Source organism: Panthera tigris, chromosome B4 (assembly GCF_018350195.1).
Source record: "Panthera tigris isolate Pti1 chromosome B4, P.tigris_Pti1_mat1.1, whole genome shotgun sequence".
Classification (NCBI taxonomy): domain Eukaryota; kingdom Metazoa; phylum Chordata; class Mammalia; order Carnivora; family Felidae; genus Panthera; species Panthera tigris.
In genome coordinates this window covers 79,992,179-80,064,059 of record NC_056666.1, presented here as the reverse complement: position 1 = coordinate 80,064,059, position 71,881 = coordinate 79,992,179, and the positions used below count along the sequence as shown (strand labels likewise).

At 44.9% G+C, this 71,881-nt stretch overlaps 2 protein-coding genes across 6 annotated transcripts; both read left to right on the top strand.

The window, feature by feature from the left end:
• Positions 1–49,356: 49,356 nt before the first annotated feature.
• Positions 49,357–53,193, top strand: LACRT (lacritin). Its single transcript, XM_007081432.2, has 5 exons — positions 49,357–49,682; positions 50,940–50,987; positions 52,127–52,231; positions 52,609–52,695; positions 53,132–53,193. Exons 1-5 carry the CDS (start codon positions 49,625–49,627, stop codon positions 53,191–53,193), a joined length of 360 nt encoding a protein of 119 aa, XP_007081494.1. The 5' UTR covers positions 49,357–49,624.
• Positions 53,194–57,136: 3,943 nt separating this feature from the next.
• Positions 57,137–70,635, top strand: LOC102970029 (glycosylation-dependent cell adhesion molecule 1-like). Of its 5 annotated transcripts, XR_006219981.1 has the most exons (6): positions 65,119–65,185; positions 67,454–67,596; positions 68,517–68,561; positions 68,647–68,798; positions 69,310–69,668; positions 69,775–70,635. XR_006219981.1 is itself a non-coding variant. In XM_042992474.1 (4 exons), exons 1-4 carry the CDS (start codon positions 57,150–57,152, stop codon positions 69,841–69,843), a joined length of 510 nt encoding a protein of 169 aa, XP_042848408.1. In that variant the 5' UTR covers positions 57,137–57,149; the 3' UTR covers positions 69,844–70,635. The 5 variants fall into 5 exon arrangements, 1 of the variants encoding a protein (XP_042848408.1); XR_006219980.1 differs by lacking the exon at positions 68,647–68,798 and having other exon boundaries at positions 64,890–65,185; positions 69,310–69,534; XR_006219979.1 differs by lacking the exon at positions 68,647–68,798.
• The last annotated feature ends 1,246 nt before the right edge of the window (positions 70,636–71,881 follow it).

Below are 71,881 nucleotides of genomic sequence, written 5' to 3'. Positions count from 1 at the left end.
TCTTCAAACACCTCCCTCTACTTCATATTTATGTCACCCCCATTTACAAGGATCCCCTAGATCAATTCCACTAAGCTGATTTGTCCTGGTTTTGCCTCTCCCCTTCCACATCCGAGCGTCAGAAGAGCAGCCTCCAGCTTGGCAGCCCTGAATTCTGCCTTCCCTCCCCTCTAATTCTGCCCCATAGGCTTCTTCCTTCAGGAAATCCCCTGAAATATATTGCCTCCCCCACATCTTCCCGGGATCTAATGATGCCTCGGCCTTCCATTGCTGTGAGACAAAGGAACTTCACTAAATATGTCAGTGGCCTTGCTAAGGCCAAGTCCAAGACATGTGATGACAAGGTGAGAACAACTTGGTCACAAATAAATTAGAACTTCCACATCCAAGTGGTCATTATCCTCTTCCAACTAGTCATTCTTAGAGGCAAAACACTTGTTGCAGAAGAGTACCCAATTATTCCTTATATGTGGAATCTAAAAGAGTCAAACTCAGAGGAACAGAGAGTTGAGTGGCAGTTACCAGGGGCTGGGGGGGGGGGTGGACAGTGCAGGCAGGGGACATGGAGCTACAGTGGTCCCAGGGCAGAAACTTCCAGTTCTAAGATTCACCAATTTGGGGATCTAATGTATATAGCATGGTGGGGATAGCTAAAAATGCTGTATCATACACCTGATTGTGGCTAACAAAGCAGATCTTAAATGTTCTCACCACAAAAAAGAAATAGCAACTATGTGACAGGATGGAGGCAGTAGCTAAGGCTATGATGGTGACCATTCTGCAATATACAAATGTAGCTAGCAAATCAACGTTGTTATACACCTGAAACTTAACTCAGTGTGATGTGTGAATTATGTCTCAATAAAGCTAAGAAAGAAAGAGAGAAAGAAAGAAAGAAAGAAAGAAAGAAAGAAAGAAGAAAAGAAGAGGGAGGAGGAGGGGAGGAGGAAGAAAGAGAGGAAGGAAAGGAAGGAATTTAAAAGAGCACCTATTGCTCCCAAAGTATTTGTGGAAACTTCCCTTTTAAAATGGCATTTAGAACCTTGTTAGCAACAAATGCAAACTGGAAAGCCTCATATCAGTGTCATCAAGCCCCATTTTCAACTTCAGTCTCTCTCCTCATATTCCTCACTGTTGGAACTTAATGGCATTTGATTGTTTCCAAATATCCACTCAGTCTTCTTAGGTCTGTGATGTGTCACATGAGAGTATTCAAATCCTGGGACATTTATTCTAAGGTGTTTCTCTGAGAAAGCAACCTCTTTGCCTTCTGGCCACACCTGGTGCACTTGACCAAGGTGACTTCAGCTTGCACCTGCTCAGGGCAATAACTCACCACTGTACTGCCAACAGGTGCTTGACGGAGAGATGGGTGAAGTCGAAGTAGTCAGCATGAGACGGCTCACGTAAAGAGAGTTTATACTTGCGTCTTGGATTTGTAAGGTGTCTCCCCCATCAGGCTAGGGGCTCCTAGAGGTATTGGATCATTCCTTCCCACTGAATTCTACATCTTCCATGCCCCACTCTCTAGAGAGGCTGTGGGCTCTGCACACAGGTATGAGGACTAGAGAAAGAACACACAGGACACGAGGACAGTCAGACATAGAATCATTAGGACTTTCCACAGGATGTCCATGGAGGACAGCCTCTCATGCCACCCAGGTACAAAGGGGTATGCTTTTTAACCATCTCAGGAGAAAAAAAAGAAAAACCTTTGTGGAATAGCCTCTACCTCTCTGATCCTATGCCTTTCCACCCTGATTCCATTTAGGACTGACACTAAACTTGGGGCACTTATTTTAAATTAGTGAAAAAATCTTTACCACTCAGATCCCGCCTTTCACCTTCACTCTTATGAGTATATCCCCTCCAGTTCCTGGGTCCTGAATGAGGAGAAAGGCAAGGAGGGCTGGAAAGAGGGAGTTCATGTTGCAGGCTCTGAGTCAGAACCCCGAGGACTAATTTACATCTGTAAAAAAAAAAAAAAACTGGGGCACATATCAGGACCTACCCCTGTTGGGTTTTCCAAGCTCTATCAAGGAGGAGGGGCGCATCCCCCTCTCTCTCTACAACCCCAGGCACACACATGCACACTCACCTGTGCACACACACACCCTACTTGGACTCTTGTCTTCCACCTCAGACTCCCTCACCCCAAGGCCACACTACCCTCTCCCTCTCTCAAGCTGAAACCCTCTCCCTCCCTCTCACTCCCAGGTCTGGCCAACTGCCAAGTCCAGTCCTTACAGATGCTGCACTGTTTACCCAACACATACCCTTTTCTCCACACCCACTGTCCCTGAACGACTCCTTCTCTTTTCTAGAGGCTTCTTGGCACAAGTTAGATTCATCTCACAATCTTTTGTGTTAAGTTCAATATCAGTTCCAGACTGTAAACTTCTTGAGGGGAGGAATCTTGTCAAATTTCTCTGACCTCAGTGCCCAGTAGCTGGAGGGACGCCCAGGGGGAATAGCGTAAGGTGAGGTTGAACAGAAAACATAGGCTGGGGCCTCATTTGTCGACAAAAATACCAGATATCCCAGAACCAGACCACACACCTGACCCTCAGCGCTCCCTCCATCTACCTGTTTAGCCTGTGCTGACAGAAAAAAAGATGAGTTTTATATTATGCTTCATGGTAAATTTTCAAGAATGGGCCCTCAATAATCAAATGACCAGTAAGTTATAGTATCTGCCCAGTGTAGCATTAAAGAATAAAAGGAAAATTCCACAAAGCCTAAGTGGAGGCAATGGTTGCCAGAAAATAAAACTGTTACAACTGTCTCCAAATATGAAATTAACCCACCAAAGGCCAAGATTTGCCACATGTTGACTCTCAAAGACTGAATCAAGGATCTTCTGAGGCATCTAGTAAAAACTCAGCTCCACAGCTTTCCAGTCACGTGTCACCCCTGCCACCCACCCAGGCCAAGGTGAAAAGTCAAAGGCATCAAGAGACCAAAGAGGTAGCTGCTACAGGTGCTTGGCAGAGAAAACCAGTCACATGGATTGCAGGAGTCAGGGTAAGATGGCCTTCAAAGCACAACCTATATTTACATCTTGACCCCAGTGAGTTAAAGTCACTGTCTCCCTTTGGGGTCTCTGTTTGGGGTCCCACCTCTAGGCAAGGTCTGCACAAGCAGGCAGAATGAGAAAAGTAGTTCAGAAAAGTCTGGTGGGTAGAAGATACAGCACTTTGCAAATACAGGGATATCCCTCATCTCTAACAGGGCTTCCTGGAGACAAGCCTTTCAACAGGTCACGTGACAGGAGAGGAATCTTCTTCTTCTTTTTTTAATCTTTTATTTCTTTTTGAGAGAGAGTGATCAAGCAGGGGAGGGGCAGAGAGGGAAGGACAGAGGATCCAAAGCGGGCTCTGTGCTAACAGCAGCGAGCCAAGGCTCGAACTCACAAACCACGAGATCATGACCTAAGCTGAAGTCGGACGCTCAACCAGCTGAGCCACCCAGGCGCCCCGGGAATCTTCTTTTAAACAAGTACCTCCCCAACACACATTAAATTCTTTCCCTTTCTTTACATTTAATAACATTGAATCTGGGACCTATTATTAAATAATGACGGGAAATATTCAGAACACATGTTCCTATTTCTCGAGCCCCCATTTCTGTGAATAATTTCCTAATTAACTCCTGAGATCAGGAGTGAGGCAACGAGAGGACCGGGTCAATGGTAAGTAGTGATGTTTATAAAGCCCCTGCTCTGTGGCAGTTCTCATGTTGGCGTTGGAGATCCAATCCCTTTTGAGAAAAGACTTGTGCAAAGTGTGCAATGGTTGGCTCAGCCCTGATGCTCTGCTGCTGGTGACCATTTGGATCCCGGAGTCGAAGTTCTTCCCTTTGCCCACCACCCACCCATACACTACACACACACACACACACACACACACACACACACTCAAACCCTCAGACATGCGGTACTTATTCATTCCCTCAATCCCTTTATCAAATAATTGCCAAGTCCTTACTACCTTTAAATATTTATCCAGGAAAAAAACCTGTTCTCCACCCACTGACACTAAAGTACATCAGAAGCTCATTATATCTCTTCCAGGATATCCCCCCCACCTTACAAGCCAGATAAATCTAATATTCTTTGTCTCAAATTTAATCCCAAGCCCAATTGTGAATCCCTTGATGATAGGGATCTGCCATACTCCTCTCTAGAATTAGTGCCTCACAAAAAGTCTATCTGATGAAGAAGTGGGGCCCACACCTGCCTGTCCTGTCCCATCTCCCACTGTCCCCCCCACTCTACCCCTCATGGCCAGGAGTCTCTTCCAAACGCTCTTGATCGGAGAACCAACTGGCTTCCAGACCCTCCAATTCCTGATCACTCTTATGTTCACCTCACACTGAACCCACCGCCCCCTGCAGACATACGTGACCTTCCTCCCTGGACACCAGCCCCTCCAAGAAGCAGCCGTTCAGATGGGGCAGGGCTGCTCTCCACCAACCAGACATTGTGACTTAATGTCCCTCCAAGACTTCTCGCAGGGCCTGTCCTAGGGAACCTCACCCGGGCCACACTCCACAGGGCACCATGCAAGCCCACAGGCAGAATCCCTGACCCAGACTTGAAAGGATGGGGAAGACTCAGAGAACTCCAGGCAAAGCTTTTCATAGAAAGAGATTCTTGGGATGCCTGGTGGCTCAATCAGTTAAGTCTTTGGCCCAGGTCATGATTTCACAGTTCATGAGTTCAAGCCCCACACTCGGGGTCTCTGCTGTCAGTGTGCAACCTGCTTGGGATCTTCTGCCCCCCATCCCCCATCCCTCCTTTGCTCTTGCTCTCTCTCTCAAAAATAAACATTAAAAAAATTTTTTTAAGAAAGAGATTCTTAATCTGAGCCTGAAAGAACAAGTAGATTTAGACAAACTTTAAATAAGTCTATGGCTCTCAAGTTTAGGGAACAACAGAGGAAAAGTTATAAGTTAATGGAAAACCTTGATCTACTGAGAAAGTCTCAAAAAAAAAGTCTGTGTCAAAAGCGTAACCTCAAATAAGGGACTGAGGAGAGAAAATCATAAATGCGTCAGGGCCAGATCATTAAAGGCCATGTTTGCTCTGTTAAATATCAGAGGTTTATTTTGAAGGACGGCTGAGAGAGTTGGAAGATTTTAAGCAGGAAATGACACGATCATATTTACATTTTAAAGACCATTCTGGCAGCTAGCAGAAGATGCATCAGACCATTGGATGTAAACCCATTCTAAGACTGTTCCTGACTGGCAGGAGATATAGCAAGGGTTTGGCCTCAATCAGTGGCACTGAAAATAAGTAAAGGGGAAGCATCAACAAGACTCGTCCAGGTTGCCTGGTTGATTAGATGCGGGACTGAGTGAGAAAGCTAGGGTAACCCCAAGATTTCTGACTTGATTGTTTAAGAACGTGTTCACGCCATTAGGTGGGATGAGAAACCCAAAAGGAACAGCAGTTGTGGGGGTGAGAATAATAAGGATGATACTGAGTTTGAAATGCCTGTGAGACATTCAGTGGAAACCCACTGGAAGTTGTACAGACACATCTAGAAGTCCAAGAGCTACCTGGGATCGAGGTGAAGATTGGTCAGTAGAAAAGATGCTTAAAGTCGTGCAAAGTCCCTGAGCACAGAAAGTAGCTCAGGGTTCATGGAAAGTTTGAGGAGAGAAGGTGATGTGTGAGTGGGGAGCATATTTACTGGAGAAATGTTGTAGGGCCGATGGGCAGTGATAAATGCCCAGTGTAGGTTTGTAGTCACACACTTAAACCAAGACTGGCCCGCTGGTGATTTTCTCCAACAGTGTTCAGTGGACTACAGGCACCAAATAGGCAGGGTTGGGATTCTTGGACAGTTGTTTCTATGCATAAAGACTCTATGCCAGACTTCTTTTCTTTTAAAAAAATTTTTAATGTGTATTCATATTTGAGAGAGAGACCGTGCACAAGCAGGGGAGGGGCAGAGAGATGGAGACAGAATCTGAATCAGGCTCCAGGCTCTGAGCTGCCAGCACAGAGCCCAACACAGGGCTTGAACTCACGAGCCGTGAGATCACGACCTAAGCCAAAGTCAGATGCTTAACCGACTGAGCCACCCAGGCACCCCATTTAAACTAAAGTATGAACAATTTTATGCAAACTGCATTATTATTTAAATTATTACTTCAATGTCCAAGATAAACACTACCAGATTGTCTGAGTGTCCATGAACAATTTTTGCCTCCTTCCCAGATTATTGCAGACCCATTTTCTAGGAGGTTTCAATCTTGCGGGGCTGGGGCGGGGCGGGGGGGGGGCAGTCTTTTTACAGCACTTTAACATGAATCAAGTATTTTAAATATTTGAATCCCCTGAAAGAAGATTAATACGTAGTGAAAAACTAGTAAAGAATCACCTGTGGTTCAGGTGACCCAAATTATAATCCAAAAATCCAAAAAGTCAGAAACCCCACTGAGATCATTGCCATTTTGTGAAATGGAGGCATGGAGCTATGTTCCTGAATTCTCCATTCCTTTAGAGAATCCATGGATTCTGGCAATGAAGTGTTTCTAAAATTCTGCTTTGACTTTTTCCTCTCCACAGGGGTCAGACCTGACAACTAAGGGCCATCTTTTTCACTGGAAGTTTAACTGATATCCTCTTTTCCTAAACAATAAATCAGACAATAAGAGTGACTGGGCCAGCTCACAGTGCTGTATTTTCAAGAGACCGAGGTGGCCTATCTTTGACAAAGAAATCGTTTCGAGGTATTAAATATTCTAATACACTGATTCTGATGACCTGATGGTTTCCCAGAGGTCCCCAGAAATTGGCAAGCAATGTGATTAAACATCTCTCACCCAAGGAGTTCAAGGTGGACTATTTCTGGAGGACCATTTATTCCCAACAGTTCCAGAGGACAACAGAAAAAAATTACAGAATAGCATTCACTTAATATTTTTAGCAAGTTATAATACAAGTATAAATGTTGAAATTCATAGAATGTAATAGACACATCATGCCTCAAGCCATACATGAAAAACTAACTTAAGCAGAATAATTATTCTGGGTGTGTACTCACAGACTTTAATCTGTATCCCCGCCATCTCTGTCTGAGGCCATGGCAACTGGTTTCATTCTCAAGAATATTCTTTCAATATGATTTTATTATTTTTTACCTCTTCTTAAAATTGCTAATAACCTTTGCCAGAGTTACATTTTACAATAAATTAGAAATTGTTGGCACCCTTAATTAACTCTTTTCTGTAGATCATGATATTTTAAGGAAGAATAATACTGTCCAAAATTTCTGAAGTACCTGGTAAACTCAGAAGGTTCTGCCAAATAAAATACTTCATTCTAACTTTTTCTTATTGAAATGTGTAAATATCTCAGGTCAGAAATTTCCACAGATACTGTCTTCTATCCTGTTCAGAGGAGCATTACTTGACACATAGTTTTGGAAGGCGAAAAGAATCAAAAAGTAATCTTACTGATGATTCTTGAATGTCTCACCAGATTGAGATGTTGCAATATCATACGCCTTCTTAATTGCGTCGAATCCCAGGATGAAATATCAATTTGTTTGTTTAAATATAGAAACTCTGTCAAAACATTCTTCCTACAAGGTTGAGCTGTTCTGAAATCTCGAAATTAAACCTTGTAAAATGTTTGAGTGCTCATCGTTTGATTTGTTTGGTATTTTGCTAGCTTTTACAGAAATAAATTTTAATGTCCTTCTGTTGCAGGCCTTACTTACCATTATTGCAATGTACTAAAAGCTTCAAACGCTGAAGTTTTTGGCATTTCACCAAATGAGTATTTTTATTAAGGACTTCCCATGAATTTTAAATCAAATGTGCTCAGAATTCACAGATTGACATCCACGAATATAAATCAGTAATAATAATAATCTGCTTATTTTTAAAATTAGGTTGATGACATCAGCTTCCTCACCAATTATATGGGTACAATTTATGATATGGATGTTTAGCATAGTATGTTTAGTATATCTAGAATGTTTAGTATAGTATGTTTATTATGTATATAAGTATTCTTATATGTATATTAAATATATACTAGTTTGTAATTATATACATATATTTATAAGTTGAACGCATATTTTTAAGTTTTGACAAATATACCTCTGTTTAGTTTGGTAGAATACTATTGTTTGTTTGGCCTCAATTATAAATTATATGGGCACCACAGGCACATTCCTATTTTTTTTTTTTCATTTTAAAACATTTTTACCACATCATGATCCACAAAACTTATATTCCAATTCTCACCATAAAAACAAAACATTTTTCTCTTCAAATTTCAACTGTTTAACTAAATTGACAATAGCGTTCCCAACAATGTCAAATGGACTTCCAAATCTTTACTTTGATTCCATGATTTGGATGGGGAAAAAAATTGAACCATTATTGGAATTAATTGATCTTCTACTTGAAATATCTGATGACATTGATACGAAATCGGCATCTTTTAAATGTTTGCCAAGTGCTTTTGTTAATGGAGCCAATAATTTCACAGCCAGGTCACTCTTCACATGTGCTCAAGAAAACTTGGAATTTAAAGTTAACAAAAATTTTTTTAATTGACAAAATTAGTTTAGAACAGCCATTTTATCTAAATGAAAACTCATGCTTTCATAGAATAATACAAAAATATGCTTTCTGCAGCTGTAGATGTTAAATCATTGCCTTTAAGCGCAGTCTTTTTTTTTTAAAGTTTATTTATTTTGAGAAAGAGAGAGGGAGAATGAGAGAATCCTAAGCAGGCTCTACACTGTCAGCACCGAGCCCAACGTGTCGCTCATGAACCATGAGATCATGACCCCAAGATCAAGTCGATCTCTGGTGAGAGCCCCCTTCCTGGTGTATGGCTAACTCCTCACTGTATCCTCACATGGTAGAAGGGGCACAGGATCTCCTTTTAAGTCTCCGTATAAGGGTACTAATCCCGTTCATGGGGGCTCCACCCTCATGACTTCAGCACCTCTCAAAGGCCCTATGTCTTAATACCATTGGGCACTGGCACTGCAACTTAAGAATTTTAGGGGAATATGACATTCAAACCATAGCACTCTGGTTTCTGTAATGGATAGTAAACGTCAAACATTTCATGCAAGTGTCATGTTCATCAACAACTTCCTCTAAGAAATGAATATCAACTACTTAATTTTTGTTTGTTGTTTTAGTTCATGGCTGCCACAAATGTTCAAAATTTCAAAAACAATACCAAACAATGAACTAAGTAAATGAAATTCATACCCTAAAACAATTAACAAAAACCACAGTCATAAGGGAAGTCGGGCTATTTACTCAGGTCTGTCTGTTGCAGACCTGATCAACCTCTGTGTCCCACAAATATCTCACATAACTTCCCAAGTTTCCTGTTGACTCTGTTAACCTACGCCCTGATTTCTGTTGCGCTTCCCAGGCCACTTCCCAAGCCACCAAACAAGTGCTCACATGCCAAGCGGCCAGCAGAGGGGGCCATGTCAAATACATCTCCCACACAATCCAGACCGAAAGGAAATCAGTGTCCCTAACTCTTCCAACTGTTCCGAGTATCCTGTGTGCTGTCTTTGAAAGGTAGGTGTTAGTCAAGTTGCATCTAGAAAAGACGAGAAGAAAGAAAGGTTATCACTAGCTGTCTTTCAGATTTAAACATGTGTTAAAGCCAGAGCATGGGTTTCCCCTGCTACCCAGTGAGACCATCGCTGAAATTCAAAGTGAAGATCTACCAAGCCATCTCAGTTTATTTTATTGTAGCCATTAATAATAACATTAATTTTTGCTACCACATGAAAAATCCAGATCACATGCCAACTCAGACCGGACTCTGGAAAAAATAGGTCTAGACTGGGACGGCACCAGGCAAAGCAGGACATATGGTCACTCTTCACAATACCCATTTAAAGCTTCTTGTTTCCACCACAGAAAATATAAAATCCCAAAGTAATAATCAAATCCTTTGACTTAAAAAAGAAAAGCTATTCAAATAAGGGGTGTCTGTCAAGAATTTAGCCAAACTGAATAAGATGCCCAAGCAGAATTGCATTAACAGAGCTCAAATATTATGTCTCAGTTTCATTGATTCAGCTTCTCCACTGAAGTATATCACTGTAGTCGTCTCTAAGGGAAGGTCAAGATTTCTCTTCACTCCTTTTCAAGGAGAGAAAATGCTTGGAAGAAGAGTCCAGATCAGATTGCAGACCCCCACTGGCCATGTTTTCCAGTTGGGGTTGGGGCAGAGGAAGATAAATACGACTATGTACAGTGAAAACCTCTCTCTGGCTCATTTTTTCTTTTTATTTTTTTGTAAATATATGAAATTTATTGTCAAATTGGTTTCCATACAACACCCAGTGCTCATCTCAAAAGGTGCCCTCCTCAATACCCATCACCCACCCTCCCCTCCCTCCCACCCCCTATCAGCCCTCAGTTTGTTCTCATTTTTTAAGAGTCTCTTATGCTTTGGCTCTCTCCCACTCTAACCTCTCTTTTTTTTTTCCTTCCCCTCCCCCATGGGTTCCTGTTAAGTTTCTCAGGATCCACATAAGAGTGAAAACATATGGTATCTGTCTTTCTCTGTATGGCTTATTTCACTTAGCATCACACTCTCCAGTTCCATCCACGTTGCTACAAAGGGCCATATTTCATTCTTTCTCATTGCCATGTAGTACTCCATTGTGTATATAAACCACAATTTCTTTATCCATTCATCAGTTGATGGACATTTAGGCTCTTTCCATAATTTGGCTATTGTTGAGAGTGCTGCTATAAACCTTGGGGTACAAGTGCCCCTATGCATCAGTACTCCTGTATCCCTTGGGTAAATTCCTAGCAGTGCTACTGCTGGGTCATAGGGTAGGTCTATTTTTAATTTTTTGAGGAACCTCCACACTGTTTTCCAGAGTGGCTGCACCAGTTTGCATTCCCACCAACAGTGCAAGAGGGTTCCTGTTTCTCCACATCCTCGCCAGCATCTATAGTCTGATTTGTTCATTTTGGTCTGGCTCATTTTTTCTGACACTGATGATTATGTCATCTCTCCTGACTGGAAAATTCCAAGATTTAAATTTGGGCTTAACAAATGGCACCGTTTAGGACTCCCAACCACACAAAATACATTTCCCATATGACCCAATTAAGCTTCCTAAAATTCCATATTATGGTTTGAGGCCAAAGATCCAGTCAACGAATTTTGAATGGCTCGTATACGTCACACATGTTCCAGATGCCAGGATTTCAGCATTGAATAAAAGCAGTCTTGGTCTTTTTGGAGAAAACTGGAATGAGGGAGGCCAGAAAAAGAAATCTCTTGGCATATTTCAAAATGATGAGTGCTATGATAGGCTATTAAGGAGTATGGGTTGGGGCACCTGGATGGCTCAGTCAGTTGAGCACCCGACTTTAGCCCAGGTTATGATCCCACACTTTGTGGGTTCGAGCCCCACAGTCAGGCTCTGTGCTGACAGCTCAGAGCCTGGATCCTGCTTCAGATTCTGTGTCTCCCTCTCTCTCTTCCCCTTCCCTACTCATGCTCGCTCTCTCTCTCTCTCTCTCTCTTTCTCTCAAAAAATAAAATAAAAACATTTTTTAAAAATTAAAAAAAAAGAAGAGTGTGGGTTAAGTGTATTAGATCTGCACCTAATCCAGTCAATCCTAGGGGTTAGGAGATTTCCCAGAGAACGTGCTATAAGATGAAAGATGTAGAAAGCATTACTCAAACATGCGGATTGGAGATGAAGGAGAAGGTGGCATTCCAGAAATAAGGATCAGCATGTGCATAATCCCAGGATAAGTGAACCAGGCACACTGAAGGTACTGACAGAAAACCTATATGGCCAGGACATAGACCAAGGGGGGAGAAATGGAACAGGAAAATGCTGAAGATTGGCAGGGAGAGGCCAGATCACAAAGAACCTTGTAAGCCACATTTAATTTTTTGTCTTTAAAGATGCCAGGAGAAATTAAAGCACAGGAGAGAGGGGAGATAATCCACAGAGCAAGATTTCTGCGAAGGCAGAAGACGGGCTTCAGAGCAGAGATGAAGCGCTAAGTCTCAGACAAGAGAAAGGAAAACTCAACATGGTAACCGTGGAGAAAGGGAAAAGTGAATGTGAGTACAGGTTAAGACCGTAGATGTTGCCAGGAAATAAAGGGAATGTATGTCAAAGCCCTTCGATTTCCTCTGAGAAGCCGATGAGGTTCCCCACTGTGGGCGAGTCAGGATGTGTTGGGATGGGTGGGTTAGGGAGCTAGAGGAAGGTCCGCTATAGCTTCTGTGGAGAATGGGAGGCAGCACCAACTAGAAAAGCATTGTGGGTTTGCTTGGAGAGTCAAGGGCCTAACCGAGGTTACACTCCAGAGGTTTAAAGGTATCATCTTTATAATTCTATATATTTTCCTTTCTAGATGTGCCCAATAAACCTGGAATAAGACCAGAGAAGGCAGATGACCTGATTCATCAAGGGTGGAAATTTTGCCAGACTTTGTAAAAATGGGGCTAGAGAGTAGCATAGATTGGAAAAAAGAGTTATCTAGGTGGTGGGCCATGTAATTTACCCTGGAAAGGGAAGCAAGTGGAGACTGGAGTCGGCACATACATATAAAGAGAATATGGGGCACCTGGGTGGCTCAGTTGGTTAAGCATCTGACTTCGGCCTAAGTCATGATCTCCTCGTTTCCGAGTTCAAGCCCTGCATCGCACTCTGTGCTGACGCTCAGAGCCTGGAGCCTGTTTCAGATTCTGTGTCTCCCTCTCTCTCTCTCTTTGCTGCTCCCCCACTTTCTCTCTCTCTCTCTCTCTCTCTCTGTCTCTCTCATTCTCTCTCTCAAAAATAAATAAACATTGAAAAAATTTTTAAAGGGAATAAAAAGGTCAGGGAAGTGAAATTTGCAAAACAGATGGAAAGGAAGTCTCAAAATGAGAGCCTTGGAAGGATAAGAGATTGCAGTCAGTGTTTTAAGAAGTAGAGGAGCTCCCCGGGGCACCTGGGTGGCTTAGCTCGTGGCCAACATAATCGCAAAAACAGTAGAGTAGCTCCGAGTAACATCCAGGTCTGTGCACTGGCCATGGCAGTTGCAATGAAAGTCAAGATAAGGTCAAGGAACCAGGAACACAGACTGCTGAGTGGGTCACGCCCGTGGATCCTTAAAGTTGTCCAGAATATTGAGACCAAAGAGAGCACCACCACCCAGGAGTGGGTCTTCCTTGAAGATCGGAGAATTCAGCAGATGAAACAGTGAGGCAGGGTGGTCAGAGGACCCAAGACCCCTTGGAGGAGGGGCTGTCAGTGGGATGTCTGGACACCGCAGTGGAGTCCAAGGTGATCGACACGTTTGTGTCCCCCCGTGCCCAACCTAAGGGCTCAGCTGTGGGAGTGGGAGTGAGCCACATGTCAAAGGGAAAGGGAGATGTTTGGGGAGAGCCGTGCTTCTTTCGGTTGGGATTGCCTCCATTTAGATTTAGTTAAATAATTTCTGGTTTTATATCGATTAATCCCCTCCTCTCCTTTTTTCCAGGGTGTTTGGCCAGTTTCTAGCTACTAAACTAGCCACTGAATTTTTTTTACCAGGTATTTTCTTCTCATAAAAGCAGTGAACACCAGGGGTCCTCCAAGAACTGTGTTGGCTACAATCCTGGTAAAGATGTGCAGGGTTCACATAGCACCCATTTCCAAACAATCGTAATTTAACATTCAGTTTCCTTTCCGGCCCCAAAATTAAGACTGTTCTTTTCCCCCAGTGGTTAGGTTTTGTTGTTTTCTTTTCTGTTTTTAATTATTACTGGTTCTCGAGGTGCCAGGGTGGCTTCGTTGGTTAAGCGTCTGACTCTTGATTTTGACTCAGGGCATGATCTCACAGTTTATGGGATTAAGCCGAGCATCAGGCTCTATGCTGATGGCAGGGAACCTGCTTGGAATTCTCTCTCTCCCTCTCTCTCCGCCCCTCCCTCACTCGCTCTCATTCTTTCTCTCTCAAAATAAATAAACTTTAAAAATTTTTTACTAATTCTCTTTCATCTTTAATTTCTAACTTGTATCATCCTGTGTTAAGAGAATGTGGCCTTTATAATTTCTTCTGGGAGAACTGATTCAGATTTTCTTTGGTATGTAGTATTTAATCAATTTTGTAAAGCCCTGTGGGTGTTAAAAAGAACGTTTATTCTCTTCTCACTGGTGTAACACTCAAAGCAAGCTTGCCCATTGTGTTCGTCAAATCGTCTCTGTACAAAATTACATTTCGTCCACATGAATTGTCACCTCCCGAGACTTACGGAATGAAGTCTTCTACAGAGATTTTGGTTTTGCCAGCTACTTTTTATTTTTATAAAAATTTATGCTTTCTTTCAATATAAGTTCAGTGCATAAAAGTTTGTAACTATTATATCTTCCTGGCATATTTCACCTTTTTTCTTGCAATGCTATTTTAAATAGCACTTCATGTTTTCTGTCATAATATTTGGCCCTTGAATTCTATTCTGCCAGGTATTAATATTGCCATCGCATTTACCTAACATCTCTTTAACCATCCTTTATTTTCTTTCAGCTTTTGTGTATCATTTTTCATGTGTCTTTTATAGAAGTAATCTATGACTTCAGCACACTTTCTAACCTTCCATTTATTTATTTTGTTTTCTTGTTGTTCTTTATTTCTTTTTTATCCTTCTGCTTCTCAAACTTTGCCGGATTGATAAAGCCTTTGTTCTTCTTATTCTTCTATCAGTTTGGAAAAACCAATAAATCAGGATTCCATTTGGCTGCATGGAATAGAAACCCAAGAGTAAACAGCTTCAAGACATGGTTTTCCTGCCCCACCCCTCTCAAATGAGAAAAAAAAAAAAAAGTCTAGAGAAAGTCAGTCCAGCACTGGCCTCAGCAGTCCAGCCACATCTTATTTTTCTACTCCTCCATCCTTAGAACATAACTCTCAGTTCTGAAGACCATGGCAGCTGCAAGGACTTTAACCATTGTGTTCAATTTCTGAGCAGGAGGAAGAAAAAGGGGAGGCCACAAAAGGCATGGGCCGGCTGAGTCGGTTCCTTTTAAGAAGCCTTTCCTGACATTTCACACAGCACTTCCATTTACGTTTAGTAATGGGGCCACGACTTACTGCAGGAGCAGCTGGGAGATGGTGTCCTTTAAACAGACACGTTACCCCCCTAAAGAAATCAGAATTCCTTTACTAAGAAAGCAAGCAAGAATGGATACTAAGTAGGCAAGTAACACACTGCCACCATCTACATACTATACTCATTCCATTAGTAAATATATGTAAATTTCTAACAAACCTATTTAAATCTGGGCGTGCCTGGGTGGCTCGGTTGAGCTTCTGACTTTGGCTCAGCTCATGACTCAGTGTGTGAGTTCGAGCCCCACGTGGGGCTCTGTGCTGACGGCTCAGAGCCTGGAGCTGCTTTGGATTCCGTGTCTCCATCTTTCTCTGCCCCTCCGCCACTCATACTCCATGTCCTTCTCTCTCTCTCAAAAAAAAAAAGCCATTAAACCTATTTTTGTGTCAATATCAACAATTAATATCCATGACTTTCCCCCCAAAATTAGATCTGTATTATGTATAATTTACCCCTCTGTTCCATTCAGTCTTCCAAGATTTAGTGAAATTAGGTATAATTTTATTTCAGATATTGTTAATTTTCTTGTTAGTATAACACATAATATAATCATATATAATTTTATATTTAGTTATATATGATATATAATATAATTGTCAATAAAATAGATACCATATTTCTATTTTAAGAATCATTTCTTTGTAGCTACATTAAACACAGTGATAACAAGAATTTTTTACATTTAGTTATAAATTCTGTCAGTTTCTCTGCTTCTCACTCTTTCTTCTATATCATGTTCCCCTTTCTTGAAATTGTATTCCTTGTGGACCAATTGTTCCAAAAAAGGAGCATCAGTGATATGCTGTCATAGCTCTTTAATTTGCCCTTATAATGTTTAACTGGCTACAGAACGGCAGCTTTAAAATTTGGCCGACTCTGATCCATTGTCCTTTAGCTATCTGTGTTGCAGGTAAGACACTGCTTATCTGATGTGCTTTCCTTTTTAAGTGATTTGTTTCTCTGTAAATTAATAAGACTTTTCCTTAGCCATAAAATCCAGAAATTTAAATGTGGGTGTCTTTCAGTATTCCTACCTACCCTTAGGAGGCACTTTGGGTTTTTTTGTTTGTTTTTTAATCTTTCTTTTAATTTTATTTTTTGTTTTTTAAAATTGACATCCAAATTAGTTAGCATATAGTGCAACAATGATTTCAGGAGTAGGTTCCTTAGTGCCCTTTGCCTATTTAGCCCACCCCCCCTCCCACAATCCCTCCAGTAACCCTCAGTTTGTTCTCCATGAGTGTCTTCTGTTTTGTCCCCTTCCCTGTTTTTGTATTATTTTTGTTTCCCTTCCCTTGTGTTCATCTGTTTTGTCTCTTAAAGTCCTCATATGAGTGAAGTCATAAGATTTTTGTCTTTCTCTGAGTGACTAATTTCACTTAGCATAATACCCTCCAGTTCCATCCACGTAGTTGCAAATGGCAAGATTTCATTCTTTTTGATTGCCCAGTAATACTCCATTGTGTGTATATATATATACACACAACATACACACACATCTTCTTTATCCATTCATCCATCAATGGACATTTGGGCTCTTTCCATACTTTGGCTATTGTTGATAGTGCTGCTGTAAACAAGGGGGTGCATGTGTCCCTTCAAAACAGCACACCTGTATCCCATGGATAAATGCCCAGTAGTGCAATTGCTGGGTCGTAGGGTAGTTCTATTTTTAGATTTTTGAGGTACTAGGAGGCACTTTGAATCTTAAGTCTTAAGTTTAAATTGCCCTCAAGGAAAGTTCCTTCTATTATTTCTTTGGCCTTTTTGTCTCATTCTTTTTTCTTCTTTTTATAGACAGAGGCAGAGAGAGGGGGGGAGCGGGAGGAGAGAGCCGAGGGAGAGAGAATCTTAAGCAGGCTCCTATGGAGCCCAGTGTAGGGCTTGATCCCACGACCCTGGGATCATGACCTGAGCTGAAATCAAGAATTGGAGGCTCAACCGACTGAGGCACCCACATGCTCCTCTTTAACCTGTCTTAAATGAATATTTGTTCCTCTAGATATGTCTACATGTCTTAACTTTAGACCATAATTTCTATCATCTTTTTGCTTTACGTAAAAAAAAAAAAGACCTTAATTTCCAAATCACTGTTTATTCTTTAGCCAAGTACTTTCAGTTACTCAGCCCTCCTAGTAATTGCTTTCTTTTTACAATCATCTTTAAAATCTGAAGTCTTTCTTGTGTAATGATTGGCTCTTCTTCATGGAAATCTACCCTAGCTCTGTGGATTTGATATCCACTCAATGTTTTCTAAATAATTATAAGTTTTATGTGAAATGAAAAAAAAAAGTTTGTTTCATTGTGAATCCATTATCCTGTATATTTGTCTTGGTTCTTCTTTTTCAAAATGCTCGTTTTCCTCAAATATTTTGTAATTCTTTGTTTTAAATGAGCTACGTCTCGGCCTCCCTCTCCTGGCACTTTGTAATGCTGTAAATATCTGGCATAGGTTTCTACAACTTTCTATACGTCTGTTTCCATGACGGACCTCTCTCCTTCTCCTGGAAGGCCTAAAGGGGCACAGAGGATGAGGAATGCTGACAGAAGGGTTTCCCATGAAGGTATGTGGTTGTATGGAAGTTGAGCCAACAGATAAGCCGGCATCGCCTCCCATAGAACAATCCTGCTTGCTTTTCTCCACTGTGACCACCTGAAGGCCCAGAGTTAGTGCAGGTCCCAGCTCACACCAGGGCAAACCCCTCAGCCGGTCACTGTGTAAAGAGGAGGAGGGGAGAAGGAATGACTTGGCTGGCTATTCCGAGAAAAACCATTTGTTCACTTACCTTTACGAGCATCCTCTTGGAGGATGAAAACATCCTTGCATATCTCTGGCTACCAGTATCTTTGGAGAAGAATGTCAACATGCCGGAGAGGAAGAGTGGCTTCCCCTCTTTGCATTAAGCTTAAGGAGAGAGGCGTCAAGAGAAGCATTTAGGCAGCATGACACGTGTCCTCTGGATTTGAAGAAATGGGGACTGGTATCACCCTTTCTCCAGAAAATTCCAGAAAAAGAAGCTGAGCCTGTCACACATGTCCAGAAGCTGGCAAGGCAACTGTTGCATGGGGTTCCCAGAGGCCAGAGATAGGGTCCCTTGGGGGAAGCCTCCCTGGCTTGCCTTGAGATCAACTCTACCAGGAGGACACCCTATAACCTGACATAGGAAAGAAGGGGTCGGGGACACAGGAGGGAGCATCAGCAGCCAAGGCAAAGGTACTGCAGGTGAGAGATCCTCAGTGATCGGAGGAGATCCTGAATAACCCACAAAAGCAGACTGCAAGAAAAATTCATATATGGAATCTGCTATATCTAAGAAGGCCAACACCAGACTACCTGTGCCAGACGGGTGAGACATTTTTTTCCCCTATCTCTCCTCCACTCCATTTCAATCCCAGAAGAGTCAGATGTAATCTCATGGATGGGGAAGAAGTAAAAGAACTGGTGGTAAAGAGGAGATTTAAAGGTCCCTGCCTCCCCTCCCCCACGACGTGCTTTCAAGCCAAAATAGTCTCTAAGGGAAAGGAAAGGTTTCAAATGGATGACAGTTTAGAGTTTTTATATTACATTAAACTATACTGTTTATTGACTGAAAAAGATATAAAAACTGCAATTTCATCCAGGCGTGGGAAGCATGATTTTACGGAGCAGGTGTCCAAAGACGGTGGTGAGAAAAATATTAAGTTTCTCTTCTTTCTTTCTACCAAGTCCAGCTCATTGAGGAAATCATGCACACAGGTAACAGCAGCTCATAGGAAAATGCGCAACAGTTCTACATAGTTACTTTGGGTCCAGAGGCGGGGATTTCTCTTCAGGCTCCTCTCATTGGAGATACGTAAGTACACTACCATCTGCTCAAGGAGGCTTTTGAGAGCCCAGGACTGTTGTAAGACAGTCGTCTACAGGGAACTGTGAGAGGAAGGGTCCGAATTCAAGGACTGGCTCCACACTGGGTTCTGACAGGCTACTCCCAGTTCCTGATCAAGGTGTCCAAGGACCCTGATCCCTCCTCTTCCCCAGCTCCACTCCTATCCTTCTTCTCTCGTCCATCCTTAGCCTGTCAGATCTCTGGGAGAGGACACCCCAGCCCTGCAAGCATGCATCTGTATCTTTCTGTCTTGAACTTAAACCGAGATTTACATCTTTGGATCTGTTTCAGTGTGGACCAGGAGAAAGGGAGAAACAGAAATAGTCCTTGAGGTACTGGTAAGAGAACAAGAGGAGATAAAGCCCTGTCACATGTATGTGTGTAGATACCCGGAAAAAACTGAGAAGTATAACAACAGCTATGGCTGAATGGTAACATTCCAAGTGACTTCTTTTTCACTCTCGATCTTTTTGTTTCTTTCAACATTTTATCTTTTTAATTGTTCTAAAATTACCATAAGTGTGTATCTGTATAGAAATAGACATTGAAACCTCTGGATGTGTAAGCAAGCAACATCCAGATATGTAAGTCAAGGCAGGCATCCTGGGAGAATGTCCTCATCACCGTAAGGATAGGATGGGAAGCAGAACGCTAAAGCCTGCAGCCTGCAAAACGGAGAAGTGTATCTGCCGGCCCTTTTCTGTCAGCATTTAAATAGAGTCAAGTGTCTCTCATCTTGGAAAAAGTCCTCCCTGGACACCATATTCTCGAACACACAGGTCCGTCACCACCCAAGTGAAACTTCTTCAAAGTGTCTCTGCTCACTGCCCTCGCTTCATTTCCCATCAACCCCTTTATCACCTCACCAGAACACCAGCCTCCAATTTTCCTTTCTTGGCTAAACTTCAGGGGTCTGAAGAGAGTCCTTCTTACACGGACTACTGCAGCCACAGATGAAGAGGTGCCTAGGGAGGCCAGATGGTCTACTAAACACCAACTAGGACATTGCCCTCACCAGACACACGGAGAATTCTGGAGGATTAAGGCACCCTTTCAATCAAGACTGTGAACTATTCTCTTGTTTGAATGACATGTGATCGGAATTGTTATCTTTGCTTTTTGGAAAATCCATAGGAGAAAAAGTCAAACCACAGGATCCAAATAGGAGAGAACAAATCAAATATTAAGACTATGAATTAATCCTTTAATAGTTGGGCATGAGCTAGAAGGAAATGCATTAAAATATGAACATCTCGGGGCACCTGGGTGGCTCAGTCGGTTGAGCGTCCATCCGACTTCGGCTCAGGTCATGATCTCACAGTTCGTGAGTTCCAGCCTCATGTCGGGCTCTGTGCTGACAGCTCAGAGCCTGGAGCTTGCTTCAGATTCTGTGTCTCCCCCTCTCTCTGCCCCTTCCCCGCTCATGCTCTGTCTCTCTCTGTCTCTAAAAAATGAATAAATGTTAAAAAAAAAATTTTAAATATGAACATCTCTGGGGGCACCTGGATTGCTCAGTTGGTTGAATGTCTGACCTCAACTCAGATCATGATCTCATGGTTCATGAGTTCAAGTCCCACATTGGGCTCTGTGCTGACAGCCTACAGCTTACTTGCGATTCTCTCTTTCTCTCTTTCTCTGCCCAACCCCCACTAGCACTCTATATCTCAAAAATAAATAAACATTTTTTTAAAAAAATCTGAACATCTCTTAAAGCAAATAAGCCCAAACTGCCCCATATCCAAATTAGGAACAAGAGAGATTGAATTAAAAGATAGAGGAAGTACAGTATAGGGATTAGAGCATGACCTCTGGAGACACGTGACCTGGATGCAAATGCCATTTATGCTGCTTATTAACCTGGAAAAATTGCATAACACCTCTTGCTTTAATTTCCTAATTTGTAAAAACATATAGATATCAACAGGATTAGGACCCTGCCCACCCTGCTATCCTTCCTAGCACAGTATCTGGTACACACTCAGGCTATTTTCTTTTTGCCATCATTATATCTCCCCAAATTCTCTCCTGATTTCCATACTTGTATATGGAACTGCCTAAATAATATCTTGGTTAACTCCCAGCCAGCTCAATACAACGTTTGGGAAACCAAATTCCTTATTCCAATCCACCTTCCAGTGTGTGCTTCCTCCAGCGTTCAATAAATATTCTTAACGATGAATGTGTTCTCTTCATCTTGTTCATCCATATTTTCAAATATTTTATTTTTTTTTAATTTTTTTTAACCTTTATTTATTTTTGAGACAGAGAGAAACAGAGCATGAACAGGGGAGGGGCAGAGAGAGAGGGAGACACAGAATCTGAAACAGGCTCCAGGCTCTGAGCGGTCAGCACAGAGCCCGACGCAGGGCTCGAACTCACGGACGCTGAGATCATGACCTGAGCCAAAGTCGGATGCTTAACCGACCAAGCCACCCAGGCACCCCTCAAATATTTTAAATCAACATGTATAACAAAAAGTAGTGAATACTTTTATTTGTAAAAAAGAAAACTAGGCAGCAAAATTAAATTCATAAAAGAAATATCCAGTAAGGCTTAAAGGACTTTTTCCCCGAAGGTGTGTTACAGCAAAATCCAGATAAATGGATGTAGGAGTAAATGGAGAGATAAGGAAGAGCATAAAAGTCCTTTAAAGTTTATTGGGTAACCTGTTTCTTGGTAACAAAATGTGATTTTAGGAAGGGGCAAAGGAGGGAGCTGAAGAGAAGTCTGCAGAAGGAGGATCTGGAGAAAATTACCAAAAACAAAATCTCCCGCCAACCAAGAAAACCTACTTCCACAAAAGTGGAAGACAGCAAAACAGTTTTTATGATTGAATAAGCGTTTGACCAGAATGTGATGCTCCTCACGGGAAAATTGACTAAAGTGATTGGGAAGACAGAAAAGAATCTCACCCTCTTCTATCACCAAGTACATGCAGCGGACTGCATACGTGTTCTCCAGATAACGACAACTAGTCCCCAGGGGAGAGGGCTTGACCACACCATTTGTTACACACAGTTCAAACTCACCCAGTAATTGGGGTGGCCGTGGGCATGAGCTAATTGCCTTTATCCAAAGGAAAAATACACTTCTCCGATCTTTATGACGGGAGGTGGTTTTAGTGCTTGGAGCCAGGCACCTTAGTTACACTCCTACCCTCCATGGGGACTCAGGGAGGCCCTGTGGGCCCTGAGGATGACATTTCAGAGAGATGGCTCCCTGGGTCCTGAAAACAATATTCCTGGGTTGTAAAACCTGCAAGGAGCTCTTTTAAAGATTTATATCCCAAAGGGGCAGAAAAAGAATTTACAATTTTGAGTTTTCTAAAGTAAAGGCTCTAAGGAAAGGGAGGAGGAGTGAGGCCTACAGAAGAGAAAGTTTACCCGGAAGAGAATGAGAAGGGGGAAACCAGGATGAGTTAGCAAATTGACTCCTTGAGCTCTTGCTGTGGATCATGGGTTCTAAGCGGTACTTTAGCCCAGGTTGTTTTGTGCCTCACCAGTCTGTGTCTCCCAGGAACATGAGGAGGACCTGTGAATCGTGTGGTGCACAGATTCAGGTGCAAGTTGCACAGGCAAGTAAGGTGCACATGGCCACAGTGTCTAGAGATACTTGTCGTTTTGTTCTTGGAGCCATTTTATGCTACAATGTTTGTGACAGCATGTTGACTTTGAAATTCTAAATTACTTTAGAAATATCAGTTATTATGTTTTATTATTATTTTTGCTTCTTTTATTTTATTTTTTAAATGTTTTATTTATTTTTGAGAGAGAGAGACAGACAGAGAATGAGCAGGGGAGGGGCAGAGAGAGAAGGAGACATAGAATCCAAAGCAGGCTCCAGGCTCTGAACTGTCAGCACAAAGCCCAACGCGGGGCTCGAATTCATGGACCATGAGATCTTGACCTGAGCTGAAGTCGGACACTTAACTGACTGAGCCACCCAGGCACCCCAGTTATTATTTTTCCTATGAATGTCCTGCCACATAGACAAAAATGTTCATGCCTCTCGAATGCACAAACTTCAACCTAAGTATTCACCTTCTCTTGGATTCATCAGCCTTCCCAACTGCAAAATGAGTGGGTGAAATACTGAAAAGGAGGCTAAATTCCAAATTACACATGTATTCTTGCCCGAAGTAAAAACTAAGAAGATTACAACTTCCCAGGTTGCCAAGAGGAAGTAGGGCAGTGCCCCAAACCATAAACTCATAAGGAAATCCTAGAAAGCAAACAATCCTAAGTTCCAAAGTCAGGAAGCCCATGTAGTCAAAGATGAAGAACCAGCACCAGTCTCAGGTGTGAGGTCATGATTCTTTCTGTTGACCTCATGCCCTGACCTCCATTCCCCAAACTCAACACCAGGCCAGAGTTTCTGGGTTAAAGGGCTTTTCTGATCACAGCCACATGAAATACCTTTAGTCTCCCTCACCGGACAAGCCCAGGAGGCTTATCACCTGAGAAGTGGTAATGGCTAGAGCATGATGGATTTCTGAATCAACTGGGATTATGAAAGAAGCCATGTACTATAGCAGAAAGAGCCAGGACTAAGAATCAGCTAACCAGGACTGTAGTGCCAACTTCACAATTTATTAGCTGGGTGATGGGGGGGTGGGGGGTATTCTAAGCAAAAGGAGCAGCCATACAAAGTTCTGGTGGGGGGAAAGAGCACAGACCTGTCAAAGGGGACATTCATGCTCAAAATGGAGATATCAAAGGGGTGCATGGGGACTGGAATAGGGAAAGGAGAACTTTCTAGAAAAGGACTAGACTTATTTTCAACTTTTTATCATAAAATAAAATACAGATACAGAAAACCATCCAAAATAAATGCATACTTTACCGAATTATTTAAGGCAAACACCCATGTAGCCCACCAGCCATCTCATAAGACATTGCCGACCACCATAGAAACCTATCCAAGTGCCCCATCCCTATCACAACTGCCTTCATCCCACCACAAGTGACCACTATCTTAATGTTTATAATATTTTCCTTGTGTTTGTTTATGACTTTATCACCCAAGTGTGCATTCCTGTCCACCATAGTTTAAAGTTATTTTTTTTTAATGTTTGTAATGTTTTTAAGTGCTTTTTAATTTAAAGGTTTTCCCCTCCATCTCTTTCTTTTCCTTTCAATGTACTGATTGAAGATAACCTTTGACCTATAGACAGAGAGTTGACCTGTATAGTTTCTGACAGTCCAGATTTTTGATGATTCTGTATTGATGTTCAGCTCAACATGCTTCTCTCCTCTTGCATTTTCAGCAAACTGACAACTGAATCCAGACAACTCGATGTTTGATCCTTTTCATAAGACTATCTAGGCAGCATTTTGTCTTTTCACCAAGAGGCAGATAATATCTGATGCTCTCTTTTTTGTGTGTGATGTTAACAGTCACTGATGTCCAATGTCTAAATCCATTAATGAACTGGGAGCTGCAAAGTGGTGATATTCTAACATTTTTTTTCATGTATTAGTTGGAATGCATTTATTAAGAGACACTTCCTTCATCTACGATGTGGTTGCCCAATGGTACAGTCCATATAGGCAGAATAAGTACTCAATTATTTCCCTTTATTAACAAGTTGCAAAGGTAATGGATTGATTTCCTGTCATCCTCCAAACATGACGAGTAAGCCAGACACAGAAATACAAATACCCCATGATCTCACTTGCATATGAAATCTAAAATAACCAAATTCATAGAAGCACAGAGTAAAATGGTGGTCGCCAGGTGATGTTGGCCAAAGTGTATAAAGTTTCTGTTATGCAAATCAAATAAGTTCCGGAGCTCTAATTGCAATATAGTGACTATAACTAACAATACTGTACTGTATACTTGAAATTTGTTGAGAGAAAAACATCTTAAATATTGTCACCACACAAAACATTGTAACTTCGTAAGGTAATGATAACTAGCATGACTGTGGTGATCATTTCACAATGCACATGTATACCAAAACATCACATTGTGTATCTTAAATATATGCAATTTCTATTTGTCAATTATATCCCAATAAAGCTGGAAAATTTTTAAATAAATTAATGGATACCATTGATTACATTAACAGAATAAATTATTATTTATTAATAGAATAAATAAGGTAAATTATATAAATATCTTAATAGATGCAGGAAAGCATCTGATTAAATTTCATATCCATTCATGGTAAAAACTTTTGCAAACTAGGAATATAAAAGTGCTTTCTCAATCTGGAGTATCTTTTTATTTATTTTTTTAAAGTATCTTTTTTAAAAGACCTACATTAAATATGATATTGATGGTGAATTAATGAAAGTTTTCCACCTGAGATCAAAAATAAAACAAGAATACCTGATTTCACCATGTCTGTTCATATTGCATTAGATGTCCTCGCCATTGCCAAAAGGCAAGAAAAAAATGTAAGAATTGGAAAGGAAGAAATGAAACTGTCATCGTTCCCACACAACATGATTATATCATGATTGTAAATGTGGAAAACCCCAAAGAACTTGCAATCAGACTATTAGGTAATTTGAACTAAGTCATTGGACATAAGGCCAATTTAGAAAAATCAACTGTATTTCTACATATACAAGGAGGGAACAATTAGAAAATAAAATCTAAAAATAGCATTTACAATAGCATCAAAAAGTCCAAATTGCAGGAATAAGCCTAAAAAATTTTTCTACACAGCAGTTACAAAACATTATTAATATTATATTGCTAATTCAAAATTAGTAATAAATGAAGGGATAGATCATGTTCATGAATGGACAAACTCAATATTGTAAGCTGTCTATTACCTCCAAATTGATCTATGGATTCAATGTTATCCCAATAAATATACCAGCCAGTTTTGGTCCTGGATGAAAAAAAAGATTCTTAATTCTTAAAAACACAGGATGATCAAACAGCCCCATAATCGCTCATTTACATTATTTTACATTATACAATAATAGTCTGAAAATAACAATATTAATACTACCACCTCCAATACTCAGAATGTATTTTTAAATTGCCTGTGCTCTCCTCTGATTCTCATACCCAATATCTCAATCTACTGAATACATAACCAGCTCGTGCTGTACTCACCTTTTAAACTCTCATTTAGTTTTAGTTCTACATGTAACTGTTTTTTTAATGCTTGCCACCATTCCTTCTGGTGAGATTTCTCTAGTCATTCTGATTGTCCAAAGCTCACACTCTTAACAGATTCCTCAGGACATGCACATTGGTAACAGTGACATAAAATCTTTGACTCACATTTTCTTTCCTTGAAATCTTAAATATTTTACTTCCATTTTTTTCTTTTTTTAAGATTATTTTGTTTTATTTTATTTTATTTTTATTTTAGTAATCTCTACACCCCTCTATGTGAGTGGGGCTCAAACTTGCGACCCCAAGATCAAGAGTTGCAGGTTCCATCAGCTGAGCCAGCCAGGCGCCCCCATTTTTTCTTGCACAAAGCATTGCCATCAAAAACCCTGATGATAATCTAATATTGTTGCCTACAGACCCAAAGGCTTTTTGTCTTACTTTGAAGTCCAGCAACTTGACTACTCTCTGTCCTGGTGTTCATTACTCTGGGCTGATATTCTCAAGCAGAAGGTATGCTCTTTCCATTTGTATCTTCAACTCTGTCTGATTTCAGGGAAGTTCTTGAAGTATGGATTTTAGTTTGTTCTAGTCCTTCTCCATGGTTTTCTTCTTTAGGGACTTCAATTATGTGCTTGTGGATTTCTTTTGCCTTTCTTCAACATCTGTCACTTCCTCTTGAATTTTATCTCTTCCACTTCTTTTTTTTTTCTTTTTAAATTGTTCCTACTTTTCACTTCTACCTACCTGGCATTATCTGTTTTGTTAATTCATTTTTATATTCCTTCTCATGAAGTTCATTCTGAAGTGATTTTTTTTCTTCTATTCCTCTTTCTTTCCTGAGTTTGGCCACCTTGTTTCTGAGTTCATAATTCTGATTTATGTTGTTCTTTTATATCTCACAACATTTTCTCAATGCCTTTTACCTCATTTTGAAATAAAAGATTACCAGATTTGAACTGCCTTGTAAATATGTTTTCTTGGCTTTCCTTGTCTGTAGGGATGGTATCCTGCTTTTTCTTTTTTATAAATACTTTTCTGTTGCTCATTTTTTAAAGTTCATTTATTTAGAGAGAGAGAGAATGAGCACACACACGAGTTGGTGAGGAACAGAGGGAGAGAGAGAGAGAGAGAGAGAGAGAGAGAGAGAGAGAATCCCAAGCAGGCTCCACGCTCAGTGCAGAGCCTGACCCAGGACTTGATCCCACGACTGTGAGACCATGACCTGAGTCAAAATCAAGAGTCGGGTGTTCAACCGACTGAGCCACCCAGGCACCCCTCCTGTTGCTCGATTTTAAATGAAATTCATATCCCTGGCCTTTTAGAAGGAACATGGTTCAGAGTGGCTTTGCTAACTTTGCAGAGCCCCCTTTTCTGTTCTCAATATGGCAGCTTAACTGTGAGATTTCCCAGCTCTGCTCCCCTACCCTGCCTTTACATTTTCTTCCCTACTTTTTGTCTCTTGTCCCTATCTTACTCAATTTTTATTCTCCTCTCAGAAGTTCCTCCTCCCTGGAAGGGACACATTGTGGTTTTGTATCAACTGTTTCCTAGGGGCTTTGGCCAACACCCTGCTGACTTAACACAGGCCACTGACACCCACCTCCTAGTGGAGTGAGGAAAACCCTTCTCATTTCAGCTACTGTTTTCAGATTGGTCTGCAATACCTTCCAGGGAATATCTTTCGGGTATTTAGGAGTTTTTCTGCTCTTGAGTTTGCAGGGTTTCCCGTTGTTTGTCTCTGCCTTCTCCCTTCTAAACAGGACTAACACACTCTTGTGTCAATGAGTGACTTCCTCTCATCCCCTTGTATTTGGGGTTGTGATATTTGTCAGCAAGTTTTGTTGTAAATATTGTACATGAGTTTTGGGTTTTGCCATCCAGTTACTCTGTCTTTTAAATGGATACTCAGAAAAAAATTAAATCTATGCCGCAGCTGCCCCATTTTCTTAGAATTCCCACCCCCCCCCAAAAAAACACACTAGCTTTTCAAAAGCCTTAATGCCGTGGTAAGGAGTTTAGAATTCATCTTGCAGGTAATGGGCTGACAAAGATTTTTGAAAGTAAAAGCTGACATGACAGTATGCTTTTTCAAAAGCTCATTCTGGCAAAACCATAGACAGAAAGCTTGGAGGCAAGGATACCAACTAGAAGGTTATTGTCATAGCACAAACAAGAGTTGTAGCATTCTGGATGTAGGCAGTGACAATGACAATAGATAGGAGGGCACAAAAGTTAGAGAATCCATGTGTCAGTGCCCCTAACAACTGGCATGCATGTTTCCTGGACACATTCCTTACTTTTTATTTTATTCCTTACCCTTTTATTTTCAACAGCCTGGCTTCTTCCTCCAAGGGAGCAGTCTGAAGAGCTCAGACCATAACCCCACTCTCCTTCATATCAGGCCTCACCCCAACACTGAGCCCCAGAACTACCTGGGGAGGAGAGTGATATGCTGGCCCAGGTCCCCTTGTCTTCCAGAACCTCAGAGGATGTAGGAGGGCATTCCCACCTTCCTTCAGGTGCATGGTCCCAGTCTCAGTCTTGCCAACCCTCTGAATGTTAGTCTTCTTCTCAGGAATATCCTTGGAGTTGGAAGGAGCTCCCTGGGATTTGGTCAAATAAAGAACAGAACCTGCACACAATCAGAGCAGCAATTCAAGACTGCTCCTCAGGACTCAACACCCAGCTTCCATGGTCTCTGGCCACTTGGTAGCAGCAAGCCTTAGAGGGAGACCTCGGTCCACGGACAAAGGAAGAGAAGCACAGGTGACCAGCTGGGGTCAGGGCATCTCCCCTTTGCCCACAGAAGGTAGGAAATGAGAAGAGATTTCTGTGTCTCTCTATTATTCATTGATTTGACAAACACATAGCAAGTACCTTCCACGCAAGTGCACTGTGGGATTACAAAAACAAAACAGGCAGGGGCTGGACCGGGTGGATGAGGGAGAGTCTGATGTAGGGTGGGGTGGCCTCAGATGACTTCTGGAGGGAAAGGAGGGCCAAAGGGACCATCAGCCTGCTCCCACAGCACCCTCTGCTGTCCCAGATTTGCTGTGGCTGTCAGGGCAGCTTCTGATCTTGCTGGACTGACTCCTTCAACACACTCAATCCTCATTCACCCAGAGGGCAGCCTCCACATCTTCAGAATGGGCTGCGGGAACAGGGAGAAGCAGAAAACACATAAAGTTGATAGAAAACCATTCTTAACCCAGTGTTTCTCTTAGGCAAAAGTGTCCTGGGGCTGGGGGAAGAGGGGCAGGGGCAAGGGTTATGAACACTGTCCAGAGCATGGACTCAGAATCCTCCCTGGAAAGGGAACTTTCCACCTAGGCAGCACTCCAGCCCCGTTGCAGGCCATCTAGCATTGGCCAGAGAGCACTGGGAGACCTGAAGAGGGACCAGCCCACACGATGGGATGTCTGGAACCAGCAGGGGCCTGGGAGGGATCTAATGATGCCTTCTTGTTTTATATAGGAGGAGGCGGAAGCCAAGGGAGGGGTGGTAGCTTTCCGGGGAGACCCAGGGTGCCACTGGCAAAGTTGTGAGAAGAATCCAGGTTCTCCCAGACACTCAGCAGAAGGGATCCCATGGAATGACCTTTACAGACCAAAAGTGAGCTACACATGATGCAGGATGCTGCCTATGGACGTGATACAATGGAGGGAGGGGGGCAGAAACTCATCACTCGTCAGCATCAGCTATGGCAGAAGTGAAAACCATTCTAAGACAAAGGGACAGGATGTGGGACCAAGTGACTCTGCTTAATAGATACAGACACAAGGTTGAGACCCCAGGGAAGCCCCACGTAGACCCAGAATATGCCCGCAGTTCTGACAGAAACCATCCTACCTTGTGGGTCCCTTGCTACCACTCCTGATTCTTATCCACATGCTCTCCTAGAACAGGGCTAGTTTTCTTGACATTCCCCACACTCTTGACCCTCTTTGGAAACTCAGCCTTTAAATTATCCCTGGATATGAAAACTGCCCCTTTTCCTTAACTTTAAATTCCAACATGCTAAGAGTTTTTATGCTAGAAGAGAGAAGGGAGGTAGCCAGGCCAGAATCCGTTCTCATGAATCGTTCCAGAGAGTGTCACTGCCGTCTCACCACATTCTGGCCCATGAAATCCTCCCTACCTCATGCATGAAAAAAATACCCTCTGTTTAATTCATTTAGCCCAGCAGAAGTAGTCTGGAATGTTCAGCATGATTTTATTTAAACGAAAATAAATGGGGAATTAAGGAACAAAAAAACCCAGGATTCCAATAGCCCAGCGAATAGAATCCTGACTCCACCAGGGAATGCTCACTGTCCGGGCCCACAGGCTGTGCGGTCTCCTCCTTCCTCCCCAGACTGCTGCAGGATCCAGAAACAACTGGCCGAAACTACAGGCGCCCCGCCTGAGTTCTCAGCTTCCCTTGTCTCTGGCCTGTGTTCATTCGAATGAACTCTCTCCCACTCCACCATCCAGAAACATCCATGATACAGCCAAGCGCTGCCTCACTTAAACTCATGATGTGGGATCAGCCAGCCAGTTCTGCTTTCCGTGTGGCAATCAACCAGGAAGCTGGTGGCGGGAAGAGGCAGGATAAAGGACAGGCAGAGAACTGACACTCAGACTCGGTGTGTTACAACCAGCAGGGGCCTAAGGGTCAACCATTGCCCAACATTCAGGTGGGACTCTACTCCTTCTCCCGAGGGCCTCCTCATACATGCAAACCAAATTACATCATTCTTATTATAGAATAATTTAGAACAAAAATAAGTGGCTATAAACCTCATGCCTCCAACATAATGGCATAATTTATCCAGACTGTCCATTTTTTTGTGCATAAGAGAATATTTTAGTGAGCTTGGTAATGCCAAAAGAAAGGAAGGCAAAAGAAAACTAGAAAACTCAGAGGCCAATTTGAACATTTAAAACAAAGTATTTGGGGGGCACCTGGGGTGGCTCAGTCAGTTAAGCATCCACCTTCAGCTCAGGTCATGATCTCATGGTTCGTAAGTTCGAGCCCCACGTCAGACTCCGTGCTGAGGGTGTGGAGCCTGCTTAGGGTTCTCTCTCTCTCTCCCTCTCTCTCTCTCTGCCCCTCCCCAACTTGTGCTCTATCTCAAAATAAATTTTTAAAAAACTAAAATAAATAAATAAATAAATAAATAAAAGTATTTTTATTTGTGGTGATTACAAGGAATTCCTTTGGAAGAACAGGGCTCTCTGAATAAAACTCACAAAAGGTAAAGGAAAACAGCAAAGTAACAGTTGATCTGTTCCTCATTTCATTGGTAGAAAAACAACAGTTCACATGATTATCATATCTGCAAGGGTCAGTCTGTCATCTGCAGCCATTGGTATTATAAAGTCAGAGTTAAGTTTCTTTCCACAAGGGAGTTAACTCGCAGGATAAAGGCTCAGAAAAGAGGAAGAGTGCTTGATAAAATTGTGGTTTATTGTGATGTATCATAGGATACAAATTTTTCTCTCCAGCTGAGGTCTGTGTTGCACACAGCTGGCAAAAATGGGGGCATGCCTGGTGTCTGCCTTCTCAGTGGAGAAAGGTGGAGTTCTCTTGGTGGTAGGAGACAAAGAGAACTCAACTATTTAAACTAATGGGTAACCAGCACAGTGCACATGGCTGAGTGAGGAGATGAAAAATAAAGTCAGGTAAATGGATAAAGGTGCCAGGGGAACGATGATGGCCTGGAGAGAGTGAAGGTCTAAGGAGCGAGAGACAGTGTGAAGTTCCCTGTGGTAGTCAGAGCCAATGAAATCTGGGACATGGATGATGAATATTCACCATTAAAGTGCTTTTGTGCTGGAATTTAACCCCAAGTTTTCAGCAAAGACAAAAAACTTACGTTGGTGTTGCTCAGAGAAATTCAGAGAAGGGGGCTCTGTCCCATATTTGGGGATATTCAGGGCACAGAGAACAGTTCCAGGAATCAAGACACAAATGATATTTACAGTTGAGCAGGAAGAAAGTCATAGGGAAAAGCCTCAAAAGAGCAGAAGCTCTTGGGAATCCACACAGATATTAACAAGGAAATTGGATTTCTCCCAGTGGGAAGGGGGATAAAGTCTGTGTATTATGTCTTAAAAACAAGTATTAGAGAAAGCAGGTAACACTAAAGCTGTCCCTAACCCCCCTTGCCCACCCCTACATTGAGAAAGCTGGACTTCAAATGCATGAAATGAGGAATGCATGATACAGCAGAAATCACACAATTAGAATATAAGGCAAGGGAAAGAATTTCTCTCACCCTCTCCTCTAGACCATCAGCCCTGCCCATTTGCCTCCCTTCTTTCTGCCATTCTGATGCTATGGATGGAATGACTTCTTGAGACCCCCATCATCTAAGTGTCTAAGTCTCTGAGGAGGTTAAATGTTCCCACTTGCCCGGTGGGTGAGCCTCTTCTTTGTCATTAACTCAGAACAGGAAGTGGGGAAGAGGTTGGAATTCTCCCCAGGAGAGAGCCAGAGGACCAGACCGAGCCAACACTTGTGGCCAACTGAGGGTATCTCAGGACTGTGGTCTCTGGAGTTCTTAGAATCTCAGCAGAGAACAAGGCTAGTTGCCTCCTGCAAACCTCACTGGCAGCTTCTTTCCTCAACCTCCAGCCCCACAATGCCTCAGGCTCACACATGAATTAACAAGAACATAAAAATCCTATTTGTCCAAGTCACCTCCATGAGGAAATTGGCTCTCCACACAGCTGGCTCCACCCTCAGCACCTCTGGGGATTAGGAAGTGGGTCGTAAGCACTGTAAGTTGAGAACATAGACCTATTTCAGGTCCTGTATACTTTAGAACTGCCTCCAATTATCCAAAGACACAGACCAACAGGAGACACAATGACCTCCCTTTCTCCCTGTTTCAAACTCCGTTGTCTCACCTCAGCTTTCTACCAAATGCCCCTCCTCACCTCTGTTATTCCCCCTGATATAACGGGTCTCACCTCACTTCCACTCATTCATATTCCCCAATTCTGCATCCAAGCCCTACACTAACAAGTCCCCAGCCCTGAAGGCCCATATTCCCACTCCTCTCCTCGGGGTCTCTGTGTCCACGAAGTCTCCCCAAATTAGTTCCTCCCCCACAACTTCCCGTGGTCTGATAGTCCTCGACTCTCCATCCCCCCAGAAGAAAGGGATTGAGAATGTACTAAGTGTTCCAAAGACCTGGCAAAGGCCAGTTCCTAACTGGATGGTAATAAAGAGAGAAGAATATATTTGTCTCAAATAAACCAGGACTTCTCCACATTCTTCAAACTTATCGCTTTGGAAAGCCATACTCATCCCAATGGACTTCCATTGCTCCAAAATGTTCTCCCCTTTTGAAAGGACTTTCAGAGGCAGTCTGAACCTGGTGATGAAAGGGAACCTGGTGATGAAGCAACCAAACCGAGTTTCAACCCAAACCTCTCTCCACCTTCTTCCTCACCATTGGTTCCAAATGGTAGTTGATCATTGCTAAATATTAGCTCACTTTCAGAAGCACATGATAGGTCCCTTTGGGAGTCCCAAAGCCTGGGACATTGACTCTGAGAACATTTTGTAGGCAGGCATATGTAACATTCAGCCAGTTTACCTCCTGGTCATACTCAATGCACTTGACCAAGATGACTGGTCAGCTTCTACCAGCTCAGGGAAAAAACTTCTTACTGCAGTGGCCTCAGGTGCTTGCCAGAAAAACCAGTGAAGTCACTCAGAGTGGTCAGTTGACCAGGTAAAGCACCTTCTGTCCATGTCTTAGATGCAGGGAACATCATCCCCATCCTCCTCACCCTCTATATTCCAGGTTCCCTAGCCTACTGTTGAGGATAGGGCCCCGTACCCAGCTAGAGAAGAAAGAGAAAGAACACACAGGACAGGAGGAGGGTCAGGTCAGCACCCCAACGATCACCAGGATGTTTAACCAGGTATTCAGGAACAATCACCTACTCAAATAACCCAGAGGACAGGGGTGTACTTTTCTTTAACCACATCCAGGGAAGGAGGAATTAAAGTCTTCAGGGCATCATCCCTGTCCCCGCTCCCTCCCCACACCTCCTCCCTCTCCATTTTGGGTAACAGCCCCAGCTTGGTCACAGATCATTACAGAGCTGTTTTAAATTCATGAAAACATCTTGTTTTGAATTAATGAGAAAAAAAAAAAAACTCTTTACCATTCAGACCTCTGACCCCTCACCACCATTCCTGGGAGTACTTGCCCCTTTAATTCCTGAGGCCCAGAAACTTGGAGAGTCAAGGAGGCAGGGGTGTGGTGCAGAGGCTGCCATAGGCAGCGCTGATTCCAGCACCCAGAGGGCTGATTTCCTCCTGGAAAAGACTTGTGCAAATAGCCAACAACGGTTCCTGTTGGCTGTGTAATGAACTGTCAAGATGACTTTTGAAATGAGAAGAAAGTATCCTCCTCTGCCTACACATACCTTCCACTCAAATACACACTACACACCCACACACAGGTACACACACACATACACACACACCACACACAAACACACCAGACACCATACCACACGCACACCACAGGCACTCACATACACCACACGTAGAACTACACATACTCAACCACAAACACAAATAACACACACCACACATAAACACGCATATATATACATCACCTACATATACACCATTCACCAGACACGACATACCACACACATACCATTTACACACACATACACCACACGTATACCCACACCACACACCACACGCATACAACTACATACACCCACACCACATACCCTCACACACACCCCTGTGCTCTGCTACAACTGGAATCTCACCCCACGCAAGGCCCTCCCATCTCGGACTCTCTCCTGCGCTAGGTTTCAGATCTCCAGGAATGTAGCACCTCCTATCCCTCACTCTCTTGTCCATAATACCTCTGGGTATTTCCTCTAACATTTCTACTCTTCCCTCAGCAGGTTTAGACCTTCATTTTTTTCCTCCTTAGACCTTCATTTTTTTTTTTCCTCTTCCTGGCACACCTCACTATAGGCCATATTAACATCAAATTCGTTAGTTTAATTTTATTACCAGGCCTGGACTGTGAGCTCCACAAGGGTAGAAACCCTGTCACACTGACCTCTCTGATGCCAGTGTCCGGTATCTGCAGAAGAACTGGAGCCCCTGCCTACCTTCCTCTGAGGTCTCCCCGCTCCTCCCTGCTGTGCCTCCCACTTTGATATGAGACTTGACTCCCTGACTCCCAACTTTATTCCCACCCTAGACTACAGGAACTACCTGACCTTTCCTTCTGAAGACTCTTCTGGAAGCCATCAGTTAAACACAGTAGCACCATTCTCTGTCAAGCCGAATGTTCCCCATATCATAGCCTGTCCCCAGGGCCCTTCCTCGGGGGGTCCCACCACAGACCACTTAGGAATTCCAAACCCAGTGCCGGCCCTCTTTGCCATGGAACCCCATAGAGACCCTCCACACTTCTGAGAACATGCAAGCTTTCTTTCCAGACTCAAGGAAGCTTCTATGGCCTGAATCACCAGATTTCCACACTACAGGCACAAACCCACTTTGCAAGACAGAGGGAGCTATCAGCCTAGGTTCCCTTAATAAACCCCACAGATACCACAGCAAAGCATACCTCAAGGGACTGGGTATATAAGTGAAATTCCCAGTTTCCAAAAGATTAATCTAAACATAGTCCACTAGCTCCACATGCCTTCAGCCCAAATTCTGAAGGCATGTGGCTTCACACATTTAGTCTCACTTCATCAAAAAAAAAAAAAAACTGCCTTCTTACTGCGTTAAGGCATCTTGATTCGGGCTGTGAATACAAAGACAAGTTAAACATGGTCCTGGCACCACACAGCTTGAAGTCTGGTGTGGGAGACCTAGCTCTATGCAGATAACCTGGGGACGGGCTGATTGATGCAAAGAGAGAAGGAAGCACAAGGAACCAATAAGAGCACACAGCCCAGAGCTCTGACCTAACTGGGTAGGGAGAGGAAGGAGGGCAAGAATGCCAAGGAAACTTCCGGGAAGAGGGTATTCCTGGTCTGAATCTTGGAGGATGAATAGAAAGAAGCCATGCCATCTAGATGTAGGAGAGCATTAAAGAGAGTAGGCAGAGGAAAACACGTAAAGAGGCAGAAGCTAGAAAAAACAAAATTTATGCAAGAGATTGAAAGAAATGTGACATGACTGAAGCAGAGTCCAGATGAGGGAGTGAGGAAGGGTTGGCACTGAAGAGAGAGACAGGAGACCCTCATGAAAGGACACATGAACTCACCCAGGCTTGCCTATTAGAAATCACTAGACAGCCAGTAGACTGGAAGCTGAGACTATCAGAGGGAAAGCCAGTGATGGGACCATGTCTTTAGTGGAGATGAGAAATGGTGGAGCCCTGGAAATGACAAAAAGGCAGCATGTAAAGAGGGAGACGTGATGGGTGTCAATGACCTTGTGACATAGGTGGTCTGGGAGAAGGAAAAATGTGAAATTCCTCTCAGATGTCTATTTAGATTGCTGGGTGAATGTTGTGCTGTCCGAACAGAAAACAGTGGGAAAGGATGAGCAGGGGATGGGGGGAAGCTGGACGAGACCAGTTTGCAGCTTATAGGGTTTGATAGGTTTCCGGTAGGTCCTGTAACTGCTCATTTGTTGGTGGGTATTAACATCCGGGTGATGGATCAGAGCTGGAATGTGGATGTGGAAGTAATAATTGTGACTCTAGGGAAAGGGGGAAAGGGCTAAGAATGGAATACTGGAGGGCAGTGAAGGGGCAAGGAAAGGTGAGTCAGGGAGTGAAGGGTCGCCAAAAAAGAGAGGAAAGGAGGGGGAGAGAGAGAGAGAAAGAGAGAGCATCCCAGCATATCACAAGGTAAAGGGTCAGCTGTGTCACAAGCCCACAGGCTGGGAAGTGGAGATCGTATCTGAGCACCTTGATAAGGATTGTTTCTGTCCCAGGGATGGTAGTGAGAACATTATGGGGCGATGGGAACATAAAGTAAAACCAGAATGTTGAGGTATTTTTTTTCAAAAGCTTGCTTGTAAAAGGGTTGGAAAGAAGTCAGAAAGGGATAACATAAACACTTTGTTTATTTTTTCATATTAAAACTTTTTTGACGTTTATTTATTTTTGGAGACACAGAGAGACAGAGCGCGAGCAGGGGAGGGCTGTGAGAGAGGAAGACACAGAATCCAAAGAAGTTCTAGGCTCTGAGCTGTCAGCACAGAGCCTGACACAGGGCCCAAACTCACAAACCGTGAGATCACGACCTGAGCCAAAGTCAGACGCTTAACTGACTGAGCCACTCAGGCTCCCCTATTTGTTTCTTTTTAAGATGTCTGTCTGTATATTGAAAAGAGAAAGCCAAGAGAGGATCACAGTGAACTAAGCAGGCGAGAACAGGGTGCTGTACAAAATGGGTTCCTGAGGTGAGGTGGGCACATCCAGAGCTCGGGGAGAAGCCTCAATCCTTCTACACATCTGAACTTTTCCCACTGAACTTCACAAGTGTCCTGGATGGTTCTGCACACTGCTGAGACAGAGTCTGAGACTATGTGGCATGCCAAAGTCAGTCAGTTACTAAATAGAGAACCCCACCTCTAACCCTGTGGACTAGGAGGGGCATGCCTTCTCTTCCAGGGCGTGATGACTCCTACTACCACTTATGCCAATTGTCATTGTATGCCAAGTGAGGCCCTTGCCCACTGTGTGTCCCTCAAGACAACACCACAACCCACTCACCTTTGCCTGTCTGGACCCAGCAGTGCCCAGCAGCACTGGTTTGATCGAAACCCTAGTTTTCATGTTATCCTCAGCTCCCCAGCTTGGGCCTGAGAACAGATGGAGGAGGGAGATGGCCCATCTTGACATAGATATTCCTCAATAATGGATAATTATGATTAATTATACCACAGGATAATGACTATGATTTCCAATCATTGAATGAAAAACAACTGAAGTGGGGCAAGTGATTGCCTCTCCCGAGGCCACACAGCTAATAAATTACAAAGTCAAGTCACAAACCCGTATCTCCAGGGCTGGCTCTGTCATCCCAACCAAACACAAGTCCACAGGAAGGGATTGCGAGGTGAAGAGGGCACTTTTGGATTCTCCACTAATCTGGATTATCCATACTACTGGCCATCCTCCCCAGCTGAAGGACAAGCCCAGAAGAGACTACGTCCTCCTACTAATTTACCCAGAGACCTTTCTGGAGTTGACAATGATTAGCTGGAACTGAAGTCACTTTGGTGACATCTACAGAGACTGAGAAACTCTGGTTACCGTATGGAGAGCCTCAGAGAAGTTCCCAGCATCTCCAGGCCTTAGTGAGGAGGGGCCTCAATATGTCCTGAAGGCAGCCTCCTGGGATGGACTTGGCCCAACCCCAGGGAAGCTCCAGCCACTCCATCATCTCCTGAGGAGGCTGAGTCTGACCTCCTGGGTCACATGGCCACTTCCCTGTGACGGAGACATTTCTGGGCACAGCCCTCCTGCCAAAGTCCCCTCCTCAGAAAGCTCTCACGGTCTCTCTTAGGACCCAGATATCACCAGAGATGGCAGCCCAGGTGATAGGTAGGATGGTGAGGGGAGAAGCAGGCAGAAGATGTTTGGATGCCAGTCAGGCTTGTGCTGGCCCCAAGGCTGATGTCCAGGACTGACCTACAGTGAAGGCGGCCACTGGCCAGCCCCAGCCAGCCCTTGTTGACTTAACAGATGGCTCTGAGGTGGGAGAAGAGAGGAAAAAGAGAGCACACCACTGGAAGACTGGTTCCCATTGGTCCCTATCATCATTAAAAGAGGCCCAGAGAGACAGTACGCACACACTAGCTCCCAGGACCTCCAAGAATTCTGTGGTATACCTACTCTGGCACATGGAAGCATGAGGTTTACAACTCTCCTCTTCCTGGCAGCTCTGGCTGGGGTCCTGGTCTATGCCCATGAGCATGGCCCTTCCCCTGCACCCATCCTTATAGCCGCCCTAAGGTGGGCCCTGCCTCCCCTCCTCCCTTCCCCTGCTCAGCAAAGCAGTTCTCCCAAGTGTGTCTCTCCATCTCTCCTGCCTGCCACCGGGTTCACCACACAAGGGCCTGTGCCCACTAATGAAAGGAAGTGAGGCACCCTCCGGCACCTGCCTGGCTCTACAGCCCGGCCTCTGGTTTGCCCGTTCTTCTCTAGCTACTATGGAATTCCTTTTCTCCACCAATGAGCTTACCTTTGCCACCTCCCCAGGCTCTCATATAGCTGCTTGCCCATCCCCCACCCCATTCTTTGACCCGCCCACTGTCAACGCCTCCTATCCAATCTTCAAATGCTTGCCCCTTTACCTCTTCATGACTATGGATTGATTTCCTCAGAGCAGCCTCACTGAAGTCCCAGAACAGTTTAATTCCCTATTACCCATGTTATTACCTCCTGTATGCCTCCTTCCTACCACCATCATGAATGTAATTAAATCATTTTTCATGTAATTATGTTAATTCATCCAAATCCCCAACAGACTGTCAGCTTCCCCAAAGACTATCTATCTTCCTCAAAGCTATATCCTCAACTTCTAACACAATATCTAGTACCTAATACGTGCCTCATTTATGTTGTTGAAAGAATGATGGAATGGAGGGTTGATAATAATCAGAACCCATCCTGCCCCATCACTACAACCAGGTCACACCCCTTCCATTTTAATTAAGAAACTCAGACATCCAACAAGGTATAGAAGAAAGTCAGAAAATGATTCCATTCTAACAGAGATGTTATAAGTTAGCCTAGGTCTTTGGAGGAAGATAACAGAAAGACAGGTTTGGTTGAAATATTAAAAAGCATTTCTGGTAGACCTTGTGTGGCAGACATTTCTTTCCCATCTGTCCACACCCATGCTCCTGTGATTAGAGGTCTTGGAACTTCAGGGAGCCCCAGTTGGATCTGGCTTACCCACCTGACATGGCCACTCCTCCCTCCTTTGCCAGTGACACAAAGGCTGCCTCTGCCCCAGGATCGGTGAATTTATGAGTCCTTCCTCTCCTACCTGCCCCAGCTCTGGGTGAGAGGGTTAATGAGGAGGGGTGTGAGTAGATGAAAGAAGAGAAGTAGAAGAGGCATTCAGGGAAAAAGTTCTGGGATACCCACCTCTAGGAGCCAGGGAGAGGAGAGACTTCCTGAAAAAGAAAATTATGTACCAGAACAAGATAGAGCCCAGGGGAGGAAAAGGTCACCCCTGCCAGAAGTAAAGGAGGGAAATGGAAAAGATAGGAAAGTTCGTCTTGAATAGCAGGAGGAAGACAACATGGTGGGGGGGTTGTCAGAAGTTTTCATCATGTCCCATCCTCAGCAACACTGCCATTCAAAACCTTTCATGTGGTTCCCCGTATCCCACCACATAACTCCCGTTTCCTGGCCTGATGCTCATGGTGCCCATGATCTGGGCAAATTTAATTTCCCCAGACTCTACCTCTTGCGTCTTCCATGTCAGGCAAAGTGAATGACTTCCCTTTTCCTGGATAACTCTCCAACCCCTCACTTGTCCAGGCCTAGCATGCTTCCAATCCCAGCCGTTCTCCAAAGCCTGCCCCCCATCCCCACTAAGAGTTCCTCCAGGTCCCTGAAAGCCTATGATACAAGCTTCTTCTTTCCAGCTGAGCTCCATCCCTCCCACACCTGCACCCACACTCTAGTCTGTCACAGAGTATCTTGCTCTGTGTGGCATTTTCTGTGTGGCCCACTCGCATTCCCATGAGGGAGAAGTTAGTCCCCTGAGCAAAACCTCTCCACACTAGGAGGCTGGTTTAGGGGATGAAAACCAGTGGTGAGGGGCGGTGGGGGGTGGTGGTGAGAAGGGGGCATTCTCTTTTAAGAGCCAACTGGTCTTTTCTTCTCTCTGAATCATAATCCACTGGAGGAAAAGTCCATGAAAGAACAGGAGACAGCAGGAAAAGACCAGAGCTGAAAAGGCCTGTGAAAGAGTAAGGCCTAGAGGGGATAAACACTACCACTGGGGGTGAGGAGGGAGCTCTTGTTCCTTTTACCCTCTCCACCTCTTGCAGCAGCCCAGGAGGCATCAACAGCTGAAAAGACAAATGCAGAAGCCCTGGAGTTAACCAAAAGGACACCAAAGACATCAATGATGCTATAGATCCAGCCTTGGACGGGGGGGGGGGGGGGGGGGGGGGGGGGGGCAGGGGTTGGTTCCTACCTGCTCCCACACACAGAATTACTGGGGTGGTAATATATGCTGTGTATACCCACCTACCACCTTTCCCGTGAGAGAGCAGATGGTTCCCTCAGCAAAACCACTTCACTTTAGGGGTCCCCACAGTGCCTAGGGTGGGGGTTGGGGGTTCTCTTACAATAAAACCACTCTTCTGCCCTGAATTACTATCTGTCTTAGAAAATGGCCAAAAGGAAGAAGATGCTGTTAAGGAACTCACAAAGCCAGCACTGCATACAATTCAAGCTCTAAAAAACAATGGTGAAGGTGAGTGTGTCCCGAGACGGGTGGGACCTTGTGGGCCCCAGTATCAGCATCCCTATCCCTCCCTCCAAAGCCATGTACCCAATCCCACCAGGGTACGTGAGTACTGGAACCACCACAGCACCTCCCCACTGAACCTTCACTCTTGCTGTGCCTTTAAAGATCTCCAATTTTTCATCCACATACAAACCACATGATCACCTGATACCAGATTGTCCCTGGGGTGTCAGCTCCAGCCTTCCCACTGCAGAGCCTGCCCAGGTGGAGAAAGGCAGGTCTCTTGGGCTCTGGTGAATCTACCCTTGACTCCTGTGCAAGGCCCTCCAGGGGCTGGGTGAGGTTGGAAAGCAGAAGACTGAGTTGAGGAGAATGGACATGGTGGAGCTGGGGTCTGGACCACATTCATATTCTCTTCTTTCCCACTCTTTCCTCTCCATCCTCAACTCTCTCTCCCTCTGTCTTTCCCCCTCCTTTTCTCATTTTTCTATAGCTATCCTATATGATGTCATCCATGATATTAAGGATAGGGGTACCTGAGTGGCTCAGTCATTTAAGCATCCAACTTTGGCTCAGGTCATGATCTCACAGTTCATGGGCTCAAGCCCCACATTGGGCTCTGTCCTGACAGCTCAGAGCCTGGATCCTGTTTTGGATTCTTTGTCTCCCTCTCTCTGTGCCCCTCCCCAGCTTGCACTTTGTCTCTCTGTCTCTCAAAAGTGAATAAATGTTAAAAAAAAATTGTTTAAGGATAAACCCAACTTGCAGCCAAAACTGTAATGAGAAACTAAGAAATGATGCCCAGAAGCACACAGGCTTCAAGACAGTAGCATAAAACCTAAAAAAAAATTTTTTAATTAAATTAAAAATAAAACCACTATTAAGCTGAAAGCATCAAACTTAGAATATGTACATGCTTTCTTCAAAGAGAGAGGTGGTGAAAAGCCTAGTCAGGTGTCCCCAGGATGGAGGGGTCCCCCCATGAGGCATCATAAGCACCCTGGCTCTTCACCCTGAACAATAGCTTCCAGACTGATCCTTCCCAGAGAGCAGAGACCCCAGAGAGTTCGTTCACTCATACCTGCCCCCTCATCCATGTCTGCAGGAGCTGAGCCTCCCAAATTGGTTTTCCTTTTATTCCTCAATTTCCCTGCCCAGTGACTTTTTACTATGCATCAGAACGTTGACTGAGACTTTTTCCACAGCCCCAGAATTGGCCCTAGGCCCACACCTGGAAGCCACAGGCCATGAATAGCCTACATTCCACGGAGAACTTCTGATACTGGGAGCATTACACCACTCTGCTCCCCACCCTGAGACTTACCAAGAGTTAGAAAAGCCACCCAACCCCAGTCTACCCCTGGGCTAGCATTCCATGCCTATGGAGTAGGAAAAAATGGAATCATCAGAGTCACTTGCTCTGTGGGCAATGCAGTGCTCCTACCAGAGTTTTTTCTTGAATGTTCCATGGAAGAAGGAGGGAGATGCTCCTTCCCTCCTCCAAGTCAAGTAAGGGGCTGTGGGAATCACTCATAGATTGGAGGTTCTAGTCCAAAAGGAGACTGGTACTCCCCTCTCTGAATGGATGCTCACTCTAGGCTAACCCGGATAGCCCAGACTGGAGCACAGTAAGACAGCTCTGGGGAGAGCCTGTGTCCCCAGGTGGCAAGAATATGTTAGTGAAGGCTACACTACTATAAATAATAACCCAAAGTATAATGGTTCAAACACAATGGTACATCTTTCTCATATACCAGATTTGAGGGAAGGGGGCAGGAGTCAGACCTCTCCATGTAATCATTTAGGGATTCAGGCTGGCAATTGCTTTGGCATCAAGGTCATTCTGTCATCTTCTTCACCATTCCAACCACACAAATGTGGAAGGATCCCACAAGATTGCTTGAAGGTTTGTCTGGGCTACACTAGTAAGTGATATAGGTTGTTGGCAAGAACTCAGTCTCATGGCCACACTTAACTGCAAGGATCTAGCAGGAAGATGATCAGCATGAATGTTGGTGTCCCTGTGGCAGAAGTTGTGGCATAGTGAACCACAAAATTGGTGCCTGATTGCCATCTGAAACTTCTGGAGGCAGGAAGTGTTTCATAGTAGACCATAGAAGAGATGTAAGAACACACTCCCACCTCAGTCTCCTGAAGCCTTTGGAGAGCAAGGGAGAGAACTTAGAAATTCCCGTTGCTCTCGTGAATGCATTTAGAAAAATGGTCAAGGGCCAAGAATCTGTACAGGAGGTTCCAGGCCAGGAGAAAGGAGGCAGAACCTGGTGACAAGGTTGAGTTGTCAGTCACTCACAGGGCCCCAGAGGAATTGTCACTTTTTGAGGGGTTCCACAGCAATGGCAGGAGCTGGGGTGAATCTGAACACCGTCCACCTGGAGACCATCACACCCTACATCAGTGGAAGTCCCTAGAAGAGCAAATAAATGGAGACCAAGCCAGAAGACCAGGACCTCTCCCTCCATTAACAGGAACCAGTCACCTTAGACGATCTCTGCCTGTCCTGTCGCACCTCCCTGAGATACAGAACCTGACCCCTTTCCCCCTTCGTGTCTCTCCAGTTAAGTGTCTGCCGGGGAAGAAAAGGAGGAAAAGTTTTAAACTGGAAGGACTCTTAACCAAAAGACACTAAAAAAGGTAGAATCTGCTTAAATATGTCACTAAAAATGGGAAAGGGAGATTTGACATATTTGGAAGCACTGTTTGCAAAAAAAGAAAACACCAAATCCTAGCTAGTCAATTAACTGTTGTTTCCAAAGATAAAATTAACCCACAAGGACCAGGATCTGCCATCATGGAAATAGCCAAGAACTGAACACTCAGTTCTGAAGGGGTCTTCTGTCATGTCTACTAAACATTCAGCTCTAATTCTCCAAAAATTCAGGAAAACACACAGAAGGAGACACAAAGAATGATAAAGCAAGCATGATTAAATGTTAACATTTCTGGACTCCAGTTCCCAGTGGACCTAGGAAGAGTATGTGAAGATTCTTGGTACTATTTTTGCAAATTCCCTGTAAGTCTGAAGTTATTTCAAAATAAAAAGTAAAAATACTACAGAAAATGTAAAAGGAGAAGGAGGAGGAGGAGAAGGAGGAGGGGAAAGAGGAGGAGGAGGAGGAGGAGGGGAAATAAAATCAGGAGGTTTCACATGGAAATCCAGATCTCCAGTTTCTCTTGAAGTTGAATGTCTGGCAACAATCAGCTTGAGGGAGGGGCAGCTGACCACTTTAGAGGCCCCAGGCACACCCCAATTGGCTCCAGTTCTACCACTTCCTCCTGACTCCCTAACCCTGAGGTGGAGGGACGCTTCTCATTCATCATTGCACTGTTGTCTGCCTTATATCTGGCCTGCCTGGCTCATCTATGTTACCTGCCTGACTCCCGGACGCATTGACATTTGCAACCCTTAACCCTGACCTTTGACTCCAAGTCCCTGGATCACATGGGAGCCATGAGAATTCTTTTGGCTTAGACCATAGGCAGAAAGGCTGGCTCTTTGTTCTTTATGGCTCCCTGTGGCTCCCTGGAGCTCGCCACTCCACCTGTGAAACCAGAAACGGAAAAAAGAGTCCTTCATATTAAGGTCTGGAAAAAGCTTCCTAAAGTTGCAGAGGATGTATTTTTCCCTCTAGGCCCTACCTGATGTCCACTAAACCTTCCAAAATCAAAATGTTGAAAGATACTGTAGTGGTTCATTTTATGTATCATCTTGACCGGGCCACAGTGTGCAGCTATATGGTCAAACATCATTATGGATGTTTCTGTGAGAGGGGAGTTTGAGTGAGATTAATAGTTAAATCAGTGGACTTTGAGTTCAGTGGATTGCCCTTCAGAATATGGGTGACTCTCGTGTAATCAGTTGAAGGTCTGACTAGAACAAAACACTGACCTCCCCTGAGCAAGAGGGAATTCTGCCAGCAGTAGCCTTCAGACATGAACTACAGATCTTGGACTTTCCAGCCTCCATAATCATATGAGCCAATTCCTTAAAATAATACACACACACACACACACACACACACACAATTAGCTCTATTTTCCCTAAAGGACCCTGATTATTACAGGTACTAATTAGTTAAGACTAGAGAAACAGTGTTATAAAGGCCTAATGTTTATTATAAAATAGATTTCATATTCAAGCATAGAGTTGTGGTTGATAGCAAAGACTCTGGAGCCAGAAAGCCCATGTCTAAAACCAGCTCTGCCCCATACTAGCTATGTGATCATGGGCCAGTCCTTTAACCTACCTTTACTTTAGTTCCCCATATGTAAAGTGAGAGTATTAACAGTACCCATCTCATTGGGTTGTTATGCAGATTAAATGAGATAAAATTTATAAAGCTCTGAGAACAGCGCTTGCTTGGCACATATTATATGTTGTATGTTTGTTAAATAAGTAGAATAAGAGTCTTTAAAATAATTCTACTCATTGCTTTGTCTTCACACCTCCCCCACGAACAGATGAATGATCAAGGACATTAGGGGAGTGTAGCAATTTGGGCCAGCCCATAAGAGCTTGGCAGAGAAGATCAGCCATGTGAATTGCACCAATCAGGGTAAGATACCCCTCATAAACACAGCTTAAGTCTGTGTCTTGAATATGTGAACTATCTACCCCAAGAGTCTGGGTCACTTTCTCCTTTAGAGTGTCTTCTAACTCTCTAACCCCAGGACAGGGTTTAACACACAGGAGAAGGGGAACAAGGAGGAGACATTCAGCATGGGTCAGACAGGGTGGAACGTATCACTCAGGGTCCTGGCAGAAAACCTATAGCATGATCAGAAAGTTTTTTTAAGAGATGTTTTAATGAAAAAAAAAATTATTTACAGAGGTACAAGTAAGGACTCACAGCAGCAGAAAGCCATTACCATCCCTAACACTGAAGGGAGAGGAAATGGCATTCCCTGACACCAGTTAGGAAATGGAGCTGTGGAACCAGTGTCACCAGACAAGCTATTGTCATAGAGGAACACAGCCACTGTTACTCCATGCTGTATTAATAATTGGTGGCTTCATAACAAATTATTCCAAAACCTAGCAACTTCAATAACATCATTTCTTACTTCACAATTGCTGTGAACCAGGAGTCCAGATGTAGCCTAGCTGGGTCCTCTGCTCAGAATCTCTGACAAGGTACAATGAAGATATCATCAAAACTGCAGTCACCTCAAGACTCAACTACAAAAGGACCCACTTCCAAACTCAATCACATGATTGTTGGCAGGATTCAGTTTCTCATGAACTGTTGAACTGCAGACTAAGGCAGCCCTCAGTTTCTTGCCACCTGGACCTCTCCACAGAGCAGCTCATGCTATGGAAGCTCTCTTCATCCAGGCAAGCAAGCTGAGAAGACTCAGAAAGAGAGAGATATTATACACATAAGCAGGACAAAAGTCATAGTCTTTTATAACCTAATCTCAGAAATGATATCCTACCACTTTTTCCATTTCCCATTTGTCAGAAGTGAATCACTAGATCCAGAACGGGTATTACACAACAGCATAGATACCAGGAGGTGGGGATCGCTGGGCACCATCTTAGAAGTCTATCTACCAAGGTATCTACCTGCCACACTTGCCAAAGCAGGGAGAGAACAGGAAGAACGAATGCCTTAACCTCTCTTCCCATTCTGACTTCCCACTAGTGTCTCCCATTGGCCAAACTCAACTAGAAGCTAGAAGGCAAGAGAGCCCAGGTGGTGCACCCCATAAAGGTCATTCTTCCAGACCAGTGCAGAGATGGTCAGAAAACAGATCTGAAGCAGGGAAGGAAGCAAAGAACTATGAATAGAGAATAACCAGGAAAATAACGAATAAGAAAAGACACCTTGGCAACTGACAGAGTTATCATGGAGGTCAGATACCTTAGAAGACAAGACATCACAGAAGACAGCTCTTCACCCAGATACATGAGGTGCATCTCTCTTCTTTAAGATACATATCCAATTCTTTCCCAGGCCCTATAATTTGGCGTAACATTTCTCCTGGGCCCTGTTATAAAATACTGAAAATTTTCTATGGAACTAAGTTCCCTACCTTCCATCTCACCCACATTTATGTCAATACCTGCCTCTTTAATTCATGAAGCCAAGAGGAGAATTAGGAGAGGAAAAGGGCTGAGCAGTGACATTTGGAGAGACCTTGCTCTGTGACAGCTCTAGTGTTGATGCCAAAGTTCTAATTTCCTCTTAGAAAAACTTGTGCAAATATCATAGTTTGCTCCTGTTGGTTTTTTTGATGTGCTCATGGAGACCGTTGGGATCTAGAGGCACAGCCTCTCCTACTATAACGTACACATGGACACACATACATGCACCCACACACACACACACATACCAGGGCACTGATGCAGTCAAAACTCTCTCCTGCTCCTCAAGATCTCCCCATCAAGTTAAAGCCACCACCATCTTCAAGGCTTCCAGGCCTGGACCCTTAGATGGGTTGTTAATGCTAAGTCTTGTCCCTGCATTAATTCAATGCACCCCTCTTCTTCGCCTACTGGCCATCATTAAATGCCAGATAAATCTTAAGTATCAAATCACACAGGGAGTTAGTGGGTGAGCAGTTGCTTTAAACCCAGTTCCTACTTGACATGACTGGAGCAGATCAACCTCCTGAATGTCATTGTCATCTTACCTGCAGGTTAAGGATGGGTGAAACCTAGATTAAGGATAGCCCCAAAGGACCCACCCCTCATGCCTGTGATGTCCCACTCCATCAGTTTTCTCTTCCTTTATCTTATGAGGAGACTAATGCTCTGAACCCAAGCACCCAAGCACCCTCATGTTATAAACTTCCTGATACCCCCTCTCCACACCAATCTTCAGAACAGCCTTGAGGCAGAAAGCTGCAGGACCACCCAGGGCCTGGCAAAAGCCAACACCAAGCAAATGAGAGTCACAAACTTGTATACAGAACCCTATTCTCCACCCACCACCTCTTCAACCGTCTCCTGTGTCTCCTTCACCCCATTCTATTTGGCATTCAGCACCAGCCTGAACCAAACCTACCCAGAAAGATGAGCCTTCTGCAAACTACAAGTATCCCACACATCTGCATAGAATTTTATTGTTGAAAAAATGCTTTGTCATGTATTATCTCACTTTATTTCCATCACAGTTTTGTACATAGCAGCTGTAACTCCCAGACGACAGATGAAAACCCTAAGGTCTTCAGTATATAGCAATGTACCATCCTGTGTATATGCCAAAGCCAGAACTCAAGATCCAGGCCTTTTGAATGCCAGCTCAAGGAAGGAAGAAATCCCAAGTCAAACACAATTATCTGCTTCTCTGGGTTGTTCACACCATGGATCAGCTCCCCACTTGAAGGAAGAACCAAGTTCCAACTTCAGTGAACCACCATTGTCCTGTAATCAGAAGATGCTCTGAGAAACAGGGGCTCCCATCAGTTGGGCCTGATGATAGAGGTTGACAGGGGTCCATCTGAGGGTTAGGAGTTCCTCCTAGGGGTTAGATAATAACTTCAAGAGCAGGAGACAACTCCAGAGAAGTCATTCATGCCTCCAAACCCGTCCCCTCAAGAGGAGAAAGGAACCATGAACTTAGTCCCCAGATGTTCTGAGTGTGGCCTCCTGGGGAAGGAAGCTCACGTAGTCTGGGGAAACCTTCAAGCCCCTGCACGGAGTCCTGTACAGATCGAGGCAAAAGGTAGACAACATGATCTTACAAACACCCAACCTCCTCCTGGGGGAGACGCCAGTCCTATTAATACCATCAACAGACACATTCTAGAATCTCCCCAAACAAAATTTGCTCTGCATCTGGTCCCTGAGATCCCAAGGATGTGAAGCCAGAGGGCAAATAGGAAGGAGAAGGAAGGGGGGAGGAAAAGGATGGCTGGAAGTCAGTAGGGAAAGGATGCCAGCTACTAGCCAGCCCCAGATATCCCTTGTTGACTTAGCAAGTGACAGTCTGGGGAAGAAGGGGAGGAGGACACGGAAGTCACACCCCTCCAAACTTGATTCCCATTGGCCCTCGGTATCCTTAAAAGGGCCCAGGAGTATCTGCACTGGTATTCCTGGACCCTCTGAGGATTCTGTGGTTATACTTGCTTCTCACTCCACAGCATGAGATTCTCAGCTCTCCTCCTCCTGGCAGCTCTGGCTGGGGCCCTGGTCTGTGCCCGTGAGTATGGCCCTTCCCCTGTACCCCACCAGAGCCCTGACAGTCCAGGGAAGCCTTAACTCTTGTCTTCATTTTTCTCTTTCTCTCCCAGTGCTGTCCTGGCTCCTCCTGTTCCTGCAAGTGACTCCTGCCCCCAGTTCTCTGCCCATAGGCTCTTTACCCGCGTTGGTCAGGGAGCCAGGAACCCCCTGGCGCTGTCTGCTCTCCAGCCCATCCCCTCATACACCTTCCTTTATCCACTTTATCCACTATGCTCCAGCCACCCTGGCCCTCTGTAGGCCTTCTGGGCCACCACATAGAGGTGCAGGTTGTCCCCTGCACAGGGGTGCCAGGCAGGGGATGGAGGGGGCTGAAATCTAGCCCATGGTCCATTTGCCAAGCAATGGGCCCTGCCCATGGCCTTGTGTCTCTGGATGCCTCTTCCTGAGAAGAGCAAAAAGAAAAAGAAAGAAAAGCGCTATTCGTGCCAGGACAACCCTGCTGCTCCTCGAACACTGGGGCCTTCCTTCTTGCTCTTCTTTCTGCCTGGAATTCTTTTCCACTCCTTGTCACTCTCCTCCAGCCAATCCAGAATGTCACCTGGCCAATGCTTTCTCATCTGTCAAATCTCAGTTCAGATATCAATTCCTCAAAAAAGCCTTCCATGAACATGTAGGAAAAATTAGACCCTGCTTGCTGTTATCACACCACTCCGCACTTACCCCTCTAGCACCGTCACACAGTGACTCAATAATTATGTCATGGAATGTAAGCTGGGTCAGGGCAGGGTCTTTCCACCTTCTTCAGCACTGAACCCCCTCCACTTAGCAGAGCACTTTGCATAAACATTGTGTTGAAAGAACAGAGACAAGGAGGGCTGGAGTCCAATCCCAGAAATCACTCATGCATGGCCGCATGGCCCCTGCACTGTCCCCCTCAGCCACAGAGGAGCCTGAGCGCCTCCAACCACAGCCAATTCCCTGGCGCGAATCTCACGGCACCCTCACAGGCCAGAGGCAATCTGGAGAAGGGCAGTTTTCAGAGCATATTACACTTCTCCCGGGAGAACCTGCTTCAAACAACTGTAGGAGGGGTTAAACACCAGACAGAGTGCTTGGTGGGTCTACTGATGAGGCAGAAGGGCACATTTCACCAATAGAGAAACGTGTCTCCCTGTGTCCATGAACTCTCCTTAGAGCTGAGGATACAGAATGGGAGGTAGGATGGCTCAGATGGGTCGGGTTCAGTCCTTACTGTCACCTCTTTCTTCCACTGCAGAAGATGCCTCTTCTGATCCCACCGAGGCTACTCCGGGGACTGTGGCCAGTGAGTCCTTCTGTCCCTCCTGTCCCTGTGCTCAAGGGGAGGGTCTAACAGCCAGGGATGTGGGTGGAGGCTGGAAGAGGAATGGGGGGTGGGGGTGGGTCCTGCTCTTGGTGGTAACAAGAGGAGCATGGATGGGGGTGCAACAAGGCTAAGGATGAAATGGGACAACCCAGGCAGGCAAGATCAGTAGGAAGAATGGGGAAAGGGTTTGTTACGGATAAAAGGGAGAAAAAGATGAGGTTGAGTGATAAGGGAAATTATACCCATGCGGTATTAATACCTTCACCTACACACCCTTCCTGTAACTCCCAACTCCTTAGCAAGTTGCCCGATATCCAGCTTCAGACTCCGTTTGCATCCTGGTTTTCCATGCTTCTCCTTCATGTACAGCCCACATCAACTAAATTGAACTTGTTTGCATTCTCCATTCCTATCCTATACACACCTTCCCCAGAACTCTGGCTGACTGACGACTTCCTGCCCCCAAGGAAGCCCCTTTAGAATATCCTCCCTGACAAAATCCTGCTTTCAAGACCCAGCGTCGCTCTGACTAGCTCCTTGATTCCCCCCATATCCTAGCCCAAATACCTCCCCAACCCTGCCCATTAGAAGCATGCAACCCTGCCCTCCAACCCTGCCATCCAAGAGGCACTGTCTTAGTCCATCTGGGCTGCACAGCAAATCACCACAGACTGGATGGCTTAAACAACAGACATTTATTTCCCACAATTCTGGAGGCTGGAAATCCAAGATCAAGGGGCCAGCATGATCAGGTTCTAGTAAGGACCCTCTTCCAGATTACAGACTGCTGAGTTTTCACCACATCCTCACATGGCAGAAAGAGCCCTGGGGTCTCTTTTATAAAGACATTAATCCCATTCATAAGAGCTCCACCCTCATGACCTAATTACATCATAGGCCCCACCTCCTAAGACCATCATACTGAGGGGTAGGATTTCAATATATGAATTTGGAGGGGGACATAAACGTTCAGTCCCTCACAGGCACTTGTGTGTAGAAATCGTATCATCTCCGTAGCCTGGCCCCCAGCACATACTAGGTATCCTGGGCTCTGCCACTCGTTCCAAAACTAAAAACCATTTGACTTTGCTAAAATCAACAAATTGGCGTGTTTGCAGCTGAACCTGAAGTGACTACATCTCCAGCGGAAACTGTTTCACCCCAAGAGACACCCCAGGAGCCAAACAGCGCCACCACAAGTAAAGAAGGACTAAACCCACTGAGTAAGTCTCTGTCTCTACGCCAGATGACAACCCAGAGGAATCTCTGGTGGCAGGCCTCCATGACACTTCCTCCCACAGAGACGAGTCCAGGGAGAAGCAGACATACTCATTCCCCTGACCGTAAAGTCACAAGTAGGGGCTCACACTGTACCCACTCACACAGTTTCCGCGATAGATTTTGCTGCCTGCACCCTCCATGGTTTCTTTCCTGGCCCACCCGCCTTCCTAAGAGAAGAAGCTGGGCCCCTCAGCAAAACTTCTTCACTTTAGGGATTTGTATAGGAACAATGTCTGGTGAGGGGCAGGAGGGGGAAGGGGGAGTTTTCTCGAAATGATGGGACTTTTCTGCTAATGTGATTCTTCTGCTCCAAAATTAGAATTCCTGGTGAGCAAAGGTAGCTTGGTAGCAGAACATGGCTTTCAAGAAGCAAGAAAAAAACTGCGTGAAGGAAAACTTTATGAACGTGAGTATATCCCAAGGCAGAGCCTTGTGGGAACAGGAATACTCACCACTCATCATCCAGGGGCAGGAGGTAGGTCAGGACCCCCTTGCCCAGAGACCTGGAACTGCCACAGCCCCTCCCCACTGAATCTTCCCTCCTGTTGTCTTCAAATTGTCCCCAATTTCTCACACACACTCAAACCACAGGGTTGCCTGATGCCAGATTGCCCCTGGGTCTCAGCGCCAGCCTTCCCACTGCAGAGCCTGCCCAGATGGGGAAGGAGCGGGCGGGTCCCTGAGGCTCTGGCGAATCCACCTTCCATCCCTCTGACTCCCACGCAAAGCTGTCCAGGGGCTGGGTGAGGTTGCAAAGCAGAAGAGGGAGTTGAGGAGGATGGACAGGGTGGAGCTGGGGCCTGGGGCCTGTGAGCCTCATTCTCACCTCTGCTTTCTTCTAGGTGGAGTTGAATTAGCAGAAAAACTGAAGAAATTCGTTCCCAGTTCCTTTCTTCTAAGTTGAATCTAAGAATTTGAAAAGAACAGGGCCCCTGGACTCAAAGCCTTAAACATGCTTGCAGCCCAGAACGATTAAACTGAAGCATCCAACATGCTGTGTGCCTGTGCTCTGTGGGGCGGGCCCGGGAGGAGGTGGGGAGCAAAGCCATCCGCTGGAATGCCAAGAGACCCTGGGTGTCCTCACCCAGGCCCTTGGGCCTGTCAAGCCTTCCTTGAGGACACAACCCCTAACAAACCCTTTCATTTGCACTGAGCCACCAGCCACACGTGCTGGGCCTCCTTCTAGTGCAAATGCCTCTCCAGTTCTGGTCTAATCGCTCACATAGAGTGCCTCATGACATTTGAGCATTTCCAAAAATTAAATCAACCTCCAAAGAACCAGGATTTGTCATCCTGAAAATAGTCAAAGCCCGAGTCACTCTATTAAAGCCATTTTCTGGTGCCCTTATTAAAAATGCATCCCTCCTGCCTCCCATTCACCCTTTCTACACTGGGCCCAAGTGAAGGGCAATGGCTAATTAGACCAGATCAGTAAAATAATGAGCCGCTGCAGTGAGAGCTGGCACTTGACTAAAAGGCCTATTAACCCACTGCAACAATCCATGTGATTAGCGTACCCCGTTTCCCTCCACCACAGTCTGGGATCGCACGTCACACTCTGCACACAGGTGAGCAGGGGAAGAATATTCATGACTGTGGAGGAAGACAGGACAACGCTCTCCTGCCAACCCTCTTCCCAAGCCTGGTGTGTGGCAGGGTGTGCTTTCTAACACTCCCAGAGTCCTTGATTCTAGATGGTCCTTCCTCCACCCCACCTAACACCCACCCCCTCTATCCTGGGAGTGAGAGCATTTGACCTAGACCCTGTTTTATTTATTTTTTATGTATTTATTTATTTATTTTGAGAGGGGGGCAGGGGCAGAGAGAGAGGGAGGGAGAGAGCGAATCCCAGGAAGGCTCCACACTGTCAGCACAGAGTCCTATGTGGGGCTTGAACTCACAAACCATGAGATCATGACCTGAGCCAAACTCAGATGCTTAACCGACTGAGCCACCCAGGCACCCCGACATAGACCCTGTTTTAAATGGGGTGAAGAAATTCATCTCCTTCCTCCCTCCTCCCACCATGACGACACATTCTCCATTTCTGAGAGCACTGCCTACGAAGCACAGAGAGACCTCCAGTAGCAGGTCCCCCCTGAGTGCCAGTTACAATCAACACTGGGTAAATAGGGCACTTCACACTCAAGTAGACTGCCACCCTTTTATGTGTTCAGTTGTGTCCCCCAAAAAGATTTGTGGAAGTTTTAACCTTATTTGGAAATTGAATCATTGCGGATATAAATTAGCGAAGGTCATACTGGACCATGGTGGGCCCATAATCCGATATGACTACTGTCCTTATAAGAAGAGAGAAAGTTGGGGGCGCCTGGGTGGCTCAGTCGGTTAAGCGGCCGACTTCGGCTCAGGTCACGATCTCGCGGTCCGTGAGTTCAAGCCCCGCGTCAGGCTCTGTGCTGACTGCTCAGAGCCTGGAGCCTGTTTCAGATTCTGTGTCTCCCTCTCTCTCTGACCCTCCCCCGTTCATGCTCTGTCTCTCTCTGTCTCAAAAATAAACATTTAAAAAAAAAAAAGAAGAGAGAAAGTTGGACATAGAGTCACCTATGATGTGAAGACACATCAAGGGTAGATGACCATGCGACATGGAGTCAGGGACTGCAGTGATGCACTGGTAAGACCAGGAACGCCAAGAATTGCCGGCAAACACCAGAAGCTAGAAGAGGCAAGAAAGGATTCTCCCCTACCAGTTTCAGAGAGAGTATGGCCCTACAATAAATTTGCCATTCAAAGTCATCCATTTGACTTTATTATGGAAGCCCTAGGAAAGTAATACACACCCCCACCCCCATCCCCAAACGCATCCTCTCTTCATGCTCCTGACTTTCATGTTATCACCAGAACTTCATACCCTTTGTCCTCTGTCACCCATTTCCCCCACTTCCCAGCTCCTGGCAACCACCAATCTACTCTGTCTCTACAAATTCAGGTTTTCCTAGATCCTACATAAGTGAGTGAATACACAATGTACCCTTCTCTGTTTGACTTATTTCAATTAGCCTAATGCCCTCAAGTTCTAGCCACACTGATATAAATGGCAGGATTTCCTTCTTTGTCATGGCTGAATAATGTTGCATTATATTGACATGTATCTCCTAGAGTTTCACTGTAAACATCTTTCACCACCTTGTTAAATGTATTCCTAACTATTTTTATTCTTTTTGATGCTATTATAAATGGAGCTGTTTTCTTAATTTCTCTTTCCGATAGTTTGTTCTAAAAAAAAATGTTTTTAGGGGCATCTGGGTGGCTCAGTCAGTTAAACGTCCGACTTTGGCTTAGGTCATGATCTTGCAGTCCGTGAGTTTGAGCCCCACGTTGGGCTTTGTGCTGACAGCTCAGAGCCTGGAGCCTGCTTTGGATTCTGTGTCTCCTTCTCTCTCTCTGCCCCTCCTACACCTGTGCTTTCTCTCTCTCTCTCTCTCTCTCTCAAAAATAAATAAACATTAAAAAAAATTTTTAATTGCCACTTCCCGCATATATTCCCTGCTTTATTTTTGTCCTTAGCACTTCTTTTTTTTTTCAGCTATTTTAAGATATTTTTAATACACAAAAAATGGCATGTAGTCAATGCATACATTTTAGTGAGTTTGGACATACGCATATACCCATGATACCATTCCCACAATCAAGGTAATAAACATATCTATCACCTCCAAAAGATTTCTTGTGCCTATGTGTGCACACGTGTGTGTTAAGAACACTTGGCATCTTAGCATGAGATTAACCCTCAACAAGTTTTTAAGCCATGACACTGTATTGTTAATTATAGGCACCATGTTGTAACGCAGATCTCTAGAACTTATTCACTTTGTAGCATTTCTCACTATCTAATATACTATATAAGTTACTTGTCTGTTTTCTTTGTTTTCTTCACTAGAATGTAAGCACCATGAGGGCAAGGGTTTCTATTCTTTTCACTGAGGCATCCCCAGTGCCTGAAACAGTTTCCGGAACATAGCAGGCACTCGATAAACATTAGCTGAAAGTTAAATAAATCACCACTTCCACCCTCCTCTCCATTTTCATCCTGTGAAATTAATGTCTCCATACTGTGGTTTTGTGCTGGTCTCAGCCTATCAATAACCAATGTGGTGGCCTTCGTGGTTTTTCTTATGATTGCAAGATGCCCTTCGGCAGTAACCATTGTGAAACTTTGGGGGGAAGAAAAGGTCATTACTTATAAGCCCCGTAAATGACATAGCGCACCTGGCACCACACAGGAAGGTGGTGGGCAGAAACAGAGAGCACACAGGCCTGGGCTTCCGCTTTTACTGGGGTCAAGGGTTTCATAGGCTCACTCTTTATTGATGAATTTAAAACATAAAAGCAGGAATTTAAAGTTAAGGCACCTGGGTGGCTCAGTCAGTTGGGTGTCTGATTTCAGCTCAGGTCATGATCTCACAGTTTGCGGGTTCAAGCCCCGTATCCGGCTCTGTGCTGACAGCTCAGAGTCCGGAGCCTGTTTCTGATTCTGTGTCTCCCTCTCTCTCTGCCCCTCCCCTGCTCATGCTCTGTCTCTCTCTCTCTCAAAAATGAATAAGTGTTAAAAAAAAATTTTTTTAAGTGCTAAAAGAGGAAAAACAAGCAGCCCAAAGGGTTAGTTATCGAAACCAACCAAGACCTCTAAACCAAAGGAGCTCGAGTGAAAGAAGGCAGCCTGGCTTTTTATCCAGTCATGTGGCTGACTTCATCTAGTCTTTAGTCATAACCCCCTTGGAAGTGGATGCTGTGCCAATCAAAGCTTAGGTCGGGCGCTTGCATTATGAGAAAGAGAAAACCATGAGAAAACCATCAGGGGGGTTACACTACACCTCTCTATTCTCAGAACGTGTTTTCGGCATGCTGTGCTTCTCCACCAGGCAGGTGGCTGGCAGAAGTGAGTCTGCGTGAGATCGCTAATGCTCAGTAGGTAACAGATGCTTAACAAGTGGTCTGTGTATTTTTATTTTTTTTATTTTTGAGAGAGAGAGACAGAGAGTGGAGGGGTGGGGGCAGAGAGAGAAGGAGCCAGAATCTGAAGGAGGCTCCAGGCTCTGAGCTGCCAGCACAGAGCCTGACGCGGGACCGCAGATCATGACCTGAGCCGAAGTCAGGCCCTGAACCAACTGAGCCACCCAGGCACCCCAACGAGTGGTCTGCGTACTTAAAGGAGATTCATGTAGCACCATCCACTGAGGCCCATACCTACACACAACACTTGTCCCATTTTCCCCACTGATAATACCCACCCAGTCTCCTGGGCTATTTGCCTTCTAGCACCCTGACGCACCCCAGGTCCTCTAGCCTCAAAGGAGAAAAACTTCAGCCACCGCACATCCAAACACAGGTGCCTTTGGAGGCACCGCAATGGGGACAAAGCCTGATGAAGGGGAAGAGCTTCCCCAGATACCGTTTCGGAGGAACCCCCAGGCGGGATGCAATGGCAACCCTGGAGGACCCAGGCAGGCCACAGAAAAAAGGAGCAGACAGCTCCCCCTGGTGGTACGGGTCTGTCCACTCCAACACTTACTCTGGTTGGGAGGTGGGGGCCGGCCGTGTGGTTATCTACCAGCAAACCCCTCAAGGTACACACGCGCTAACACATGGAAGTCTAACCGCAGCTATTTACCTCCCTCCCGCCCCCCCCCCCGCAAATTTCAGGAAATACCAAAAAATAATAATTGCTTAATTAAAATTGGCTTCTTTCTGGCTTGTTTTCCTGCTTTCTGGGATTATGGATGTTTAATGTTCAGATATAGATTATATTCTAAATAAATTACATAAAAATTAAGGGGAAAAAACAGTAACATAATTCCAATATAAAGAGGAGGAGTAAAGACAAATCTACCAACTTCTTATCTCTGAAACCAGTTGACTGATCACAACAAAAACAATTCGCACAGATATGTAAATTCCACTTGGGGTGAAAATAGAAAGCACTTACAACCCCAAATAACACTTTCTATGAAGAACTCCTGCCAAGTCCCCTGAAACTGGAACCAAATGGAGGGAGGATGCTGACTCAGCGTCCCATTATGACACTCATGGGCAGAGCCGACAACACACTTCTCCAAGGGACACGATATGCTCAGAGGACTAAAACCAAGAACACCTCGTCTGTAACCAGATCTGCCACACGTATACTTCCCGCTCCTGAAAAAGAGAACACCTAGAAAAGAAAAACATAATTGAAGACAGTGTTCCTTAAAAACAGAAGAAAATCGAAATCTGGTTGGGCGGGGCGGGGGGCGGTGGGGGGGGGGTGTGTAGGAGGAAACCAGGAACCGCTGTTTAGTGAGTATAGAGTTTCAGTTTTGCAAGACGACAGAGTTCTGGAGGTTGGTTGCACAACTCCCTCAATATACTTGACACCAGTGAACGATTCAAAAAGACTAATGCTGAGAACTGGCCCAATAAAGTTCAGTATCTTCAAAGATGAAGGATATTTGGGCATTCAGGCAAAACTACCAACACATTTGCTGAGGGGGAAAAAAATATATTCAGGTCGCCTCCAGACTACACCACCAAAAGACAGTGAAGAAATCCCTACAAAGTCCTCTGGAAGAAGAAAAATGAGGCCCAAACACTTTGTACTAAATCAAACTATTTTACGAGACTAAAGGCAACAGACACGTATTTCCAGGATGCCAAATTCAGGGCATTTCATTCCTGTGAACCCTTTTCAAAAACACTATTAGACATAAACTCCAACCAGCCTCCAGAAAATGAGATAAAAGGATTGGGTGTGAATGCTAAATCCATTTCAGTGCAAGAGAAAAAGCTCAGGGGCGCCTGGGTGGCTCAGTCGGTTAAGCGTCCAACTTCTGCTCAGGTCGTGATCTCGCGGTCCATGAGTTTGAGCCCCGCGTCGGGCTATGTGCTGACAGCTCAGAGCCTGGAGCCTGTTTCAGATTCTGTGTCTCCCTCTCTCTGACCCTCCCCCGTTCATGCTCTGTCTCTCTCTGTCTCAAAAATAAATAAACGTTAAAAAAAATTTTTTTTAATAAAAAAAAATAAAAGAAAAAAGCTCAAGTCGCTGCAGGAATTATGGTTACAGAGCAGAGTAAGTGTTATAAACTATGAGAACGTAACCAAAGATCAGCATGGGGACGGCTGGGATGGAACAGCAAGCAGGAGTTAATATAAATCAGGTGACACGTGCAACTTTTATAGTTAGAGTATCAAAAACTATTTTTAACCTGCAAAAGCAAGTAACTAAAGTATAAAAGAAATCGGGGCATCTGGGTGGCTCAGCCAGTTGAGCATCCATCCGACTTGGGCTCAGGTCATGATCTCACCGTTCGTGGGTTCGAGCCCCACGTCGGGTTCTGGAGCCTGGAGCCTGTTTTAGATTCTGTGTCTCCCTCTCTCTCTGCCCCTCCCTCACGCGCACTGTCTCTCTCTGTCTCAAACATAAATAAACATTAAAAAAAAAATTGTAGGGGCACCTGGGTGGCTCAGTCGGTTAAGCGTCCGACTTCAGCTCAGGTCACGATCTCGCGGTCCGTGAGTTCGAGCCCCACGTCGGGCTCTGGGCTGATGGCTCAGAGGCTGGAGCCTGCTTCCGATTCTGTGTCTCCCTCTCTCTCTCTGTCTCAAAAATAAATAAACGTTAAAAAAAAATTTTTTTTTTTTAAATTGTAAGCATAAAGGAAATCACTAGAAAAAGTAACACTAGTCCTATTATCCATGAAAATCAGACGGTAAAGAGGAGAGCAGGAAGTAGAAGTACACTGTTTTAATCATTGCTGGTGGAGGGAATCAATCTAAGTGATACAGCATTGAGTACATCACTTGAAGTTATGGTTATAAAGATAATCACTAAGACTATAAACAAACTGAATCTTTTATATTATCAGAAGAAATACACATAAAAGAGAAAAAATAAATAGGTCATGTAGCCAAATATAAATGATAAAAAATTGTAAAGTGGAAGGACAGCATGAAAAAGATAAAACAAGTATCAAACACGTGTCATTTATATGAATAAATTAAAATAGCACAAATTCATGCATTAAAAGCAAAAGATTCTCAGATGGGATCGCAAAGCAAAACTACACTATAAACAGTGAATTAGAGGATATATCAATAAGAAAGTAGCCGCTTCATTTTGTCGTCCTCTCAACTGCATTCAAACACGCATCTTATGCTTGCATTCCTGACTTCCTCCCTGAATAATCCTGTACAAAAGCCAGTAGGCAGAACCCAGCAAGGTAGGTGTCTGCAGGGGCGGGAAGGATGGGGGGGGTGGTACATCGCTGGAAAGCCGGAGCAGGGTGTTGGAAGTGTAGAGCCATGAGGAGGGTATCTGCCCAGGGAAAGCAGGGACAAGGGGAAAGGTGGTGGCCTCTCGTGGGGTATCAGAGCCCAAGCAGGCAGGGGAGGTGGGGGGGTCTATGTGTTGCAGGGTGAGCAGGCCTGAATTCTATGGTGCCAGACTGAAATTGGGCATAACAATGAAAACTCATGGTTTTCAGTATATGTAAATAGATGCAGAAATACATCTAGATGTAAATGTGCATGTGTTATTTATTTGTACAAATACACATACATACACACACATGTGTATATGTACATACATTCATATATTCCCTAGTTTTGACCTTGGAAGGGCCTGGAAGTGGTGACATCTCAAGAACAATGAGCACACCAAGAGCCCGAATCTTTGTTTCTAAATACCATTAAGAGAGCAGAGTTCCTTGCAGAAATGGCTGCTACCAGGCAGGGCTGGCGCAGAGAAAATACACGATGAGTCTGGAATGCCTTGCTGTGCCAGAAAGGAAAAACTGCTCAAAGAATGATGGAGACATGACAAGAGAATACACAAGCTAACCAAAAGGCTAGCTTACTCCCGCTATGGCCAACTTGTTTCAGACTAACCATGGTCAATGGAGAAGAAAAGTATTATAAAAGATTATAATAATAATGAAAACCAATGGTAGTAACAAAATTATAATTCATTGACTAAATAGGAAGTTATGAGCCCATATTGATATAAATAAATGAATAAATAAATGGGGAAGTGAGAAAGATTTGCCTTACAGCAGAATGACAGCTAATGAATGTAGAGGGAATGATTGACCTAGAAAATCACTATTTGGCAACCATCGCAGGAATAAGTAATTCAGCCTAAGTAATTCAGCCAGAAAGCATCAATGAGTGCTAAAACTAATTGGTAAAAGTTTGACGAGGAACAGGATATTTACATAGCCTCAAATTACTTTGCAACAAAATATATATATATTAATTACAAAGAAGGAAAAGAGTAACTTCACACTGGAGAAAACTGGCAGACGTCTGGTTAATCAGTGATCGATCGATCAAAGTTAACATCGCAAAAATGGGACAAATCAAAATTACGAACCACCTGATAGAATATAATATAAAGAATATAGTATGGCTTGCTGATATTCTTGCCAAAAATGCAGAACCTGCCACTAATAATGCGGAAACATCAGATGAACCCGAAGTGGGGGACATGCTCCACAATTGGCCCCTCATCTGCGGAAGAGGAAAAGCCATGAAAATCAAGGAAAGACTGAGGAACTGTGTCAACAGCATTCTATGCATAATCTTGGATTGGGTCCTTTTGTCATAAAGGACATTATCGAGACAACTGGCCACATTTAAATGGGGCCTGTGAATTAGACGGTAATAAGGCATCAATGGCGTATCGGATATTATGTGTGTAGTTTGAGGGGTGGTTGGTAGGGCTTTCAGAGGAGAGGGGGAAAGCATGCCCAGGGCCCCAGGGGTGGGTGAGTGGGTGCTCAAGAGGCACCCTAGTAAACTGCAGCTTTCAGGGTAGCCTCTCCATCAGCTCTCGCAGACCCCCAGTGCAGCACGCCAGGCCTTCTAGGGGGCACAGAGCAGCCAGTGCACGTGGACAACATTATCAAGGCCCCATCTCCAAGATGGAGAGTCTTTTCCACAGACTGCCCAGGCAGAGTCAAGTTTGGCCCAGACCTTCCGGCAGAGAAACTGGGTATGGCTGGAGTGAACTTGCAAGCAATGGACCCTGAAGAAGGGAACAACGGACTCACTCAGGAAGAGCTGCTGGAGCCCGACTGAGAAGCAAGACAGAAGCTGCTCTCCCTCCCTGGATGCTCCAGAGTCCCCTGGAAGTGCGATCTTTCTGCACTGAACTGTTGACTCCCTCCTGAACCCTTTCCTGTTTCATCTCCCTCTGGCTCTGTTACCCTCTGAGCAACTCCCTGCTCCCCGGGGATGACAGGCAGTCTGCACCCTGCTCCCCGGGGATGACAGGCAGTCTGGGAAGTGATTTGAGGCAGAAACATTGATTTCCCAGGGTAGTCAATGGGTCTGGAAGAAACAGCACAGAATATGTAAAATGGATCCCCTCTGGAAAAGCAAGGGTTTATGGTTAACGCACTGTGGAGTCAACACTCGCGATGCTTCGTGGGGGCGGTGAGCCATGGTGAGAAGAGCATGGAAATCAGAGCCAAACAGATCTGGATTCAAATCCCAGTCATGTCAGGTGACATCTATATCCCCTTGCTAAATTTACTTCACCTTTCTGAGCCTCAGTTTTCCAATCTGCCATCAATACCACCCTATGGATCAGTGTGAGAATTAAAATCATCGTGCGTCTGGCTCCAGATCAGACGCTCACAGAATGTTAGTCTCCTCCTCCTTCTCTCCAACCTCCAACATTCCAGCCGGCAACCACCATAGTAATCTCTCTCTCTCTCTCTCTCTCTCACACACACACACACACACACTCAAAACAATAGACTTTCTCCCTCCCAAAATCCTTACCAGAAAAAAAGAGTTTGAGCTTTTGTTTAAAAGCCACCCTATTGCTGAAGGGAGTGTATTCCTCAACACCCCTGCATTAGAATTTCTCTGGACACTGGTTTTATTTATTTTTTAAAAAATTTTTTTCAAATGTTTATTTATTTAAAAAAATTTTTTTTTTGATGTTTATTTTTGAGAGAGACAAAGACAGAATGCGAGTGGGTTGGGGCAGAGAGAGAGGGAGGCGCAGAATCTGAAGCAGGCTACAGGCTCCCAGCTGTCAGCACAGGGCCTGACATGGGGCTCAAACTCATGAGCTGTGAGATCATGACCTGAGCCGAAGTCGGGACTCTCAACGGACTGAGCCACCCAGGTGCCCCCATCAAATGTTTATTTATTTTTGAGAGAAAGAAAGAGAGAGCACGTGCATACGAGCGGGGGAGGGGCAGAGAGAGAGAGGGAGACAGAGGATCCGAAGCAGGATCTGCGCTGACAGCAGAGAGCCCGACGCTGGGCTCGAACTCACAGAATTGTGAGATCATGACCTGAGCCGAAGTCGGACGCTTAACCGGCTGAACCATCCAGGAGGCCCTGGACACTGGTTTCAAAATGCAAATTCCCACACTACATCCCAGACCTGTTAAATGGAGAGGAAGGGAGCGGCTGAGTTTTCCTTCTCTCTGTCTCACATTCAAAATTCACTGAGAGGGATCTCATTGACCTGGGTTGGAACCATCCAGTGTGGAGGGTCAGAAATGGACAAGTCTTGGGGTACCTCCGGGGGCTCTGTGCTGACAGCTCAGAGCCTGGAGCCTGCTTTGGATTCTGTGTCTCCCCCTCTGCCCCTCCCCTGCTTGCTCTCTCTCTCTCTCTCCCTCCCTCAAAAATAAATAAATCATTAAAAATTTTTTAATAAAATTAATTTAATTTTAAAAAAAGAAATGGACAGATCTCTTACCCAGGCCTCCTCAGAAGCCACTGGTCTTCCTTCTGCCCAGCCCGTTGGTGATTACCTCTAGATAAGACCCTGACTCCCTCACCAAACAGGAGTGGCCAGAGTAACAGGATCATCTGACCAAAGTCTGGAACCTATGTGCAGAGAACCATTGTGACCTCTTTTCTCAGAACGAAGCTACACGCACGGCACACAGTCAGCTCTCCCATCCATCTTTGCCCTGCTCCAGAATCCTTAACTGAGAGCAGGACGAGGCTGGGCTCTTGGAGGGACAGATGGTCGAGGCTGGAGGCTGGTGGGGAGCCCTAAGGCAGGATCGCCATGTTTACCAAATAAAATATAGAACACCCAGTTAAGTAAGCAAAGTTTTACTATAAGTATGTGCCATGCAATATTTTTTAGGCTAAAACAATTATTCCCTGCTTATCTGAAAAATCATACGTTAACTGCATGGCTTGCATTTTATCTGGCAATCCCACCTGGGAGAGCAGGGACCAGGTCTGTTTTGCTCAGTGTTGAACCTCCAGTACCCATTTCATGTCTGGCATATGGCAGACGTTCAATATATTCTTTTGAAATACTTAATTGTTGAAAAAGGCCTCTCAGAGGTCCCTCTCTCCCCACTAAAAGGAAACATATCCCCCAGGGGCCAGCTTTGAACTCGCAAATTGACTCATTCAAATCATTAGACTAGAGCACTTAGCTAGTGTTAAGATCTGTGCTAACCAAATTGGAACACAGAGATAAATAAACTGTGGCTCTTGTCCTCAAAATGGCAATTAACCAGCAGGAGCAATAGATCTGAACTGAGAATTACGAGAGAATATGATAGATGCTAGACAGTAAAACCAGAAGGTCAGGGCCAGGTGATTTTGCTCACCATTTTATCTCCAAGCACCTACAACCTGGCAGGCACTCAGTAAATAGTGGCGGGGTGGAAACGTGAAAAGACGGAGACAGGAACAGTGCATCGCAGGGCGGCAGAGCGGAGGTGACTAACTGAGGGAGGCGCGATGGTGAGAAGACTGGGGTCACTCCAGGGAGGGAATGACACCTGGTGTGGATTGTGATGTCGGAACACAGCAGACAGATGGAAAGGAAAGAGCATTTCTGAGGGAGGAACAGCATGAACACATACAACATTTTATCGAGCAGGAAGTAGCACCTGGGGGCCAGTGATGAGGTCAGAAACGTGGAAAGCCCTGATCACATGGTCAAGAGACTGGGCTTTATCTTAGGGGTAATGGATGGTCCTTAAAGACTTTTGAGTAGAGCCATGGCCTGCACATCAAGCATTAGCATTAGCATGGAGGGTGGAGAGCAGTGGAGACAGACTGGAGGCCGGAGGCCAGTGGCCAGTGAGAAATCACTGAAATAGCCTAGTCTGCAAACGATGGAGGCCTAAACTTGTGGATTATTGGGGGTATTGGAAAATAAGCCTGCAGGACGGAAACCATACCCTTAAGGACTCGCTGTGAATGCCTCCATCTGTCCCCACCCTGTTCCTACATGCCCCAGGCGATGGGAGGGGAGGCTGCCACAGAAAGAGGCAACTGTGGAGGAAGGGGAGATGGGAGGCAGCCCAAGACAAACTTCCTTCACTTCGAAGACTTGACCAAGGAGACAGCAGGGCTAGAGCGATTGGAGGCTGACCCCCAGCCCCCAGGCTCTTCCCTCCCGCTGCTGCCAGGGGGGATGCGGGGGGGGGGGGGGGGGGGGCGGGGAAGAAGGCTTCACCTCCCACCTTGGCCCACAGAGTCCACAGTTCTCTTGGGGCCTGCAGGTGGGACCTTACCCTCAGGGCGTAAGCCACGCCCCCAGCAAGCCACGCCCCCTGCTGAAGACCCGAGGTGCCGTCTCAGGGTACAGCGGACCCCCTCCTTCCTGGAGATGATCCCAAAACATGTCCCAGAGAGATTATCAAAAATTCCAACCTAGTAATTACCCAAAGAATACAAAAATACCAATTCAATGGGATACATGCACCCCGATGTTTATAGCAGCATTATCTACAATAACCAAATTGTGGAATATATATATGTGTATATATATATATACATATATATATATATAATATATATGTGTGTATATATAATATAAATGTGTTTTATATATATATTATATATATTGTATATATATATTATATATAATATAAATATAAATATATAATATAAATGGGTATATATATACATATATATATATAATACACACACAATGGAATATTACTCTATGAAAAAATAAAATCTTGCCATTTGCAACAACAGGGATGGGGCGAGAGTATTAGGCTGAGCAAAATAAGTCAGAGAAAGACAAATACCATATAATTTCACTCATATGTGGAATTTAAGAAAGAAAACAAGCAGGCAAAGGGGGGAAAAAGAGAGGTGGGGGAGAGGCCAACCAAGAAACAAACTCTTAACAATAGAGAACAAACTGATGGTTACCAGAGGTGGGGGGGGGGGGGATGAGTGAAATAGGTGATGGGGATTAAGGGGGGCACTTGTGATGAGCACAGGATGACGTACGGAAGTGTTGAATCACTACACTATACACCTGAAACTAATATGACGCCGTATGTTAACTAACCGGAACTTAAATAAAAACTTTTCAAAAATTCCAACCTGAGGGAGGCACAGGAGATCAATGAGTTCAGCCCTAGGCCCAGAGCCAGGCCCAAGTCCTGGGTGCGTCCCCCACCGCCTCTCATGTGGCTCTTTGGGCATCTCACTGCTTCATCTCGCCCACCTCTGGAGCCACCAGACCTTACCTGTAGCAGGCATAGAGTTTGGAGTTACACTCACATGGGTTCAAATCCACCCAGATGTGTGACCTCACCTTTGTGAATATTGCTTTTCCTGCTTGATGAGTAACACATACCTCACAACCATGATGAATTAAGTAAAATATCCCATATGAACAAACTGCACAGTACCTGGCATGTAATCAGAATTCTTATAACGGCCACGCTCCTTCATTCCTGAACTGACAGAGTTTTATCTGCAGCCTACCTTCCTTGATTCATTCACCCTCCTGATATATTCTGGGTGCCTACTATATACCAGCTCCTTCTAGGTTCTGGGAAAAGAGTGGCAAGCAAAACATAGTTTCACCACCCATCACGGAAGTTCTGTCCTCCTGGGGCACAGAGATATTAACTGATCACACAAATAAAAATAAAATTACACCAATAATGAGTACCATGAAGGAGAGAAACTCACACCCACTTAGTTATTCCAAGGACTTCCAGAGGTGGAGCCTGGGGCTGACACACCTTTGGCATGGCCCACGCCAGGGAAATGCTGGAGGTCTTACTTTCCTGTTAACTCGTTTCCCAGAAGCTCCATTTCCTAAAAACAAATGTATTCAGAAAAGGGAACTTGGGAGGGGAAACCTGGAATGCCCCCAGATCCAATCTGGAACCAGGTTCCCCAGAGCCTTTTCCCACCCCAAGATAAAGCCTCTGCCGGACTACTGCCTCTGCAACACTAAACAGCCTCCCCAGGGAAGACGGATCTGGCTACAGGTTCACCATGAAATTCTTTACCATCCTGCTGCTGGCCACCTGAGCCTCCACCTGTCTCGCCATCCTTAATGGTGAGTCTGGCTTCTGCTACACTCCTCTTTGTTCCCCAGAGGTCACTGAGCTGTCCGCTGGAGAGTCGTCAGCATTAGGAAGACCCCTCCTTAATCCTTGTAATGCACCGTGTGGAGAACGCATAACCAAAAGTGCACACCCGGGATGGCTGAGGTGTGGAGGCAGGGGACTAGGACGCATGATACCAGGAATCCTGCACCCTAGAAATCCTGGCGCTGGGGCCAGAAGAGCCAACTGGACCCAAATCAAGGTGGACTATGGGTTAACAGAGATTCAGATAAGATTCCAGCCTCTGAGGGTGCTGGACACGCCAAAGCCACTGACCTCCTCTGGGCCCCCCTGCCTCCCTCTGTAACAATGAGGGCAAGACATATACACACATTCATTTAACGACTATTTATTGAGCACCTACTCTGTGCCAGACACACAGCTCTAGGCACTTGAGATACACTAACAAAACACAGAGACCTCAGTCATCATTGAGATGTCATTCTAGGAGAAAGAAACAGATAATTGGCATATTAAACAAATTATGTAAGTGTGTTAGAAGTGCTAAGACAGGGGCGCCTGGGTGGCTCAGTCGGTTGGACGTCCGACTTCAGCTCAGGTCATGATCTCACAGTTGGTGAGTTCGAGCCCCGCGTCAGGCTCTGTGCTGACAGCTCAGAGCCTGGAGCCTGCCTCAGATTCTGTGTCTCCCCCTCTCTCTACCCCTCCCCTGCTCATGCTCAGTTTCTCTCTATCTCTCAATAATGAATAAACATTAAAAAAAATTAAAAAAACAAAAAACAAAAAGAAGTGCTAAGACAGAGAACAGGATAAGGAAGGTGGAAATGCTGGGTGGGGAGTGGGTACATACAAGCATCTCACATGTCAAATGTCTTAAGACCTCCGGAAACTCTAACCCCTTATTTTTCAGAGCCAGAAGATGAGATCCACTTGCAGGCTCAACGCATAAATGCCCGTAAGTCTCATGTTGGCATCCTTTAGAGGGAGTTGGTGGTAGTGAAAGATGGTCCAGTAAATGATGAATTCTCCACCTGAGGAAGAAGTGGAGCAGAGACCATCCCTCCTGGCGCTGGACCTTAATCCTTCCTGCTGCACTAATTGGCCAAGATCTGGGGGCCGGGAACAATTTGAACAGCACTTCATGCTGGGTAGTCATTGAAGATGACTATATCTCATACCCAAATGTTAGCAGGTAGGGAGTTTCAGCTCACCCTGAGGGGAGGATGCTGGAGGGGCTCCTCGGTCCCAGGCTCCTCCACCACCTCAAAGTCATGAATATGACAGGACCCTGCTTTGTAGATTATCCATAAACACAATTCAGTCTCAGGCTAGCTTCCCCCAATTTATCGGAGAAGGAAGACTCAAGCAATACCCAGAACTCAGAAAAAAAGAGCCAGTATTTATTGAACCCCTCCTATGCACCAGACAATGGATCGGGTGTTTGCATAGTTAATCTCTTTTCATCAGGAAGGTGAATGTGTTAGAAATGGAATCCCTATTCAACGGCATTCAAAATCAGGGGTGTGCCCTTAGGTGCTCATAGATTTGGATGCGGGTATTGGATCTCAATTCTGGTCTACACGGACTGAGCAATGGCTCAACCCTGACATTCTCTGCATGTTAAGGGATATGGCAGAGAGCTGGCTGGCTGTTGCTTACCATGAGCTCTTTCTCTGCCCCTCATTTCATCTCCTTGGTCCCAGCTGCTCAGCTGATATCTGAAAAGGACCATGTCTCCATTGAAAACCTTTCTGAGGAATCTCTCATCTCCAGAGAAGAGCTGGTTTTTGAAGAGGATGATATGACCAAATCTACCAGGAGACCAAAGCGTCAAAGGCCCGAGCTGCTTCACCCCATCCCCCAGGAGGACAGTATCAGAAATGCTGCCTCTCAGTCAGAAGAGACTACAGAACTCACTCCCAGGGCTGGTAGGAGCCAGGGCCAAGGGGAAGAAGCCGGGAGGGAGGCATTAAACAGAAAAACGCGGTGGCCGGACATTACCTTGGGGGAGAAAGTTGGGGATGGAAAGAGAAAGGAAGCTGAAGGGGAGAAAAAATTAAAGGTAAATGAGATTTGGAGGATCCACTGATTGTGCCAGCACTGAGGAGTGTGGGGGAGGCGTGAGGGGACTAACCTTACTTTGCCATTTCTCTCCCAATGTTCCCCAGCAACCACCTCAGAGGGAAAACTGGCCAAGCTCGGCCATAAAATCGGGAAGAATGTGGACAAAACAGTAAAAGAAACCATGAGCTATCTGAAAAAACCTACTCCCTCATGCCTATGAAGTCATAAGGCCCTAATGATAATAAGGCCCAGTCCCGGCCAAAGCTGGTGTCTACGGCACCCAAACCCTCCTTGCCCTGACCACCATCTCTCAGCTCCCCACGTCCCTTATTAAAGCGTTGCATCCCAGTCTGGCTCTGTGGTGGCTTTGTCGGGCCAGGAGGCAAGGCGGAGGCCCCCACTCCACTAGGATTCTTCCTGAGTTACCCCATCGCTCTAATTTTAAACCTCCCCTCCTCAGCTTACAACCTGTTCAAGTCTCCACGTCCCAAAATATCCTCTGTGAGGTCTTGACTCCCCTCAAGCTGCCCCTCCTCTTCATCCACACTGCCTCCCTGCTCCCTCACCCCCTGCACCCCTCACCCCCTGCAATCTACATTTTCACACCCTCCAGCAACTGCTCCCCCCAACATCACTGACAGCAACAAGCCCAGTGGCTATTTCTGGTCCCTACTCCTCTCTTCATGGTCTCTGCAGAACTGGACACGATTACCCCTCCTAGAAAGTTTCCCCGCACTGACCTCCCAACGTGCTGCACTCTACTGGTTCTCCAAGCCCCCCATTTCCTTCCTGGCACATTTTCTGACCATGCACTCTATGCTCCCAGGGTCCCATCCTGTGCCCTCTCATCTTCTCTCCACCTTCCTTCCTCTACATCCCCATTTGCCAAGACTTCAGCTTCACCTCAGGGTGGATGGGGTCTACCCATTTACCCACCACCACACAACCACCCAGTGTCTACTATATGTCACACTCATCTACCTAATATGTGCCAAATTACCCCGCCCCCCCCCCCCCCACACACACACACAACCCTGGGCAGTTTTCACTATAAAGGCATATGGGACCAAATGGGGAAAGAAGAGACTGGGAAAATAAAAATCTCTCTTGGTCTTACAAACGGAAGGAAGATTGCCCATTCAAAGGGAGATAGGAAGGAAGGCAGGAAGGAAGCTATGAGATAATAGAAAATATATGTATTGGTCTCTGTTCCCCCAAACCTGGCACAAAGCTTCAAAATCCTTGTAATTTCCTAAGGGATAAGCACATTGGAATCATCCCTGTTCTAGTATCTGGACTTTGACACATCCCAGCGATGGGGATCCTAAGACTCTTGTAAGTTCCTAAGTGATAAGAGTGACAGGAGCATCTTTTGTTCTAATGAGGTGACTCCGGTGCGCTCTTGGAGGCTCCTGGATGGAGGCTGGCCGCCAGAAGGACCAAGCCATCATTAGAAGCTTGGAATTTTCAGCCCCACCCCTACTTCACTGGAGAGGGGAGAGGGGCTGGAAACAGAGTCAATGATTGATCATGCCCCATGTGATAAAGTCCCCATAAAATCCCTCTACAGTGAGGTTCTAAGAGCATCCAGGTCGGTGAACACATCCACACACCAGGAGGGTGACATCACCCAGTTCCACTGGGATAGAAACACCTGCTCTCAGGACCCTCCTGGACCTTGCCCTGGGTATTTCATTGTCTGCCTGTTCAACTGTATCCTCTATCATATCTTTTAATAAACTGATAAACTGGTAAACAAGCATTTCCCTGAGCCGAAGCAAGTTAATTGAACTCAAGGGAAGGGTCATGGGAAGCTCTGATTTATATGATTTATAGCCGATCAGTCAGAAGAACAGGTGACAACCTAGACTTGCAATTGGCATCTGAAGGAGGACAGTCCTGTGAGACTGAGCCCTTTCCCTGTGGGAGCTGACGCAACCTCCAGGTACTGTCAGAGCTGAGTTGGATTGTAGGACACCCAGTTGACCAGAGTTGCTTGATGGGAGAAAACTCACACGCACTGGGAACCAGAAGTGTCAGAAGTGAAGTGTTCTGTGTGTGAATAAGGAAAGACAGATGGATGACTGAGTTTTTCCAACTCAGGAGCCACCTCTGATGTCTATTATCCTACCCCCAGGACATAAAAAAAAAAAAAATGCACTTGGAAGATCAACAGGGTGATCCACCCACAGCAATGCAGGCCAGGTGCTT

Bases quoted from the DNA above. Each gene is read 5' to 3' on its own strand.
- LOC102970029 (XM_042992474.1), top strand. From the start codon at position 57,150: ATGCTGTGCTTCTCCACCAGGCAGGTGGCTGGCAGAA. The intron at 57,187-68,516 runs GTGAGTCTGCGT...CTTATTTTTCAG, and splicing joins CAGGCAGGTGGCTGGCAGAA to AGCCAGAAGATGAGATCCAC. The intron at 68,562-69,309 runs GTAAGTCTCATG...CCTTGGTCCCAG, and splicing joins GGCTCAACGCATAAATGCCC to CTGCTCAGCTGATATCTGAA.
- LACRT (XM_007081432.2), top strand. From the start codon at position 49,625: ATGAGATTCTCAGCTCTCCTCCTCCTGGCAGCTCTGGCTGGGGCCCTG. The intron at 49,683-50,939 runs GTGAGTATGGCC...CTTCCACTGCAG, and splicing joins TGGGGCCCTGGTCTGTGCCC to AAGATGCCTCTTCTGATCCC. The intron at 52,696-53,131 runs GTGAGTATATCC...GCTTTCTTCTAG, and splicing joins TGAAGGAAAACTTTATGAAC to GTGGAGTTGAATTAGCAGAA.